At 42.7% G+C, this 72089-nt stretch overlaps 1 protein-coding gene across 1 annotated transcript; it reads left to right on the top strand.

The window, feature by feature from the left end:
* Nucleotides 1-36420: 36420 nt before the first annotated feature.
* On the top strand, nucleotides 36421-68373 carry LOC146856918 (uncharacterized). Its single transcript, XM_085646780.1, has 5 exons — nucleotides 36421-36582; nucleotides 65794-65874; nucleotides 66201-66316; nucleotides 66581-66690; nucleotides 68108-68373. The coding sequence occupies exons 1-5, from the start codon at nucleotides 36429-36431 to the stop codon at nucleotides 68265-68267; spliced, it is 621 nt and encodes a 206-aa protein (XP_085502906.1). The 5' UTR covers nucleotides 36421-36428; the 3' UTR covers nucleotides 68268-68373.
* Nucleotides 68374-72089: the final 3716 nt, after the last annotated feature.

The following is a 72089-nucleotide window of genomic DNA, read 5'->3' as shown; positions in this document are numbered from 1 at the left end:
AGAGAATAGATTTTTGAATATTTTAGGATTAATGAGGGGATGGCTGAACCATTCTCAGTTTGGGGGGGTTCAAGGCAGCTGTGCGTGGACAAAGGATCACCTTCTCAGCCGCTCAGTCAAAAATACGTTGGTTTAAAATAGCAGAACTCCAGCAGGCAGTTGAAAGTGCTCAGAACCTGAGAAATGCATCCCAACAGAATCAGCTTGAAAATGCTAAACAGGCGCTGAGGGAATTCTTTTTATTTGAAGAATTTAGCAGCTCCTGAACTTTCCAACAACAGGTATATGAAGAAAGCCAAATGGTGGGCAAATTGTTGGCTAGGTCCACTAAAACCAGACAGGAAGTGGCCTTAATCTCAGAGGTGGTAGATCCTAAGACCAGATCTGTGGTGACTAGCAGGGACAAGATTGCTCTGGCTTTCATGGAGCATTGACAACAGCTATATACAACAAAATATACAGTTGGGCAAGATGTCATACAGAATTATTTTGATGGCGTAAATCTCTCGAGACTGTCTAATTCCCTTGAGGAACAGATACAACTAGACATATCAAGTGCTGAAATTCTTACAGCCCTGAGTTCAATTGCCGGAGAGAAAGCCTGTGGAGAAGATTGGCTGCCCATAGAATTTTATAAGGTATTCGCGAAGGAGCTGACCCCGTTTTGGACAAAGCTATTTAAATATATTAAAAATGGTGGTGCGGTGCCTTCGCCTTTCAAAGAGGCGATTGTTGTCAGCTTTGTGAAAAAGGGCAAGAACCCTAAGGACTTCAATTCCTAGAGACCTATCAGCCTCCTTAATGCTGATTATAAGATCTTAATGAAGACTTGGGCGCAGCATTTTATACCAGCAGCACAGGAAGTAATCCATAAAGATCAGTCTAGATTTATTGCTGGGAGGTCGATGTCCTCAAATACTGAATTTTTAATACAAGCCCTTGATTATTGTAATACCAACTCCACTCCGGCTTGTTTTATGATGGTCGATGCCGAAAAGGCAATCAACCTGGTAAACTGGAATACTCTTTTTTATGGTCTTGGCAGGTTCAGAATTCCTCCTCAGGTTATTAACCTCTTCACTGCTAGGCCTTTTCCCCCCTGTGCTAAGCCTTTTTTTGGCTATTTGGGGTAGTTCGCGCTTAGGCCCCTGTAACTTTTTGACCACATAAGGCATCCACACCAAATTTGAGTCCTTTTCTTCCAACATCATGGGGATTCTAAAGGTACCCAGGGTTTGTGAATTCCCTGGGAGGGGTCCTAGAAATTAGCCAAAATACAGCTACATTTTTTTTTTTTTTTTTTTAAATGGGAAAAAAGTGCTGCAAATGAAAGCGTCTGGGTTTTTCCCTGCAAATGGTATCAAAAAAGGGGTTGTGGGGCTGAAATCACAATTTTCCCAGGTTTTAGGGAATGACAGACTTTTGTCAGAAAACCAAAATATTTTACACAGTTTTGGCATTTTTCTGGGACATAGCCTATTTTTGCTATTTTTTGTGCTTTCAACCTCCTTCCAGTTAATGGTAGAAATGGGTATAAAAGCAATCATGGATCCTGGAAAGCTATACGTTTTTGAAATGTGGACACAATTCTGAATTCAGCAAGGGGTCATTTGTGTAGATCCTTCAGTTAAATATGGAAAAAATAGAAAATTAGTTGAAAAACAACGTTTTCACCTGTATCTTCTTCTCATTATGACAGCTCTTTGAAAGCAATATACCGTTACATCCACAGGATCTTACTGGTTGTGGGGATATATAGGACTTGTAGGTTCACCAAGAACCCGACGAACCCAGAGCCAAAAACTGAGCGGCGACTTGCAATGTTTTTTTATTATGTAGCGGCAGTGCTTTAAATGGGCCGGTACTCACCGGTACTGAGTACCGGCACTTATTTTTTCCCCCTCCAAGAGTACCGGCACTTCTCTGTTATTAAATAGAGTACCGGTACTCACTGTCACACAAAGTCATGTGAGCATGCATCGCATTTCTACACTGCAGCACATGCTCACATAGTGGTGATTTCACAAGGAGAGCAGTGACGCCATGGCGCCAAAGCAGAGCAAGGCTTGACCCAGGCGCGCAATGCCCATTGGACTCAAAGGCCTTCGCACCCCCCCTCGTGTGTTGCAGCCCGGGATGAGCCACCCCGCACCCGAGTACTTCACAGGTCTTTAAAAGACCTTTTGCTCGTTAACGAGGCTTTGATGTTTTTCACCCCTTAGAGCCCCTGCACCTCCACTCTACCTTTTGCTTGAAGAATCAGACCCCCCCACCCCACACGAAATTTGACTCTAGTTGTGCCTCAGGCATGACCTCCCCCCCCCCCCATCCCTGCCAGGAAGCTATGCGGCGGGAAGAAAGGGAAGCTCTTTAAAAATCCCAATTTGCTCTGGCTTTCCCTTTCTTCTGTGCGAAAAAGACGGAGAGGATAGCAGCTGGCGGGTGAAAAATGGGACAACTGCGGAGAGCTTTCAGAAGTGAAGGGGTATAAGCACAGTCAGCTAAATAAATTGAGGGGTTATCTGAAAAAGAAGAAAGGGGCAAGCAAAGATATTTGAGAATACACTGGGCGTGGGTCAGTGGCAGGGCCGGCTTTAGGGCGGTAGGACCGGTGCCACCGCACCAGGTGCTGGCTTCCTGGGGGCGCCGTGTTTGAAAGTTTATTAAGCTTTTGAAGCACCTGCTGCAGCGTTTCTTTCCCCCTGCAATTACCAGGCTTCACATAAATGTCAAGAAAACTCGTGTGATTAATTATCTTCCTGGAGAGAGATCAGTGTTTTGTATAGTTGAGGTTTTGACTTGGGTGAAGTTAGTGCAGAGGGTTAATATGCCTGCTGCAAAGAACTTGTATCAAGTAGATTACATATGATGTAAACAGGACAGCAGATTACTGCTTTCAAAAGAGACATCCTTTTGTTACTTGCAATTTATAACTTAAAGTCCTAATATACAACAGTGAGCTATTAACTTTCATCCCAGAACTGCATACACACTGCATAGTATACATTATTAGAACATTGATTAATGTTGCAAAAAGGGTTAATTTGGCTAGAAATCGATTCTTATTATTAAAGAAAACTCCCAACTATGCTGTTTCTTTTTCGACTCTGCGTTTGTGCTTCTCCACACCAAGCACTCTTAAACTATACTGCCTAACAGTATGGGTGACATGTGACTCCTACACTTTCAGTCCTTTGGCTTAAGTAACATTTCCTATACACTGATTTACACTCGTATGATTGATTGTCTCTGTGTAATGTGTGTGTGATGCAAAGTGCTTGGACACCCTACACTGGTATTAGTGGTGCTATATAACTAATTCAATGCATCTGAGAGAGTGTGGTTATGGTGACTTGGTCACTGTTAAAGGGTGCTAGTGAGAGAATCCGTGGTGGAGGTGGTCATGGGGGAGCGCCAACAAACATTGTCGCACAGGGCGCCACCAGCACTAAAGCCGGCCCTGGGCAGTGGGTTTAAAATAAAGCACCTGATGGATGAGATGGGGATCATCTGATGAGAGTCGGGGGTGGGTAGGTGTCCCAAGAAAGCCAAGGCTTTCGAGAATGACACAGGTCGGTGGAAGGGGCCTGTTGTGTGAGGACAGAGCGACAGCTACAGTGGCAGAGACTGTTATTTTAAATGGGGGAGGGGTATCCCAGAAAAGCAAGAGAAGGAATTTGATGAGATGAACAAGGGGACATTTAAGATGAAAGGTGGCGTGACCACCTGAAAAAAGAGAAAATGTAAAGAGACAAATGGGGCATCGGAGGGGACATGGGGCTAAGTAAGTAAGGGCTAGGGACATCAGAGGGTAGAGGTAGGAGAGTATCTTGTCATCCAAAAGAGTGTTATCTAAAGCGGGGGTGGCAGCTGAATAGAAAAATAATTTTGAGGGGACAGTGGTATTTTTAAGTCGGGTTTTTTTTTTTTTTAGTTTACCATAATGTGACTCATTTTTTTGTAACAAAGTTAAACAATGAAAGACTCAACAAACAATCATAAGAATTCAGATCGCATACTTGGAGGAAGAATGGATTTATCAAAATACTTAAACACAGTATAGAGCTTACTAGGGCACACTGGAAGGGGAAGAATAATGTGCATGGAGTTAAAAATGCGCATTTACCAGAAAACACTGAATGTAGCTAACAATATAAGCATTCAAACACGAATAAGTCATGACATCCCATGGCTTGGTGAATGTTTCTCATTCATTTCTATGATGTAAGATCACACTTTGAATTGCTTCCAGAATGCTTGTGTCTGATATCAAGCATTTCTCAGAAACGAGGCCTATTCCAGATTGTCAAGTACGCTTTTTTGCTGTCATACACATGCTCAGTCACACTTTTTGGTATTTCTTTGTTGTTTAAACCCGATAAGTGCTACTCTCCAAACAAAAGCGCTTCAACACCCCCATCAGGGGTAACAAGCGCTATATAAATGCAAACCTTTTTCCCTCTTCTATCTCTCTGATATCCTTCTGAATCCAAATAAGTGACTAAACTATCCACCACTCAAATTACTTTCAGATTTTCACTATACTAATTCAACACTAATCCTTCTTGGGTTCCGGAGTAGTGCGCTACTCGCCGAAAAAGCTCTTCGACGCCTCGTCAGGGGTAGTAAGCGCTATATAAATGCAATTACAATACAATACCTTCAGTGTGGGTGGATTTGGCCAACTTCTACAAGCCCTTGATGGAAAGTGTTACAGTGGTTAAGGTGTTTTCATGAGTTTCTGAATATTGTTAAGGAGGCTAATGGGCAGAGAGTTGCCTCCATTCAGGTGGGTGAGGACCAGGGCTTCGACTGACACCGACATCTGGAAGGAAGGATGTCTGGAGGCAGAGCTCTTACCATACTGGGACAGGCCCATATCCAGTTACCTGCCCCAGATGCAGAAATTACTGGATTCCCCAAACAGTGAATGTTACTGACATCCTACAATAATCACAAACGGGGAAATTCTGTTTTATTTCTGCATGTCAAAGACTCTCTGCCTTCGGGGAGGGACACTTACAGCCAGCCCTTCACCTCCTTTTATAGCGAACTGATGCAAATTCACATAACTTTCTGGGGAAAATAACTGCAGTTTTCAGCTAAATAAAGTAAAACCATCTATTTTAGGTGTGGTTTATCTTTCATTTGCTGCCTTCTTCTGGATGCACACCCAGCACTCTACCCACAGAGTGCCACTAGTGTGTTGTGACAAAAGTATAATATGAAAATGGAATTCCATCCATGTAAAATTAGTGAATTGGCAAAGTCGTACATAGACTACTGTAAATATTGTCCCAAGAATGTAGTTGTCATTTCAGATGTGGCCAGAGGGCTAGACCCCTCAGGCCAGGCATGGAGCTTAAGAACCACCCACACTACTACATGCCAGGACACATATCCCCACACTGGACTGAGGGATCAGGCAGAGAAGTCAAAAGAAGGAAGGATAATGGTTAGCCGGGGAATCGCAGGCATGTGTTTCCTGCTGCATCCATAAGTGTGCGGCTGTGAGCAGTACAGAGATATGAACGAGAAGTGCCAAATGTCTGCCCCTCCCAATGTCCCTCCCAATTTCCACTACAGCAGCTTAGAAATCTGTAGGGTTCTACTGCGCTATGAGGTGCACCAGACTGGTCATCACCAGTTGACACAACAGCTGGCTGTATCTGGTATTCATGAAAAAAATTGAGCCACGTAGTAGGAGTGGGAGCACCAGGGAACCCAAAGCACCCAAGTGAGGAAGCCAAGCCTTGGACTTGAGGTGAAGGAGCAGGCCTAAGGGAAGCTTTGAGCACCAAACACATGTGGGTACAGGGTGCCTCCCATATCAGAAACCGTGGCTACAGCAGGCCTGCTGACCACCATCATCAGTGACACTGTGGTCATATGTACATGGTTATATGTGCCTCCATCCCTTTACTAGCCCCTCAGAATTTTGGACTAGATTTTGTTGGGTGGCACAGTATCTGAAAGTGAATGAAAGGGTGAAATATTATTGCTCTGTAACCCAGATAACTTTCTTCTCCCAGGATCACTAGCATGACAACTGATGGCTTCCTTTCACCCGATGCGAGTCAGAGTTGCATTTTAGGATGTAGTCTTTTTTCCTTTAATTAATTTTCAGTAAAACAAGTCTCTGCACCTTTTAATGTTTTGTTTAATATACAGGTGCCTCTGACAAAAAGGAAAACGTGATAGTTACCTTTCAATAGTCTGTCAACTAGTGCAACTTAATACATGCAAGGGCATCAACAATAAATTGCAGAGGGAAGCAATTTGTCATCATTCAAAAATTCTTGAGCCCTTCAAATGTTTTTCATTAGACCCACCCTTAGTCCCGCCTCTAACCCCGCCTCCTTGCCACACCCCCAGCTCGATCTGATGAGTACCTGCACTTTTTTTTCCCCATTTAAAGCACTGTGTAGCGGGTATATAGCAATTACTCTGGGAAAATGTATAAATTGAAAAATTGGTATGAAAGACACCTATGTATTTCTGAAATGGGAACAAAATATAGAGTTTAGAAACAGTAGATATTTGCACATATCCGAAATTGGGAACACTCATACTAGCATCAGAATTATCGCTCATTTTTCAAAATGACTTCCTTTTTACACATTGTCTTTCATTTGGAAGGCAGAAATGCATTGAAAGTCAATAGGTAATAACAGTTGCTTTACAAATCTGAATTACCCCAAGTCTCCCGATAAAAATTGTACCTCACTTGTGTGGGTAGGCATAGTGCTCACGACAGGAAACTGCTCAAAACGCAACGTGAGCACACCACACTTTCACAATTAAAAATTACCCTTTTTTTGAAAAGTACCTAGCTGTAGTTTTTTAACCCTAGCTCTGCCGGCACCTAGGGAAACCTAGCAAACCTATACATTTTTTTAAAATAGACACCCAGGGGAACACAGATGGGGTGACTTGACTGGCTCCCACCAGGTTCTGTTACCCAGAATCCCTTGCAAACCAAAAAATTGTCCAAAAAAACACATTTTCCTCACATTTCTGTGGTGGAAAGTTCTGGAATCTGTGTGGATCCACAAATTTCCACCCACCCCGCATTCCCCAAAGTCTTCCGATACAAATGGTACCTCACTTGTGTGGGTAGGCCTAGTGCCCATGACAGGAAACGGCGCAAAACACAACGTGGACACACCACAATTTCACAGTGAAAAATTACCTTTTTTTGGCAAACTGCCTAGCTGTAGTTTTTTAACCCTAGCTCTACCGGCACCTAGGGAAACCTAGCAAACCTATACATTTCTGAAAATGAGACACGCGGGGGATTCCAGGGAGGTATGGCTTGCGTGGATCCCCCAACGTTTCCTTACCCAGAATCCCGTGCAAACCTCAAATTTAGCTGAAAAAATCACTTTTTTCGCACATTTTTGTTTGGGAAAGTTGTGACATCACCGGGCAGACACAAATTTCCTACCACCCAGCGTTCCCCCGGGTCTCCCGTTAAAAATGGTTCCTCACTCGTGTGGAAGGCCAAAGTACCCGCGAAACGTAGTGAGGCGTCATCAAAATCGCCTATCACCAACAACCTGGGTTTGCAAGGGTGGTCTCCTAGGTTTTTGGCCCCGTGCCGGCACCTAGGGAAATCTACCAAACCCACACATTTCTGAAAGCTAGACACCCGGGGAATTCCAGGGAGGTAGGGCAGAAAGGCTGTAATTGTTGCAGGTGGGGGCACTGGCATGCCCGTTTTGGGCAGCCCCCACGATAATTAAAATTCTCGGATCAACATCAACATTTCTATAAACTGAACTATGTAGCTATGCAGGGTAAAATTAGGAAACTGCTGGACAATTGGTTGCCATTACCGTTAACTTTGATAGGCCGAGTATCCCTTATCAAGATGTCCATACTCCCTTTACTTGTTTTCCTTTTTATAAATATACCTATTAAAATAAATACCAGCTACTTTAAGGAGCTGGAAACAATGTTTAGACAATTTATTTGGGGGAAGAAGACACCGAGGGTTAAACTCCCATCGGTACAACTAGTCATCGATCAGGGTGGACTGGCATTACCTCACGTCCGTACATACTATGATGCAGCTTTTTAAGATTTAACAGCCCGTCTACTGATTTCTGATGGTTTAAAAGATCATTTTTGGTGGGATAAAATTGTGTAGGAAGCCAGCTCTCAGATCCCGAGATTTTTTTAAACTTCTAAACTCCCAAAGAGGACAAGATATAAGACTTTGAACGAAGACTCTATCAGACTCCAATCCTTTTTAAACATGCTGGTTTTACCGGGTTTCATTATCTAAAACTAGGTGAATGTAAATACCTAGACCTTCAAATTCAATCTACCCACCTTAGAAATTTGAAGGGCTTTGGGCTAGAAGAGTTAGGACATTTTTCAATTCAAAACAGAGTAATTACCTGGCAAGAGGTACACATAAGGAGTAGGGACCAGAATATCTACAGAACCTACATTTTCTAAACAGACATAATTTCTCATTTAGTGACGCCTCGTCTGGGCTGATGGCTGCCCTTTTTGGAGCAAAGTTAAGAGGGGTGGGGAATTGGTATCGTTTACTGTCCAATCATGGTCAATCTTTATTGGTTGAGCAACATTCAGAAAGGGTAACTCAAGAAACTCAATGCACCTTCTCTAGTCATGAGTGTCAAGCCATATGCCAGCTAGGGAGTAAGGCCTTGAGAGCAGCTCATTTCAAAAGAATGGCCTTTCTATCCTGGGGGCTGGCATACTTTACACCAAAAGCCCTTAATAAAAAATACCCAGAAGTTGAAAATAGATGCTTCCACTGTCAGGCGGATTCATCTACTCTCTTGTAGCCCGCTCTCTAATTCTGCAGAATTGGAAGTCGGTGGAAGCTCCCTCTTATGAGAAATGGTTAAATAAAATGAAACGGACAATCACTTTTGAGGAAGCCTATGCGAGGCAGGTGGGTGCTTCCAAAAAGTTTAATGAAATCTGGAAGTATTTAAGGAACCTGGAAACTCTGACAGACTAACAGTCTTATCTCAATAAAAATTGTAAGATCTTCTAAAATGTTAAAGCTGGGGGGAATAGGGGGAACAATTTTCTGGGGTCTGGGGAGTTTGATCTCTAGTAGTTGCAGCATATCAGCATATTTGCACTTTACCACTTTGCACTTTAATAATTTAGCACTTTAGCCCTTTCGAGAGAATACATGGTATGTCTTCAAAGCTGCTTTATTATTGGTAATACTGCGAAAAACTGGGTATGCTGTTAAATCACTGATGCAATATGCTTCCTGCACTTATTTCACTCTTTTAGCATATTGTTTTCACCCATATTTGGATTGTGTTGATCTGATGATGTTTCCCTGGCATTTTTTATCATTATTATTATTATGTTACTGATGCTCTGCTCAATAAAAAAAGCACCCCAAAAAAAATTGCTTTTGGATGACATTGCGTAATTATTCTTACCTCTCCTTAAATAGGGGGGTCTAGTATCAACTCACATGTGTAAACATGATCTTGTCCCTAAATGCTACAAGTTGAACATGCTTGTAGTAAAAGCACTTAATACTGGCACCAATCCGAGCGTCTGTCCACACCATTATTATAACAAGCATTTAATCGTAGGAAGAAATGTAATAAATACATATAACCATTACAGAGGGCACCTAATACTGCCAATCTTTAATCACGATGTACTACAAAACAATGTTCACAAGGAACTCATTTGAAAATAATTATCTATCACATACAACATCAATAGTTGTCTTTGAGTTAATCTTTCACCAAACTAACATAAAGTTAGCAATTCACACAGTAAGCCTATACACAACAATTATTTTACAAAGCCTCAGCCGAGGTCTTTTATTTAGCAAAAAAACTTTTTTCAAAACACATATAAAAACATATCATATATACAATACTCCTCTCTTTTTCTTACATTCACAGTGCAAAGTGACCCCAGTGAAACCATAACCATACAAACACAAATAAACAAAAACACTTGATAAAGGTGCAAAAGGTTATTGGAAAAAATTAAACAAGGACAGTTTTATAAATAATATAATAATTCAGTCAGAGCTGTCTCTTATTTTGTTTGTCGACGGCGTTTCGACCCACTTCTAAATACCGGGTCTCATCAGGACTGTAAATATGGGGACTAGTGGAGGAAAGAAGAAGAGGGCGTGTGTAACTATATTTGAATCAGAATAAAAAAAAATTTCAATTAAAAACTATAAATGTATTATGTATAGTTGTTCGTAGGCTTACCTAGTTTATGGCATACACATGTCCATTTCGGATCCGGTATGCAAATTAAATAATAGTATCCACACCTATAGATAATGAACATACAAATATTATAGTTCAGTGTTCAAAAAGGAATTATGACGATTTTTTATCAATTCACCACGGAGTGGGATATTTAAATATACTCACTTTGACTTTGTTAGCCAATAAAGCATATAATTATATCTTCCACTGATATGGGTCAATTGGTCGGTTGAGTAATTTGCGGAACAGAATTCCTAATTAGTGAAGAATAGGGGTAGTTAATTGCGTTTCCATGATATTTTAAATTAGCACCACGGTGTCACTCATTTATTCTAAACCACTTACTTGGGATTTTGTGTTAATAATAATCCCTATTTTCGGGATGCCCCATCATTTTAGGGTGATGCGACCTGTTCTTATAATGTATTCGCTGTAATGTATTGGAAACAATATCAATACAATGCTCCATACATCACAAACTTAGGCTATAGATACTGTCTTCATAATTGCAAATACTCACATTTCTACTGATTTGTAATGTAGGAAAAAGGGGGTCCGTAATACAATCGGGCAATAGCCGATTGATTCCACCTTCAACACGCTCTTAATCCGTGTCTTGCCAGTAACGGACTAAATCACGCTGGCTCCTAGACTCGGAAACCGATCATACGATCTCTATTTGTATCGGCCTCAGGAAAGGAATTAATGGCGGCCATCTTGTAGTGGCTAAGGTAGTTCACGATACCTTCGTGATACTAATCCTCATACCCAAGACTGGAAATATATTAGAAAATCAATATGCTGTCTAAAATACAGCATATCCAGTGAATATTTTCTTCCTCACAGCATTTTTTAATCTCTATCTCGTCGTACCGATTGGAATGACGACGGAGTAGCCATCTTGAATCGGGAATAGTAGAAATCAATTATCTACTAGCCAACTTATAGTGGCTAAAGTTGTTATATGCTTCAAACCAGACACAGATTCACGTTGTCAGTCATGTAAATATGCTGGGAGCAACCTAAAGTGTTACCTAAATACAAACATATCTGATAAATAGTTATCTATATCTCAGACAACCGATTTAAATGGAAAAGAAGTGGCCATCTTGGATTGGGGAAAGTCGACTGACTACCGGTTAACGCTACCCAAGTGTGTAAATCTATTGCATATGGTATATATATGTATAGATCTTCAAATATTGTAATTCCTGATGTAGAATCATTACCACCAGCATGGTCTAAACAGGTGCTACTAAATTTTTTTTATATTGTCATTCTATCACCATTATATAACATTTTGGATCATGTTAAACCATGTGAAGTAATTGTGAATTATTAAAATAAAGCAATGGATCGAAAATACAAGCTGAGGAGAAAGGCCAACACGTTTTTCGTTATCTAGTGAACAATACACCGCGATAAAATACATTCATTCAGAATATTGTTACAAAATCAAAAGCAATTAGTGCATAGTTACATATTGTATGGTCAAATTCGATTGTAATGCATTTCTCATTATAGTCATTACATAATCAATCCACATCAACATTCCATTATACCAGTTGTGTTCATATACGGCAATAACACTGTTGCAAAAATCATTATTTATGTTCATTCACATCTCATTGTTGTAACAGTTACTGAGATGCACGAAAAAACAGTACTGTATAGCGATTTTCTCACTGGCTGAAACCTTTCTGTATGTTCAATGTAGGCTAATAAATTTACGCCACTCTTCGAGATTATTCAGACCTTTCTTAATAGACCCACACTTGTCTATCCATTTGCACTCTAAAGTCTGGAGAATCAGGGACATGTCACCACCTCTACGTGGAAGTGTAGCTTTCTCCACCACCTGCCAGGTTAAATCATTGGCTGTGTGGTCTTTCTCAATGAAGTGATCGACCAGGGGGGCATTCAGCACCTTGCAACGGATTCTACTCCTGGGTTGGCCTATCCGTGCTTTTACTGGTTGCATGGTTTGCCCAATATAAATTAGGTCACACGGACACCAAATGCAGTAGATGACATTGGGGGTTGAGCAATTCGTTAGGTCCTGCAATTTAGTCCTAATGTCTCCATGTTCAAAGAATTTGGTTTCTCTTGTAAAGCTACAAGCCACGCAGTTCCCACATTTATAGTGCCCTGTAACTGCTGGTAATGACCACAGTTCTTGTATGCTTTTTTCTTTTTTATTATACATACTCGTGTCTGAGTGAACCAGGTGGTCTCTGATGTTCTTTCCTTTTTTGAAAGAGAAAAGGGGCATTTCTTTGCAACAATCTAAGGTGTTAAGAGTGGACCAATGTTTTTTGATTGTCCGTTGTATCTGTGTACTCCACGGGCAGAAGGTGGTGACACAGACAACTTTCTTTATAGGTTCTCTCGCTGATTTTTCCAGTAAAACCTCCCTAGGACTAAACCAGGCCCTCTTCATTGAGGTTTTTACCAATCTCTTGGGGTATCCTCTCTCTCGTAACCTCAAACTCAAAAGATTGGCTTCTGTGAAAAAGTCTTGTTTCTCTGTACAGTTTCGTCTCAACCTCAGAAACTGGCCATAGGGTAGGCCATCTCTGAGGGACCTTGGGTGGAAACTGTTGTATTGTAATAGGGTATTCCTATCCGTCGGTTTCCGATACAGAGTGACATCAATTGCGTCACGTTGTAAATAGCCAGCAGCATGGCGCTGGCTTTGCGCCGCCCCTGCATCACAAAAGTGATGCAACGGCGGTGCAAATCGGGCGTAAGGGGCTTGTAAATTCGCCCCAAAGTACCTTGGATGCGTCACGCAATACAAACAAAAGGGTCTCAGGGAAGGTGATGCGTCGGTTCCTTGCTTCGGGGGAGGTGATGCGTCAGTTCCTTACTGCAGCACAGGACAGGTGATGCGTTGGTTCGTTACAGGAGAGGAGGTGATGCATCTGCTTCTTACTGTGATCCAGTGCCATGCGACAAGATGGCACCTCGATGCAATGTGACGATCCGGTGCGATGCAAGAAAATAGTGTCTTGATGCGATGCAACAACGTTGGATGGGATGCGTACACGCCCGACGACCGTGCGGCAAACTCAATAACTTCTGAGCCGCGACAGGCCCTGCGACACGCTTCTCCTGTGATGCGACGGAGACCTCTGCTGCGGCGATACGCTACTCTGGTGATGTGACGCGCTTCGTCGATGATGCAACGGCGAACAGCTGCAGTGGCGGCACGCTTCTACGGCAATGCGGCGGCAACTGCTGCAGTGGCAACATGCTTCTCCTCGTTGCGTCGCACATCTATCTCTCAGCGACTCGCAGTCTCTTCAGAGGGCCCAAACAACAGTAGGCACCTCTCCGCAGGCAGAATTGCACAGCAAGGGAATTCAGGGGAGCTGGTGGTGAAGACTTGTATCCCTGAGACTTCAGGCAGGAGGCAAGCTCAGTTCAAGCCCTTGGAGATTCTTCTTCAAGATTGCAAAAGTCTCCTTTCCTTGGCAAATGCAGTAACCACTGCAGGCTAACTGCAACAGCATAGCACAGGGGCAGTCTCCTCCTTCAGCTTCCTTGGTTCTACTACTTGGCAAAGGGTCGTCTTGATTCCCAGAAGTGATCTAAAGTTCTGGGGTCTGGATCCAAAATCCTTTGTCTCTGAAGGCAGAGAGTGTCTGTACCTAGTCCAAACCAGTTCTGTGCAGTCCTGCAGCACTTTGTTTACAGGACTCCTTCTTTCCTTTGACAGTGTGGGCCAGGGTCATCAGACACACCACAGGAGGTGGAGCCAGCATTGTGGAAGGCAGGCACAGCCCTATTTAGGCCCAGGGGTTGGTAAGGAGTGGTGAACTTATAAGTTACCCCACACTCCTGCCACAGGGGCTTCATGTACTTAGAAATGAAGTTTGACCACGGTCTGACACCACCTCTCTGGGGAACCCTACATGGGAGAAAATCCCCATCAGTGCCCGTCCTACTACGGGGGACGTCACTGTCCTGAGAAGGATGGCTTCCGGGTACCGGGTGGCATGGTCCACCAAGACCAGGATGAACCTGTTGCTTATGGCTGTCTTGGGATCCAGAGGCCCCACAATGTCAATGCCCACCCTTTCAAAGGGGGTGCTGACCACAGGTAATGGCTGGAGAGGAGCTTTTTGCTTTCTCCCACTCTTTCCACTTGCCTGGCAAGTCTGACAGGTCCTGCAATGAGTATCTGAACTCATGCGCATTTAGGACGATTAAAAGTGGGTGACAAGCCTTTCAAAAGTCTTGTCCTGGCCCAAATGTCCTGCTAAAGGCACATCATGAGCCAGCCCCAGTAGGAAGGCTCTGAAGCGCTGGGGTACCACCAGCACACGGGCTGACCCAGCCTCAGCAACCTTAGGCTCGCTATACAGGAGACCATTCTCCCAGTAGATCCAATGTGATCCAGACTGATCACCTGCTGCCTGGTTTGCAGCCTGTTGCAGAAAACCCACAAAGGAAGGGCACTTTTTCTGCTCCTTGCAGAACTCTTCCCTGGATGGTCTTCCTTCCTGCTGCCAATGGGTCAGCTCAGGCAGGTCCCCCCGTTCAGCTACCTGCTCCCCTGTAGGTTCCAGGGTATCCCCCTCAAGGTCTGCCTCCTCCTGGACTGTGGGAACTTTGGGGGCGGGTTTCCCGTACCCCGGCCTCTTTTCTTTAAGGCAGGCGCCTGGGCCATTCTTTTAGGCTCCAGGTCCTCTTGAACACCCTTACGGGCTGCCATGGACTGTGTAGTCACACACGCCCACTCAGGCAGACCCAACATTTCCAAATGAGCACTTCGCTCCACCTTAGCCCAATGAGAGCTCTCCAAATCGTTACCTAACAGACAGTCAACAGTACCAGAGACCCCCCCACACTCAAATGGAACCTGTGCCACTTTGCAGTGGGTCACTGTGTTCTAAGCGGCAACAACTGGGTAAAATGCATTGGGGACCACCTGCTCAGATACCAGGTGACACCTGACAGATGTCTCTAATAGCCTCCACTCTATGGACATTGATGGTCACCCACTGCCTGTACCTTTTAGTGTTATCTGGCAGCTGGGTCTTGGGGACCACCTCACAGTTTCCTAAAGAGACAATGGACATCTCTGTGGGAAACCACCCACCTTGGGCACCCATCTCCTCCCCGAGGGCTACACTCGCCATCTACTGGGGTGGTGCACCAGGGGGTGCTGTCCTGTCTCTCTCTGGGCAGTGATGATCATAAAACCTATGGCCCACTTCACCACATTTGAAGCACTTCAGGGGTCCCCTATGAACAGGTTTACCTGTCGGGCCCCGGGCTTCTTCTCAGGGGGAGGCAGGGAACCTTTCCCTTGGTTCCCTTGGGGATTACTTTGGGGCCCTTTCTGAAACTCCCTCTGTTTGCCCTTGACCCCCCACTCTTCCGCTGGGGACCCTGCCCACCTTTGGCAGAGTCTCCCACATGACCCTTCTGGACCCGGGTGATCACCGAGGAGTCCGCCTCCTCAGCAAGCTTCCTAGGGCAAGTCAGCTTGCTATCAATAAGGTGCTGGCGTAGCTCTGGAAAACAATTATTTGACAAGTTCTTCCATGAAATCAAATTATAGAACGCTTCATTATCATTCACCTTGCTACCCTTCACCCAACCATCCAATGCTCTGCCAAAGAAAGAAACATATTCTACCCAAGTGCTAGACTCCAGTTTCTTACAATTCCTAAACCTTTGTCTATAAAGCTCAGGGGTCAACCCATGTCTGGAAATTAAGGCCTCTTTCTTGTGTACATAAGAATTCTGATCTTCAGAAGGTAAATGTAATAAAGTGTCCCGCCCATCACTGAGGAACTGCCCCCACAACCCCGCTCCCCAATCCTTCTCAGGGACCCGGTGGGAGGACATTGCTACCTCATAGGCCTTGAACCATTGCCTAATATTTTCATTCTTATGAAAATCCTTAATAATATCCTTGGGAATGAACACCCTTGTTTCTACAGGCACAGATGGTGTGCTGCCACCAGAAGGAGTAATCTCTAAACTTCTGGCTTTCAATTCCAGCTCTCTCAACATTCTTTCCTGCTCTAAATGCATCTTCTTTTCCTCCAAGGCTAACTTCTAATTCTCTAACTCCATCTGCCCAACCATCCTCAGCTTGGCTAGCTCCATCTTATGCATTCTATCTCTCTCACTGTCCTCCAGCTCCTCTGGGGACAGGCCCTTTGAAGAAACACTGCTGCCTGTCCTTGAAGGTACTTTCTTCCTAGTGAGGCACAATGGCCCATACAGCTGCCCATCTGCATTCTCTGCCTCATCCCTAGGCTCTACAGGATGCTCAGTAGCATTTCTAGATTCCAACCAGGCCCTCTGTGCCTTTTGGAACTCTTCCTTTTTGGCTATGCGTTTCACAGGGATTATAAATCTTATGCAGAAGGCTTTAAGCTGTGGCACAGTGTATGTATCCACCCTATCATCTTCAAACTGTAGATCCATCGATGCGTTGGATGCTGCTTTGCTCACGGTGAAAAACAGTTGGTAGTTCTCAAAAAGCAAAAAGAAGTTCCAAGGAAAATCCTACCAAAAAGTATGCGGTCGCGTTACGGTCTTCACTCACTAGTAGTGTACACCAATCACTGTATAGGAACCACAAATGCAAGTCCAAATCCCACCGCTGCCACCAATGTTGGAACTGGCGTCTCTAGTTGGTAGAGGTAGGTACCTTTGACCAAATAGGGACCCTTGCTTCTAGTCAGGGTAGGGGGATACACTTCCAAAATAACCCCTGCTCACCCCCTTGGTAGCTTGGAACAGTGTGTAAAGCATTTGTCAACACATACAGTAATACAATTAAAACACTACAAGTGGACACCACACCAGTTTAGAAAAATAAGTAATCTTTAAAGGACTTAACACAAGACCAAACGACAAAAATCCACAATACTGTTTTCAAAAATAGACTTTAAAATGGTAGAAATAGCTTAGTTCAATGTAGATGGTAAATGCAACACTTTACTCTCGATGTGACAACGTTGGATGGGATGCGTGCACGCACAACGGCCGTGCAGCAAACTCTGTAACTTTTGAGCCGCGACAGGCCCTGCAACACGCTTCTCCATTGATGCGACGGCGACCTCTGCGGCGGCGACACGCTTCTCTGGTGATGTGACGCACTTCATCGATGATGCGAAGGCAAACAGCAGCGGCGGCACGCTTCTTTGGCGATGCGACAGCAACTGCTTCAGCGGCGACACGCTTCTCCTCATTGCATCGCGCTCCCAGCGACTCGCAGTCTCTTCAGAGGGCCAAAACAACAGTAGGCACCTCTCTGCAGACAGAATTCCACAGCAAGAGAATTCAGGGGAGCTGGTGGTGAAATCTTGTATCCCTGAGACTTCAGGCAGGAGGAAAGCTCAGTTCAAGCCATCGGAGATTCTTCTCCAAGATTGCAAAAGTACACACAAAGTTCCTTTTCTCCTTTCCTTGGCAAATGAAGTAACCACTGCAGGCTAACCCCAACAGCACAGGGGCAGTCTCCTCTTTCAGCTTCCATGGTTCTTCTCCTTGGCAAAGGGGCGTCTTAATTCCCAGAAGTGATCTAAAGTTCTGGGGTCTGGGTCCCCCCTTTTATACACCAAAATCCTTTTTCTCTGAAGGCAGAGAGTGTCTGTACCTCGTCCAAACCAGTTCTGTGCAGTCCTGGAGCACTTTGTGTACAGGACTCCTTCTTTCCTTTGACAGTGTGGGCCAGGGTCATCAGACACACCACAGGAGGTGGAACCAGCATTGTGGAAAGCAGGCACATCCCTATTCAGGCCCAGGTGCTACTCCTCCCACCACTCTACATGCAGATAGGTGTATTCAGCCTTTTGCTGATTCAACCTGTCTCCTGTAGCCCACCAGCCCCTGTCACTCACAAACCAGACCTGGAATACACAACCTAGCAGAGGCAGACTAGGATGTTTAGGCAAGAAAATACCTACTGTCTAAACGTGTTATTTTCAAACACAGAATATTAAAACCAACTTTACTGAAAGATGTATTTTATCATTCTGAGGTCAGGCATACTAAACTCGAATTTCTACCTAGTTCCTTGGGTCAGTTAGGATTATAAGATGTTATAATCAAACTGACCATTCTGGCCTATGGGAACAGGTAGCCTTGCAATAGTGAAAAACAAAATTGGCTGTAATTCACTATCAGGACATGCTACACACACCAGAGCATTCCTACCTTTTACATACAATGCACCCTGCCCTTGGGCCTACATTAGGGGTGACTAATATGTAGAAAAGGGAAGTATTAGGGACTGGCAAGTGGGTGCACTTGCCAAGTTGACATGGCAGCCCCAGGCTGCAAACAGGCTCTGCAATGGCAGGCCTGAGTCACATTTTACAAGCTGCTTCTGTCGGTGGCACAAACAGTGCGGCAAGCCCACCAGCAGCATTTGATTTACAGGCCCTGGGCACAATGGTGCACTGTACTAGGGCCTGACAAGTAATTCAAATGAACCAATCATGGAGTCACTAATCCAATACAATACTTTACAATAGGGAACACTTGCACTTTGGCACTGAATAGCAGTGGCAAAGTGCCCAAAGCATCCAGACCAGCAAAAAATATAGCAAAAATACAGGAGGCAACAGCAAAAAAGAATAGAAGGGAGACCCACGCCAATGGTGCCAGGTCTAACAAGTGTTAATATCCTTAGGCAACAACAATATGAGATCTCACTGTTATAAATACATTAAAAATTGTTTCAGCGCAGAACTTTGACAATGTCACACATATCATATGCAAGAATCAAGATGGTGCGTAAACTGTTTCTTCACTGTAGGAAGTACCAACAAGCACTATGATCATTGCACAATTAGTTGTTGCATAGACACACATATAGATACACAGTTATCTTTGGAGATATGCTCCTAAGTTATGGGCAATGACAAACAGTCAACTGAGGAGACGTGCTCCTAAGTTGTGAGCTATAACACAGATTGATATGCAAGTAACAATGACTGTTAATGAACCAGAGGACGAATGTAGGCAAACACTTGGTAATTAGTAACCATTCAAATAATGCAGGCAAACATAGGTGTTCTATAAGCAAGGAAATGTGGTGTAATGAGAGAACGTTCTCAGCACAATTGTTGTGAGAGAAGTGGTAAGTATTACAGTTTTGTCTAAGCAAGCAACGCAACGTATTACCGCTAAAGGGATCGCTGACTTTATTTGTTTTCCCTTCAGGCGCGGCACTGCTGGAAGCCAGGAGAAGATGAAGGCACAGATTGGCTTGCAGTCCCAGTTTGCCAAGACCAGGCATGTGAAGGCCGGCAAATACACTATTGTGTGAGCAAAAGAATGCTCTGCTGCATTCAAGGGTCTCCAGACAGCAATCAGTGACCTCGAGAACGAGCTTGGTTTATAAATGCATTGCTTCTGGTAGCGCCTGCTAAGACCTCACGAGACTTGCAGGTGTAGTCCTGTAAATATTCACAAGTACAGTCAAAACCCTGCACTAGTAACAAGCATTGGCAAAAACAAAGCATTGCACCACACAACAAACAATGCAAATATTAACAGCCTATGGGCGCCATTAGTTTCACAACAAGCATTCTGATTCCCAGTCAGTGGAGGCCTCAGATACTCACACTCACACTCACACTGCAGACTCGACAGCAGTTGACAAAAGTGGCAGTCCCACCGGGCCGCACAGCAGTCCTTCTACCTAGTAGAATACCCTCAGTTCCAGAAGTGTTCTGATTGGTGTTGTCAAAGGTCCAGTACGAACAGCCATTTGGGCCTTTGAAGTAGGGAGACTTCAACGAGATGCATTTGAAGTGCAGAAGACCCTGCCTTTCCTGCCCTGGCTCCAGACTCACTACAGGTGGGTATACAGCCCTTTGTGTGGGTACACAGCTCTTTAAAGTGTAAGTGTCAATTATTCCTTCCCATTGTCCTCGGAATGACTTATGAGCATGTGGATGGTCACTCAGCCACCCCTACCATCCCTTTGTGTGTGGCTGTCTACAGGGAAAGCAGGAAGCCAGCTGTCTCCCACTCCAGGTGTATATTTCAGAGACAGGCAGAAGGCATCAAATGATTACAGCAAGAAAACAACAGCTTTCTAAAAGGGCCATTATCAAAATTGCAATTTAAATATCAAATTCACCATAAGTTGTGTTTCTAAATTGTAATTCCAGAGACACCAAAGTTGGGGGTCCCTTATTTTCCTAATTGGGAATTACACTTATAAAATGTAGTATGGCAACACCAATGATATCCTACAGGAAAGATAGTCCTGGCAGAAGTGAGAAATTAATTTAAGAGTATTTCATTATCAAGACAAGTAAAACTTAAAATGACATGTCCTACTTCTTAAATACACCTCACCCTGCCCATGGGCCATCCAGGGACTACTCTAGGGGTGACCTATACGTAATGCCTGGAAAGTAGGTTATCTTGCCAGGTCGAAGTTTAAACTGCACATACAGGCTCTGCAGTGGCAGGCCTGAGACATGTTTAAAGGGCTACTTAAGTAGGTAGCACAATTAATGCTGCAGGCCCACTAGTAGCATTCACTGTACAGGCCTTGGGCACATCTAGTGGATTTTACTAGGGACTTGTAAATACATCAAATATGCCAATTGTTGATAAACCAATGTAAAGAACACATGCACTTTAGCATTGGTTAGCCTTAGTAAAGTCCCCAGATTCCTAAAGCCAGCAGAACCAATTCAGCAAAAAGTGGAGGAGGAAGGCAAAAAGTATGGAGGTAACCCTAAGGAAAGGGCCATTTCCAACACTGACATCTATGGGTACTCCAATTAAAAACAACATGTACAGATTGGATTTGTTGGACACAATTTTGGAACCAAAAGAAGTAGTAGTTGTGAAGAGTCAAGCCCATAAGGGTAGCAAAGATTTGGTCCCATTACGAAATAAGTATTCTGAATAAATTGAAAGGTACTGTGCCTCACAGGAAAGACAATGATTCAGGAAAGTGAAGATGAGAATTTAGCAAATGATAATGCTACACAGAGTTCAAACAATGTAAAGTGTTTCTTTATAAATTCATTGCTGGCGTTTTTGATTGAGCTGAGAGATCTATAAGAAGTTCCTCTTGATGGTGAAAAACTAAAATGGATGAAATTGGATTACAAAAATAATTACCAGGATTTGTATGCCAATCAAAATCAAAGGTAGATGGTACCTGCTTTGATGTTATAGCCCCTGTGAAACTATTAGCATAATCAAGCTCATACAGAGAGAGGTAGCCTAATCAGACTAGTCAAAAGTATTAGGAAAATGCAGGTTTTTGATATGTTGCTGTGTTATATTCCATATGGATACCCCACTATAGGCTCAGGTAACATCGTAACCTTTTACCTATACTCTCCCCTACATTACACACAAAACGGTTCTTGGGGACTGACCTTTTACCTAGATACGACACTGCACACAGAATGCATGATTTTCCCTGTTAAAACCCTCATACATTATGCATGAGGATTGCTGAAACCTCAGCAGGACTACCATCTCCTGTATAATAACTATGTATAAAGTTCATTCCCGACATCATCCTAAGTCCGACAAGTGGCACAGCAAGGTAGAACCCTGAGGGAGACCTTTGGGTATATAAACATCACATCTTGCTGAGACAAACCGAGGAGAGCAGGATTTCCCTGCCGACACACTGACACGAGACGCTGAGGTTCCTGCATGCAAATACTTCAGTTTGTTGTGGTCTAACATCCCTTGTGGGTTGTTCAACTCGAGATCAAGACGGGGTCCCACAGTCTCTCACTTCAGGTAATGGGGTTGACTTTATCCTAGAGGGATGCTTGGCTTGACACCTACACACATGCTAGGTACACTTAGGTACATCTAGTTAGTGTAACATCATAGGAGTACGCATTTTAGTGTCATGTATTTTATATACTTGCCTGTATTCACGGTTATAGCAAAATGGTAGAAATCTACCAACCTTTGACTTTCTTAGTGCTTCTAATCGTTTATATCTGTTACTGTCTAATGGTTGTTTCAGCACACCGATTTTACACTAGAATAACGACTGTTCAATAAATACTTATTGAAAAATGTCCACACCGTTTATTCTATGTATCTCTTTGAGACTGAGTGAGCACGAGTGACTGAGCAAAAAGTAGTACACTGTTTCCACAGTCCTGAGAGATCTGGGTTGTCATGTTCGATAGTTGCCAAGAACTACTCTCTCCCTGGTAAGAGGAATTTCTAGTGGCACTGTGAGCTAGCTGGTACACAGGCCAGCATACCCGGTGGGGGTGTCCAGAATCACTCTGACACAAATCCTACAGTGTAGGTTGCCTAAACTTGCAGATCCTATGTAGGTTTTATAGGAACTACACGACAGTTGAAGACATATGTAATTGCTCTTTAGTTTGTCATGTAAACAATCATGGCAAAAAGACTGTTACTATCATGAATCACATTGGCAAATCAGAGCTTCAATTCATGATACTGCAAATGGATTTTATTGAAATTCCACTTTGTAATGACCTTATGTATATCTTGATATTTGTCTGCTTGTTCTCTAAATGGGTTGAGACATTTCCAGCTAGGAGAGAAAATAGCCTTACAGTAGCCAACTTGTTGTTGAGGGAGTTAATACCACAATTCTGCCTCCCAACTCATGTTGAGACTGATCATGGCATCCACTCCAATAATGAAGCGCTACTGGTGATCTGTACAGCTTTTGGGATAAAGCAAAGATTCCATTACCAACCACAATCCTCTGGTGTGGTGAAAAGGATGAATGGCACTCTCAAGAACAAACTGGCAAAAGTCTGTACCTCAACAGGTCTGAAATGAACTGATGCACTTCCCCATATGCTGATGAATTTTAGAAGTGTTCCAAACTGGAAGATAGATTGATTCTCCCATGAAATCATTGTGGGTAGAGCAACAAGACTTGTACATGTACCATCAACTGCGCTAGTTTCAATATCTGATTATATTTTTCTGGATTATTCCAAAGGTCTGCCAGATGTGGTCAAATCTGTCTATCGACAGGTGATTGCAGTCACGGAAGACTACAGACATATGCCCTGTCACAATTTAAATGCAGGGTACTGGACTTTTTAGCCAAAGACAAGTCCTCTATGGGTTCAAAGATGAAAGCTGGAATGACCCATTCCAGTTATCCTGACAACAAATAGTGCAGTCAGATGTGCTGGACTGCCTCAATGGAGCCACATTGCTCATATAATGAGAGGTACAGCAGTGGAAACGGCAGAAGAAGATGATCAAGGTGCACAGACTGCTAAACAAATTCACAATTCAAATGACAGTCCAGGCCAAGTTCGTAGTATGTATCCGGAAGGGGTGAAGAAACGTCTATGTCTTCCATAACTGCTGAACATCAAGTTGAAGATCCAGAGCAAAATCTAAGACGACAGTTTCAAGTGAGTGAAAGTTTTGATAAAGAGCTTGAAACACCAGAAGCCCTGCTACGAAGTGATCAGAGTGAAGGGCTGTTGCCATGCAAAAGAGCAAAGCATGGGTGGAAGCAAGAAGAAATAGACTCTGGTTAAATTGATAAACCTGACAAGTTGCAACCAAAAATCAGCGTTAAAACAGCCCCCTTAGGAAGTAGAACATTAACTGTAGATTGACAAATGAGAGCCTGAACAAAGTATCATATTAAGTGAAAGTTGAAGGTGTAAGAGAAACTTAGAACAGGAGACTGTCACTGAAGAAATTCCCAGAAAAGAACTTGCAAATGCACTGTCAGCCCGAGTCAAAGACAAGAAATCAGTCAGTCTGGGAGACTGATGAGAATGAAACATTGACTGATAAAAAATCAGCCACAAGGAGAGTTCCTATTCGAAATTATGCATCACCAGAGTGGGTTTATTTAGCTACAATAGGGGAGAAATATACAGATGAAGATGATTACTTTCCACTGAACAGGTGCCATGCATACAATGATAATGACCAATATCTAGGGTCTGATATCAATGTAAAAAACACCTTGAGGGTGAAATAGAGACTATGAAATAATGTGTTTTGATGAGAACCCAGATAAGACAGGGAAATCCTGCTTAAAGTCAAAAAACAACTTAAAAGAAATACCCAGAGACAATTTTACCAGCAGATTTCATGGAGATAATTTTGACTTTTTCACATTAACGAGAACTTGGATTTAAAGCTGAAGAAAATTTGAGAAATTAACTTTTTTTTTTTGCTTTCATTTTTCCTGTCTCTGCAATAAAAGAAGAAGATCAAGAAGAATTTCATTTTTGCTACCTAGTATTTTTGTTTTAGCTTTTTGTTTTTTGCTTTTTGTTTAGAATTTTGTTTGTTTGTTTTTGCTGTAGAACGTTACGGATGACGTTATTAACTTTAATATTAATAATATTATTTGGGCTGCTAGTGTGCTTACTGACTCCTGCGGAAAGTGTTTCAAAACACATGACTGGTGTTGCTGCATTTAAAATGAATCATAAGGAATTAGAGAAAGAGATATCTGTACATGAAACACATTTATAGAGTGGCAAGAAGGATTAAAGAGCATGTTGAAATTATGAAGGTTAACAAATGTTTTGTATGTATTTTTCATCCTCAATTGGCTGGGGAAGTGGCAACTTACAAACAACTGGAGCTTTCGAAGTCAGTCTCCTGCATTGTGTTTATAGCTATTTTTAAATATGAGGGGGCAGATTTATGACGTCTGGCGCATCTCTGCTAATCAGCAGAGATGCGCCAGAAGAGTTGCGACCCATCTGCCCACCCGTGCGCCACCATTGATGCGCCATATTTACAATGCGGCACACCGTGGCACTCGGATGAGCAGATGCGTGACGCATCTCCTGTCGGAAAGGCGGCGCATTGCTGGAGTTGCGTCGCAAGCATGATGCAGCTCCAGCAAGGCTCGGGGGTGCCCTATCATTACAATGCTGCGTCAATCCTTACGCCTGCTTCAAGCAGGCGCAGGGTTTTGACGCAGCATGGACTCAAAAGTGACTGAGTGAAATCTTGTAGATTTCACTCAGCCACTTTTAGGAGGCGTTCCTGCGACGGAACGCCCCCCCCTGCACAGGTACGCCTACTGCTGGCGCAGGGCTTTACAACGTGACGCATATCCCAGATGCGTCACGTTGTAAATACCCTGCAGCATGGCGCAGGATTTGCGCCGCCGCTGCCTCACAAAATTGATGCAACGGCGGCGTAAAAGAGCCGCAAGGAGCTCATAAATCTGCCCCGAGGAGTTTCTGTCTCAGTACCTATCTGATTTTAATTCAACATTGGAAAATCTATTCATTAGTGAAAATAATAAGGAGATTTGGGCCCATATTTATCATATTGTTGCATCACCCTTGTGCCACGCAAGGGGGCACATGTGTGATGCAACACTAATGTTAGATGTACACAAGGCCCCTTTGTGTGGCCCTGCATGGCTTGATAAATCTGGAGTAATGCAAGGCAGCGCTTATCACTGCCTTGCATTGCTCTGCCCAGGGAGGAGCGTTGGTGTTCCCATTCATCCACACATGGATTTTGACACATTTCCAGATTTACCATTAGTGGTAGACCTTGGAATGTTTCAAAATGCTACGTCTCTCCAGGAGAGGCCTAACAAGGAGAAAATCTTTATTTCTCCTTGTTGGTTTCTCTTTCTATGTGTGCTGCATTTTGCATCACGCATAGAAAGAGGCAAATACCTCTCAGGATTTTTTTTGTGCAAGAAGAAGTCTTTTCCTGCACAAAAACAACCCTGCTGAATACACAGGCACCCTTGCACTATTGTGCAAGGGTGTCTGCATTGTTGATAGCCCGCCAAAAGTGCAAAAGCACTAGGTAAAGACAGGGATGCACCTCATGATGTTAAATACAGGGCATTCCCGCCCTTTCCCTTTCATGCAGTGCAGCAAGGTGGCTTCCTGTGTTGTGGTGCATGAAAGTATGATGAATATGCCCTTAAATATGGAAAATATTTGAGAGAAGTTGACCAAATCAGAGCTAAAACTTATATGGATGCTGCTTATTCATGTTTATTAAGTAAGGAAGAACATGGTTTTATTATGGAATAGAAAGAGAGAGACAAAGAAGTAGAAACAACTATGGAATAATAAGAGAAGGAAGAAGATGCCTTTAGGTTTTCGATGTCAGGCCCAGTACCTCAGCAGTAATGCTCTCAAAATGCCCTCCTTCTGGAAGCACTTACACGGAGTTTTACATTACACCAAAGTATCGATGTGGCCAAACGGGAGGGAAGTTAGGGTGGGTACTACAGAAAAGGAGACCTGGAAGTAAAAAGGTCAGTTAACATTTCTTAGCTCTACTTTCTTGAAGAATTGTTTTTACATTTCACGTAAGAAAATGCTGGTTTCTTCCACTATGAGAATAATGTCCAAAATTACAGTTCGTTATGTTAAATAACACAACGTTTTTGATAGCCCTGAATCAAAAACTGTAACAGTTCTTTTCAAGGTTCATTGTTTGTTCCCAGAACGAGCCTATATATCCAAAGGCAAATCTCTATTAAAGGGGAATTAGGAGTTGGTTCCCAAGGTGTCTCTCGTGTTATGGATGGTTGATTCTTTTCACAGGACACTAGTGCAGACATAAACATGCCCCCCAACTCACAACCTTACTGCTGTAAAAGCCTAATCACTTTAAATAGAGATGCCATCTCAGAAGGAGGTGCCTTCAAGCATGTTTCAGAACTTCAAATTGCTGCCAAAGGGAAACAACATTAAAGTCATGAGAGTCAGCACAAACATATTGTAGGAAAGCAGGATCTGCTTTCATGGTCAACCCCATTGTTTGCTGGTGTCAGTATGCATACTGACTAGTCTGACAAGGATCCCACTAATCAGGACCCCAGTCTCTGTGCTTCTTCCCTAAATTGGACATGGTAAGTACTTAGGTACACTCCAGATTGGCTACTTGTGTACCCTTGTAAGTCCCTAGTAAATGGTACTAAGGTACCCAGGGCATGGGTACACCAGTGGTCTCCCATGGGCTGAAGCATGTACTATACCACCGATGCGAGACCACTCAAATTGTGACTACAGGCATGCGATTGCAACCTGTTTAACCTGGTGCTAGCCCCACTTACAACAGATATAATTTCCTTATATCTGAGGTCACTGCTCTTCAAACCTATAAGTCACCCCTAAGGCAGGCCTTTCAATACTGAAGGCAGGGTGCTCAGTTGTAAGTGTGAGGGTGCCCCTGCAAAGAGCAGGACACCCCTACAACCTTCAGAGTCCATTATCCCGGGTTGTAAGTGTAACTGCCATTACGATGCATAGAATGGTCATGAGTCACTACTCAATGGCTATCTCTAAACTGGCTGCAACAAATCCTGTTGTGTTTGGTATCAAACATGTTGGAATCATACCCCCACATGTGGGAGGTATGTTTCCATGCACTGTAAAGCTCCTCTGGGAGGCCCCCAGTGCTCCCGGTACCAGTCTTCTAGAACCGGACAGCAAACTATGGCTGCTGCCGTCCAGAGAAACGATTCTGCCCTCCTGCTGCTGGGCCAAGCTCGAACAGGGGAAGGCAGGACAATAGGTTTCCTGTCACAGGGAGGTGTGACAACCTCCCAGACAGGACTTAGTGTATTGGGATAGGGTGGGGGATTCTTGACAGTGCCACTAGACTGCTTTGAAGGTCACATTTAGTGCCCTCCTTGCATACTCCAATTGAACCCTGTTCTAGGAGCCGTTGGCTCCCACTCTGGCATGAAACTGGACAAACAACATGGGAATATCCTCCCCACTGTCCTGCCCCTTCTCTGGGAGGGATCCCTGAATTTTCCCAACCCTACCCTGAGGGTACTTAAGGGCTTACCTTTGGTGGGTCCCTAGATTTATTGTGGGACAAGATTCAGATCCAAAACCACTTCTACTTCAACCATCTGGGCACTCTGGACTTCGCTTTGGGAACCAGGACTGCAACTGGGAAGACTCCTGCTGCTCCTGGTCTCGTTGTCCTGCAAGTCTGCTGCAACATCTGTGCCTGTGCTCCATACAGGTTCTTCACAAGGTTTGTGAACATTTAAGACACCCAAAGGAATCTCACTTAGAGTGAAGAGTCACTCCACTGCATCTGCAGGCACTGCAATGAAACTGGACGGTCTGCTATTCCTGAGCTACTACGGACACTGAAAGGTTCAGCAACACAGGTGGTAGTTCTACAACTCCCTCAAGGACTGCACTGTCTTCCTAGCAAGTTGCAAGCCAGTATCCCTCGTCGGAACCGCTGGAGCAGTAGCCCTGATCACTGCTTCAACTTGCCATTGCCAAGGCTTGTTGACCGCCTCCTCCAGAGATATTCGGGCTCTAAGCAGATCCAGCCTCAAGAATCTCTTGAAGCCAACATCTTTGCTTGCACCATATCCTTTGCAACGTGGTCATTCATCCTCTGGTGAGCTGCTCGAGGTCCTCATGAAACTCCTGTGTCTCTGTCCTGTGGGTCCTCTTGAGGGTCTTCTTTGGCTCCAGTGGGCTCCCCTGCTTGCACTGACCTGCTCTGATTTACCTGATCATGGTGAGTCACTTGGACTTTGCCGGTCCCGACGCTGCACCTTTTTTTACGACTATGATGTTTGCCAATGCCAAGGCTGTTGGTGCCCATGCCAACCCCCAACCCCTTGGCTCTTGACATCCAATGTGGAACCATTCATGAACAGCCTCTGGTCTTCTTCAGCACTGCCTGGTCCATACAGCTATAACTTCAAGTGCACCGTCAATTCTTCTGCATCCCTGACATTGGTGGGCATTTGTCTTCCGTGCCTCCTGCTCACTCCTGAGTGGCATAGACTGTCCCCTCTGCTTGCAGGTACCTCTCATCTTGAATCCACCTTTGGATTCCACTGGACACTTTCACCTTCTTCACCAGCGGCATCTTTTCTGAAGTCCTCCATTGTGGAATATGGCGGTTTCTGATGTCACTTCTCACCTAGGCACCCGGCTTCCCTGGTGTAGTTATCCTGTTTCCTATGGAAGAGATGACGCTCCAACCTTCCATCTTCCACAGGGTTTCTTCAGGGTCCACTATGAAGAGTCCTTCTTCTTTAAAATTGCAACCGCAACTTACCTATTGACTTACATTGAGTACGCGGTGGTGTTTCCACTCAGCACACGGCCTCCGTGGGGTTCCTAGATACTCACTTTGGCTGGTTCCTTGGGGCCCGACTCTTCTACATTTTCTGGGTTCATTCTTGGCTTAAGTCGTGGTTTGCATTCCACTATTTTTGTAAATGGTAGGGCTTCCCCTGGAGACCACTATGTATTTGTGCTGCTTACGTATTCTATTGAAAAAGTATTGTGTGTTTTGTGATTAGATCTCCAGAATGGAGATATTGCATTGTGTTAGTGAATGTAAAAAATAAATGCATATGTTTTTATAACTACACTGTATGTGTATTTTTCACTCAACCTATACCATAAGATTAAGTACTGGTAAAACAACCTGCTTTACACTCCCACTGGACTAAGCCTGAACGCTGTTCTCCACAGCTACCACTTAGAAAGCTTTCTTAGGTTGTCTAAGACCACTAACATCACCATAAGGGTTGTCTGGATTAGTGAGGGTGCTACACCTACATAAGTAAGCACCATATACTAAGCCAGACTCCTACACATATGAGCCATTAGGGTCTGCAGGTCATTTGAGCATGTTCCAGAAAAACACCTGCTACTGAAGGGGAACAGCAATTACGTCACCAGAGTCAGCACAAACAAACCAGTCAGCAGGCTCAGCAGGTCATTTGAGCATGTTCCAGAACTGACACCTGCTGCCAAAGGGAAACAACACTTGAGTCATCAGAGTCAGCACAAACAAATGAGTCACATAGTGAAGCCCCTTACTGGCATGAGTGTTAAAGCACAAAAAACAATAACAATAAAGATATTTCAGTAATACAACATATCTTGTTGTTTAATCATTTGAACATTTGTGGCACAAATATGCTGATGAGATGAGACTCTTAATACTTGTTTTAATACTTGCTGCAAAGAGTTCGGGACATAGGGTTTATACCCAAGTTTATTGATGGAGCAATAAAGAAAAGGTGAAGCATGTATGGTAAGGTGTAGTCCTATGGAAGGAGGCAAGGCAGAATTTGTTGGTGGAAGCACATGTGAAAAACCCTTAGTGGGAACTTTCCAAAAGGGAGATAACCTATCATGAAGGGAATCTCTTCTGTCGGTGGGAAGTCTGCTTATTTTTTAAATTTGCCAAAATTTGGTTGGGTTTGTGCTATTTAGCTTTAGTTTTTCCTAGAATCTACCATTTGAAGAAGTTGAAAGATGAACACAATTTGAGGAGAATGAAGAAAAGATTTGGGAAAGTTGTCTTGCACATAATGGGGGCTATTATTGCTCCTATGGGAATAGCTGTGAATTTCTTAAAGACTATAGGTTGCTCTAGAGTTGTGGATAGACTTGCCATGAATACAGAGGGGTCTTTATCTGGTGAATGCAGAGACATTAGTAAGTACAGCAATGGTAATGCAGAACTATCTTGCCGCAGACATTATTTTGGCAAAAGAGGGCAGTGTTTGTAAGGTAATTGTGGCAAATAAGTGTTGTATTTATTTCCCTGAATATAAAGGGTGATTGACTCATGCTTTACTAACATAACTAATCTGACATGAAATTAGGTCATTAGAGGAGCTGGGGGACTGGGAAACTGTAGGGTCCTGAATAAAGAAGATAGGGAGTGGTTTGGGAAAATAGGTGAATGGCTAAGTAGTGCTGGTAGGGGGGTTTTGCAAGATGTTTTAGCAACTATGATAATATGTTGAATTGTGCAATGTCTTTGTTGTTCTTATTAAAAGTAATAAAGTTTACAATGAAAGGATACAGCAACAAGAAAGGAGAGAAACAAGGTGATACAAACTCCCGGAAAAGGAGGGGATCAGGGTACTATTTTGAGTTGGATGAATATCAGGATTGAGCATTTCAACATATGAAAAAAATGGTGGAGTATGTTCGCAGAGCTACAATGTTGAAGACTTCAAAGAGATACTTAACTGTAAGGTGATGGGTTATGCCCATCAAATCAGCCTGGACGTTTTGCATTTTTATCACTTGGTTGTTGACCTTTTTACTGTGGGTGAGCCTCACAATGGGTGACTAACCCATGGTAATCACATGACCAATAGACTGTACAGGTTTGCAGTCAGCGACCACCTTTAAGTACAAGGCCACTGTGACACAGCATGGGTAAGGGGCACTTGGCTGATTCCAAGTGAACACATGTACACACGCTTGTGCACAGATGTGCGGGCTGTGCGTATGAGACTCCTGTTGAGTGTAGCACAGTAACTGCACACAGGTACTCTAGCACAGAAGGGACTCAGCAAGATTGGCTATTGATCTGGGTACCCCTCATAATGTTAGTATAGGTTCCTAGGGAAAGTCAGTGTGGTTTACTGTCTTGTCTGCAGCGACAGTCCATTATACTCCTATGGGGAAGACTGCATTAGAGTGCAGTTTCACTTCCCTTTGGCCTACAGATACTAATGACATATCAAAATGGAGTGGAACCTCTATGCCAAACCGAAGTCAGAGATTTCCAGAAGACATCTGTATAGCTTATGGGTCATCCAAGATCGTCATATTCCTCAGGATTAATTCAGAATTAGAGCCCAGGCCCTTTGTCACCCTGTGGTGCCAAATGAATTGCATTTCTCTCCAGCAGGAGGAACAATGGCTACCCCACACAAAGGGAGCAACTAACAGTTCTTCACTCAGCTCTTGAAGAGGAAAGGGGGGATGAAGAATCTACATCCATCAATTTGCTGTCACACTATGCCAGGGATGGGCCAGCCCAAGCCTAAGCCCACTAAACAAACGAAGAAGCCCATACCTCTGGAGCCAACACTAGAAGGGCTTCTCTTAGAAGTTTCAGTGAGAAAGGTCGTGACAGTGATGTCAGTGAGGGGCGGAGATGGGGTCCTCAGAAGAGATGTGACCAGTGGCTTCTGGGTGACGCCATTTTGAATTGTTTCAGTATTCTTTGCAGGAGGGTTGGGACAGGGGCAGAGAGGAGATGTGGTACCTCAGGATGACTCCAGGATGGACAAGGTTTCTAGAACTTTCACCCTCACTTCAACTCTTGAACTAGACAGCAAGCTCTCTCTTGGATGTGTTTTTCTGTTGGATTCTGGGGCTGGAGGTGCAGCCATGGACAACTGGAAGGAGGAACCCCTGAAATCCATATAGACTAAGGATTCCAGGACAAATGGGACTCTCCCCAGGACCTGGTCATCTCAAATCCCCTAAGGACTAGTTGGGGGAAGGACAGAACTTCTGTGCCAAGGAGAGAAGCATCAGTGGAAAAAGAGGAGAAAGTGGGTGCAGAGCCAGTGAAGTCACCACCCTGCATAATGCTCCAGGTGGCTAGGGATTGCCTCCAGGAGCAAAATGAGCCCATGATGGAGCAAAATGGCCGAATTTGGCCAAAAGGTATGAACAGGAGAATGATTTGATCTTTGCACGATCACGGAACACCTGGAGCTCTACTTCCCAGCAGCTCAAAACTCCCAGGGATGGGTCAGAGCCCGAGGGTTGGTACAAGTATTAAGTGCACCTTTCTACCATAGGAGGGGATATGCATGGGGCTCCCTCACCAGAGCTAAGAGGGACAAAGGATTCCAACACCTGAGACGAATTTCATTTCGGGGGGCATGGGGCCCCCAACTCCGGGGCCGACATGCATAGTAGCAGAGGGAACACCATTGCGCTCTTCTGAATGGTGGAGGAGGGATTCAGGATCCCCAACTCCAGGTCCCGGCTGCTAGGAAGAAGAAGGGGAAGTGCTGCCGCACTCTCCACAATGGTGGTGTGCCTGCCCCGTCCTTGTGCCCATGTTTCAGAGAGGGGGGGCCACCACCAAAAGCAAGCTTCCTGACCACAGGAATGGGCAAGGAAAGAAAAGTGCCAGCTCCTACGGTGGCATGGGAAGTACAGCAAGTGTGGAGAGCCAGCTTTCTGGGCTGCCACAATAATTGGAAGGACGCAGGGGTGCCTGAGTGGGACCAGGAACTCCATGACCAAAAATGAGAAAAGCAAAAAAAGAACACTTTTGGTGGTATCCTCAGGATGGTATGGGCCCCACCAAGGATAGAAGAAGAGCACTGGGGAGCTGCAGGAGTGCAGCATATCCCTCTTCCAAAGGAAATCAATATCCTTTGAAAGGGTCAAAGGAAGGAAGACAGCCCCAGGCTTCATTGTTGCTTCCAAGCACTCCCCAGGCTGGAGCATGTGCTCTATAGCTGGGTGTGTAGTGCCCTCTAGGGGCTGTGTTTATGGTTGCAGTTTCTGTCGCCTAAACGTTGTTAAAAAAGACAAACACATGCTGCATGTGAAAAATGCATTGTTTCTAAGTGTTATTCATAATACTTACAAATGCTTTATTTAACGAAAGTTAATCATGAAGGTTCGACAATGCTTTATTTAAAGGTTTGTTAATGCTGGTAGTAACTGATATCCCTGAGAGGCTGCAAAGTTTTAATATTGATGTTGTGAGCTCCTTATTGCAATGCTTGATTATTCATAATAAGAGTACAGGGATTATGGTTACTGAAGTCAGTGATGGAATGAAGTATTAATGAACTAACACATCACTCTAGTCCTGAAATGTGACAACACTGACCTCATGTAAACTGGCACCACTGTATATAGTTGTGTGTTATATTGTACATGAATGGGCTTGTACTGTGAATGTTGGTGTCATGACCCTTCGGGGTCCAATGTAATGTTGTCAAAGGTATTTCCACCAGTCTTGTGTATATTTGTAAATTAATGCATAGTTATGAGTAGCGTTTGTGTCATAAAGGTACTTTTACTTTTATTTTTTTTAAAGCGCAGATGGGACACTTATTTATTGATTGTTATTATTGCATGCCAGTGAATGGTGATTCCTAGCCAACACCAAATCACTTGAATAGGCCTTGGACTGCTCTGCTTGGCTACCATGAGAAAGTCAAGTGCTACAAAGTGTTGTTTGGTTCCCAGTGGAGGGTGAATGTGGACCTATTACTTAGGCAGGCCACACAACTGATAGCCCATTTCCTCACTTTAACTAATAAAGTTAATGGTGTTTTTAGTGATTGTTATAGTACTCAGAGGAGGAACTGGTTTTCAAAGTATGCAAAATGTGCAAATGTTGTGTAATAATTATCCTTGATAATTAGTGTTTTTAATGATGCATAGAGTTGTAACCAATAAACTAATGATGTTGCACGTAGAACGGGGTTTCTACGTCACTTAGAAGTGCAAATAATGCCATGAATAGTTATGTCACATTTTCGTGTTAAATGCCATTGTTTTTGAGAATGGATGTAGTTTCTGGTGTTCTTTTCAACTAACTGCCTGCTCATTTCCCCCCTCTCAATCAGTGTCCCGCTACAAACCAGCTCTCTGTGGTGAACCAACTGAATTACGTCAATATATTTGCGGGTACAACATTGCTAAAAAACTCTGGGGCATATTATCAACAAAAGGCGTTAAAATTATCGACGCTTTAGCGGCAGAAAGATGCCGCTAAAGCGGCGATAATGGGCTTGATAATATGCCCTTGAGAAATCCCATAGAAGCCCATGTTCCGGTGTCAATATGGGCTTCTATTGGAATTCTCTGCGGCATATTGTCAAGCCCATTATTGCCGCTTTAGCGGCAGTTTTCTGCCGCTAAAGCGGCGATAATTTTAATAACGCCGTGCTTGATAATATGCCCCTATATTGTTACTGAAGTTTCCATCATGTAATCAAAGTATAATTTTTAAGGAAATCTGCTGTTAGTGTAGATGTGTTAAATCTATGAATCTTTTAAAAAAAAATGTTTTATTTGTGTTGTACATTTCCGGAGTGTAGTTGCTGAGGGAGCAGGAGGAAGATTTCTCTTACCTTACCAAATAGGTTAGCACTAAAGATTTAGAATATTATGTTGTTGTTTCTGGTTTTCCAATGCGACCCTAGCCATGATCATACCATGCTGAATTTGGAAAATATGTTAATAGCTTGTGTGAATTACCTATAAAACATCTGGGTTTCTGTCTTTGGTGGAATTTCTTTCACTATTTTTCTCATGGGTTAACTTTCCCTTTTCCTCCAAGACTCTGTATTTCTTTAGACTTGCAATTGGAATACCATCAGTATTCTTTATGAGTTTGACACATAGCATATTTACTTAGATTCTGCCTAATTAGGGATTATTACTTTTTCTGAGTCTGCATTTATCTATACTTCTTTATTTGAGCCTTCATGGCATTTCAAGCATTTTTTCTCGGTACTGCGCTTTTATTTTTTACTAATAAATTCTCTTTTTGCCTTAGCTCAGTCCTTTATGCATCCAAAATGTTATTTTAACTTTGCTAAATTGTGTTTTCCTGATGAGGAGTGCAGCCTGTAACCGCTGGATTAATTGGACACAATGGAGCTGAATTATTTTGGTGAAAATGAGGGTGATCAAATATTGGGATTCAGGAGATTATTGGGGTTTGGTTCCCACAGTATCTAGAAAGGAAAGTTACCATCTCTGATGTATTATTTAGGCTGACTTGGCAACCAATGTTTTGTGGAGTCTGAAGTTTCCTCCTACAGTAAGGACTGAGGGGTGAAAGCTGAGGAAGTAGTGGAGCACAAGGTGTAGCCCCGCTGCTTTGTTTTGCAGGATGGTGGACCAAAGACTACCAGAGCAGAATCGGTATTGGCTTCCTGTCGTTCCCACTTGTACATTTTTGGCAGTTTTTGTATGAAGTGAAATTGGCCCAAAGGTATCAACATGGTTTACATGAGCACCAGATTACTTTACACAAGGTCACGTCTTTTGTTTTTAATAAACCCAGTGAGATTACACAATTTGACACGAATTACAGGATGAGCCGATGCTGGGATTCGAACCTAGCTCTTCAGAAAGTGTTGGTAATTAGATACACGGTCATATTTCTGTGATTTACCCTTCTTCCCCCGGATGCAGTAAGGAGCAAGCCATGCACTCTCTTTAATGCGCCTCAGGCGTTTTTTGGCAGCTACAAGACCTTCCCAGACTCGTGATTAAGGCGTAGCTGGATTTGTTGGCAGCCCCGGGAGGTCACATAAGGTCCGTTTGGCTCTCACCACGACTATCACAAGCTTGGCAGAGTATCAAGGATCCATTTTGAAACAGTAGAAAAGGCGCGTGTGAGATAAAACTGCCACATTTTGTTCCAGATATTCAAGCTAACACGATGGAATCTGAATCCGATTTAAACGATTTGTATCAAAAGGAGTTTGATACAGAGAGCTATTTTCAAATGTACTGCAATCCAAACTCCAAGGAATATGTCCCTGGCTACATTTTGCAGTTTATACTGGAAAATCTGCATGAAACCTTCTCATCAGGCAAGTAGCAACATGACTGCAGGGATAAACTTTTAATTTAGCATGTTTAGGTATACTAGTAAATCTGAAGTTTTATTTTATTGCTTCTGTGCTTTTTATTTCAGACAAAAAGGATTCTTATTTCATCAGGTTTCATCAGTTCGATGAAGTAATTTAAAATCCTCTCAGGAGCCTTAATCTCTCCTCGATTTATACACCCAGAAAGATGTGACCCATTTGGCCAGATTAAATATACTACTGTATTATCTGTGTACCACCAAATGGTACATAGCCTTGCCAGTTGGAATTGGCCATGTGACTGTGTATTCAAATTGATTACCTCATCTGTCCTCATGTTTATAGGTTGCATCACACCTGTCCCCCCCCCATGTTTGCAATAATCTTTTGATTTTTCCCTTGTTGGGATGGGTCATCAAGTTTTAGATGAACACAAATCTAACCTGAAACAAAGAATCTTATAGCATATCAGTGCACAACAAAATCAGATAATGTATTTGACATTTAAGAAAAATAGGATTTATTCAAAGCACTGCCACTATAAAAGGTATAAAAGATAGGAGAAATATGCAAATGATATAAACCGAGTTCTGCAAATGCACTTAATAATTTTCAACAAAAATATTAATATCCGTAAAAAATGAGCCAACTGAAGAATGCAATTGTGGTTACTAATCAGATGAAAACCTCTCAATGTCCTCATACATTTTTATTATGTATGGAGCAGCAGGACAGAATACTACTGGTATGGGTTATGATTCACAACACCTGTTACGCACGTCCGGTTTTATGATGAGCGCGAAAAGGGCCATAAACAGCTTATGTGAGCATGTTCTGCTTCTAATTAAAATTGCAGCTTTGGAAAATCCACTTATGTGGCCAATCATTTTCATTTTCAACTTTACTGTGTTGGTGTTTACGTATATTCCACGTCAGTCTCTAACACCTGAAATGTTGCAGGATGCAGCAGGGGCTATGCAAGCACCCTGAAGCATGGGCAAACAGGGCCCTGGCCCTTTGGTGCTGGGATGATTAAATTCAACTAGGCCCTTATTTGCGGGAATTTGGCGTAGGGCAGCGCCGCGCTGCCCTATGCTAAAGTGAAAGGGCAGGATTGAATCGTATTTATGCAAAGGGACATCTTTATGAAGGGGCATCTTCCTGCACAGAACCATTCCTAAGAGGTGTTTCCCTCTTTCTATGTTTGCTGCAGAATGCTGCACACATAGAAAGAGGAAATAACAAGGAGAAATAAAGAAACTTCTCCTCGTTATGCCTCACCTCGGGAGGCATAAGGATTTGGCGCTCCCCCAGGTTTACATGCTCTTGTAAATTTGGGGCAGCATCAAAGTCCATGGGTGTTGCATGGGAAAGCTCACCTCAATGCAATGTAATGCCTAGCGAGCGCAGAGTACGGCAACGCGGTGATTTGCGCTGCCTTGCCTTACTCCATATCTATGAGGCCATTGAAAGCCACATTCAGTGTCTTTGCATGACCTTATAGATATGATTTTGTAACCTGCACTGCCGGAGTGTCACAAAAAGTGACGCTCCGGCAGTGCAGTGGGCTCATAAACATGCTCCTTAGACTCTTCCATTGGTAAGCTTAACTGTCGGTGTACTGTAACATCTCAATATTCTCAGATATGGGTTGTGACAGGCTCCATGTGCACACACACACTCGTTGCTGTCACTGCCATGCTGCACATATGCAGCCGATCTGATTAATGGTCACATGCCTGCAGCCTTCTTTATTTGCACAAGCACCGCTGACAGAGTGCAGCCTGCTTAAATAACAGTCTTAAAGATGGCTGTTTATTTATTTTATAGTTTTATATAGCGCTGAATCACCCCTAAGGGTATCTCCGCGCTTGCGACAGCAGACTATCTTGAGCTAGAAGAGGTATGTTTTCATCAGCTTTCTGAAACAGAGAAGGGACATTTCCATGCGAAAATATTGGGGAAGGCTGTTCCAAAACAAAGGGGCAAGGTACGAAAAGGCCCTGCCGCCAGAACGGGCTTTATATATTCTAGGAACAGCAAGCAGAGTTTTTGATCCTGATCTAAGTGAAGATATAGGATTGTAGGCCTTTAGTTTCGTAGTTAGATAGCAGGGACTCAGCTCGTTTAGAGCCTTAAAAATCATGCAACCTGTTTTAAATTGCACTCTTTTTCTAATTGGCAACCAATGTAATTCATGCAATAGAGGCAAAGAAGGGGTTCTGGCCGGAGAATCCGTAACCAGTCGAGCAGCTGTATTTTGAATGACCTGCAATTTGTCCAAAGAGGCAGCATGAGCAGAGAGAAGAAGAGCATTGCAGTAATCAATCTTGCTCATGAGCAAGGCCTGAATTAGAGTCTTCCTGGTGGATAATGGAAGCAACGGAAAAACTCTTCTAAGTAGACTTAGAGTGTGGTAGCAAGACCCGGCCATAGTATTAACATGGGTCTGCAATGTGAGTTTGTTATCAAGCTTAATGCCCAGATTTTTAGCAACCTCTTTAGGTGCAGGGGCTTTACCCAGCTCCTCCGGCCACCAGCTAGGTGACCAACAGATGTCAGCACCTCCGAACAGCAGAATCTCAGATTTCTCAGAGTTTAACTGGAGATAGTTGGCTTTCATCCAGGAGGCAATAGCCATCATACCCTGAGAAAAGATGGTTTGTATGTCTGATCTCCTTTTGTCGAAGGTGAGGAGGAGTTGAGTGTCATCTGCGTAAGAGATGGGATTAAATCCCAAGTTCCTCATCAGTATTGCCAGGGGCGTCACATAGATATTAAATAAAGTAGGGCTCAAACAAGAGCCCTGCGGGACGCCTCTGGTAACCTGTGAGCGAGCAGATGTGAAAGGACCCATTGACACTGCCTGAGTGCGGTTGGACAAGAAATCTGACAGCCAGCTTAGTGCAGATCCGCAGATGCCACACTCTAGTAGTCTATGCAAGAGAACCTGGTGAGAGATGGTATCGAATGCCGCTGAAAGGTCAAGCAGTACCAGGAGTGCCGCTTGACCTTGATCCAGGGCCATTCTGATATTATCCGTCACCTCCACCAAGGCAGTCTCCGTGCTATGCTTTGCTCGAAAGCCGGACTGCGAAATGTCCAAAGCACCAGAAGACTCAAGGAAAGCAGATAAGTGCTTGTTGATGTGCTTCTCCGCGATCTTGCTCTGTAGAGGAAGCAATGAGATCGGGCGATAGTTTGACACTTCCCCGGGAGAGATGTTAGCATTTTTGCGGATGGGCAAAATTTGTGCGTGTTTCCACGTTTGTCTGTTGCAGTTCATGATTTGTACGCCTGTTGACTCAAGCACCTACAACTTGAGAACCCTGGTGTCTGTAGGCCATTGTAGGATACGGTCCTAGGAATGATGGTGAGGCTGGATTATATGGAGCAGGAAGAGACAGGTAACCATATAACTCCATCAACTGGCCAAGAATAATAAGCTGATATTTCTCACCTTTAAAAGGCAGAGCTGTTGTCTTTGCCAATGTTTTTTTTCCTTGGCATTACTTCTAATAGGCAGTGCCAGCATTTGCCCACAAAGAGATGGAGCAAGTTTGATGAGAAGTCACTGTAGAGACCCTCACTTCGAGTTCTTCATTTAAAGCACTGCAATGAGGAATGCAGTAAAGCAAGGACTTGACCCTTTGAGATGATCAGGACATATTTACATAGACTGCGAGAGAGGGGGTGGTTTGCAGCTCCACACACATATTTACAAAGGTGGTGGGAGTGAGGAAGATGAAAAAGTAGGGGTAGAGTAAGGCACTACATGTACTCCCATAGAGTGATGAAAGCTAAAGAAAGAAGAAAGCCATTTAATCATGAGTAAGGGGCTGAACCACAGCCCACTCAATGTATTGTACAATCCACAATAGGTGTTCAAACAGAGAAAAGTAAAGCTGTCTGTAGGACAGGTCTAAAATCTGCACTAGAATGAACTGGTAAAAATAGTATACTGAGTGTGCTACGGGCTACTGTCCTGCCATGGGATCACTTGAGATTGCTGCAAACCAGGCTCCAGATAAAACTTTAAATGGAGCCATCCATCTGCATCTAAGAGTGCAGTAGATAACCTCCAGGTTTAACACAAGGAAAGAAAGAAAGTTAAATCCCAAAGTGTAAAACCATCAACTGAAAGTGTTGAGAATTTACAGAAAGACAGTGTTTATCTACATTTTCTGCCAGTGTCATAATATTGGACTGTGGGTGTGAATTACACTAAATATATATATATATATATATATATGTATATATATATACATATATTCACTGAATAAAACATAGGTTTTGGGGACGTTATAGTTAGTAGGACTTTTCACTCATACGAAATCATAGAAATTACCCGTTATAGTTAGATCAGCTAACTATAACTTACGCCCCCGCAATGCACTGCTAATGACGTCAAATATTCCATCATTCATGACATGGTCAGTGACATCACTGATGATATGTATCACTGATGACATCTCAAATGACATCACTGATGACATCATCCAGTGACTGTGTGTTTCTGTAAAGTTTAAATATGTTTTATATATATGTCAAGGTGTATTTAAGAATGAGTGGGTATATAAGTGTCTGGATGAAGGATTTAGTAGGTGCGTGACTGACTGTATAAGTGAGTGATTAAATGTGTCTTACTGAATGCATGGGTTAGTGAATATACTTTCTGAATGTGTGTATCAGTATGTCTGTTGTTGTGTAAGCTGCTGCATGTGTTGGTCAGTAGCTACATGACTATCTATATGGGTTATTGATTGGTTACCTGAGTATTTGTACGGGAGATTGAGTGTGTGTGGGTGGGAGGTGTGTGACTCTGTGCATAGATGTGTGAGTTGTTGATTCACTGGGTGTATGGGTTCAAGAGTGCATGTGAAAACAGCTGTATGGTTGGGTAAGTGTGTGTATGGGTGTGTTGGTGAGAGATTGAATGTCTCAGTTGTACATGGCCAAGTAACTACATATGTAAAAGGCAGTGTACGTGAGAGTTGGAGCATATAAATGACTATACGTGAGAGTCAGTGATTGTGAGAGTGGCTGTATGGATGAGTGTGTACTGGTATCAGTGATTGTATAAGAGAGTAAGTATGTGTTAGTATATGTTTGAATAAGTGAGGTGGTGTGTGTATAACTGTATAGGTGAGGAAATGAGAGTGTGATTGATTCTTTGCATGACTGACTAGGTGTGTAAGTAACTCCATGGTTGAGTGGCAGTGGGTGAGTGTCTGCATAGGTGCACGACTTCATATGATAGTGTTGTATTGATGACTGACTGTATGTATGAGTGATTGTATGGGTGAATTAGTGGATGTGTGTGTGGACCTAGGAATCAGTGAGTGTGTATGTAGTAACTGGTATTGGTGTGTCAATCAATAGTTTTGAAAATGGTTGTCTGTATTTTACAGTCGGTGTATCAATGGTTAAATTAGAGTGGGAGGAGGTGCATCAGATTTTGACGTGGATGATGTCATCAGTGATGTCATCAGCGATGTCACTGACCTTGCCATGAATGATGTAATGTTGGATGTCATCAGCAGTGCATTGCGGGGGCGCGAGCTATAGTTAGCTGAACTAACTATAGCAGGGGGATTTCTATGGGTTTGTATCAGTGAAATGTCCAACTAACTATAACGTCCCTGAAACCTATGGTTTTTTCAATGAATTTCTAAGCTTTTTTAAATGCTAATTTCTAACTATAACTTGCCTGAAACCTATGGTTTTCTCAGTGAATTTCAATGGTTTTTTAAATGCTAATTTCTAACTATGCCTACAAAGGTAGGACATGTGAAGAAAGAGGAAGAAAAGCGCAGAAAGAAGCAAGACAAATGGTGAAAGAGTCAACAGAAGTCCAGAAAGACATGTGAAGAAAGAGGAAGAAAAGTGCAGGAAGAAGCAAGAGATGTGCAGAAAGAACAAGAGATGAGCAGAAAGTCCTCCTGTGCCCCCAACTTTTTACTGACGGGTACTGGTGGTAACTGACTCTGACTAACCAGGACCGGAGCCAGTGCTATGCTAAAAGATACTTAGAATACAGTGAAAACACCTACATACACTAGGGAACACTGTGCATTGGGGTACCCCTGTGATTAGCATGACCTCCTCTGTATTTGCCATGAGTTAGTGCCTGGGTCATTGCATGAATACATGGGTACTGATTGGATGATTAGAGTACTGCAAGGACAGTGCATGGTGAATTTATAAGTGCCTTGGTTTTGGCGGAGTGATTGGATAAGTAAATGGGGCTCGCTGGGTGATTGGAGGAGTGCATGGGTAGTGACAGGGCGGTGGCTGGACTGCATGGGTACTGTTCAGGGTATTGTAGCAGTGTATGAGATAGTGCATGGGTCATTGCATGAGTGCATGGGTAGTGACTGAATGATTAGAGTGCAGCAAGGAGAGTGCATGGTGAATTTATAAGTGTTTGGGTTTTGGCGGAGTGATTGCATAAGCACACACTTGTCACATCAGGACCCTCCCTTCACCACTGTGCAAACGTGCACCCTGGCAGGTTTTAATTAAGTTGGGGGATTAATTCCCCTTGAATCCTGAGGGTCCCTGGGGGGCAATTAGCCCACCAGGTACCTCCAGTAAGCGCCACAGTGCTGTGTTGCAGAGAGGTGGTCCGAGGCCACGCCCCTTTTTACACCTCTCTGCAACGCAACTCTGTGGCGCTTATTGGACGTACCTGGTGGGTAGTTGGCCCCCAGGGACCCTCAGGATTCAAGGGGACTTAATTCCCCAACTTAAAACGCACCACACGGCACGTTTGCACACTTCTCACATCAGGCCACGCCACCTCCCTGCACCACTGTGCAAACGCACCCCTGGTGCGTTGTAAATTGGGGGATTAAGTCCCCCTGAGTCTTGAGGGTCCCTGGGGGTCAACAAGCCCACTAGCTACCTCCAGCAAGCGCCACAGAGCTGCGTTGCAGAGTGCTGTAAAAGGGTTGTGTGGCCTTGGACCACCTCTCTGCAACGCAGCTCCCTGGCGCTTGCTGGAGGTCCCTGGTGGGCTAGTAGGCCCCAGGGACCCTCAACATTCAAGGGGACTTAATCCCCCAACTTAAAACGTGCTGCAGGGCGTGTTTGCACACTTGTCACATCAGGCCACACCCCCACCGTGCACCACTGTGCAAATACACCCCCTGGTGTGTTGCAAATTGGGGGATAAAGTCCCCTTGAGACCTGAGGGTCCCTGGGGACCAACTAGCCCACCAGCGGCCTCCAGTAAGCGACACAGAGCTGCGTTGCAGAGTGGTATAAAAAGGGGGCGTGGCCTTGGACTACCTCTCTACAAGCAGCTCCCTGGCGCTGACTGGAGGAACCTGGTGGGCTAGTTGGCCCCCATTGACCCTCATGAATCAAGGGGACTTGATCCCCCAACTTAAAACGTGTCACATATCGCGTAGGCACACTTGTCAAACCAGGCCATGCCCCCTCCCTGCACCACTGTGCAAACGCGCCCCCTGGTGCGTTGTAAATTGGCCTATTAAGTCCCCTTGAGTCTTGAGGGTCCCTGGGGGTTAACTAGCCCACTAGCTACCTCCAGTAAGCGCCAAAGAGCTGCGTTGCAGAGTGGTATAAAAAGGGGGTGTGGCCTTGGACCACCTCTCTGCAAGGTAGCTCCCTGGCGCTTACTGGAGGTCCCAGGTGGGCTAGTAGGTCTCAGGGACCCTCAAGATTCAAGGGGAATTAATCCCCCAACTTAAAACGCGCTGCAGGGCTTGTTTGCACACTTGTCACATCAGGCCACGCCCCCTCCATGCACCACTGTGCAAATGCACCCCCAGGTGTGTTGTAAATTAGGGGATTAAGTTCCCTTGAGTCCTGAGGGTCCCTGGGGGCCAACTAGCCCACCAGCGACCTCTAGTAAGCGCCACAGAGCTGCGTTGCGGAGTGGTGTAAAAAGGGGGCCTGGCCTTGGACCACCTCTCTACAAGCAGCTCCCAGGCGCTTACTGGAGGCACCTGGTGGGCTACTTGGCCCCCATGAACCCTCATGAATCAAGGGGACTTAATCCCACAACTTAAAATGCGCCACATAGCGCGTATGCACACTTGTCACATCAGGCCATGCCCCCTCCTTGCACCACTGTGCAAACGCGCCCCCTGGAGCATTGTACATTGGGGGATTAAATCTCCTTGAGTCCTGAGGGTCCCTGGGGGCCAACTAGCCCACCAGCTACCTCCAGTAAGCGCCACAGAGCTGTGTTGCAGAGGGGTGTAAAAAGGGGAGTGGCCTCTCAACACCTCTCTGCAACACAGCTCCCTGGTACATACTGGACGTACCTGGTGGGCTTGTTTGCCCCCAGGGACCCTCAGGATTGAAGGGGACTTAATCCTTGAATGAGTGCCGCAGGGAGAGGGTGGGGCCTAGCCACGATGCCGGCTTTATTAATTTATTTTTTATTTTACAAGGGGGGCTGTGTGGCCCCCCTTCTTTTACATTATTTGGGCCCCTGGGAACCCCATCTCCCAGGGCCTTTCTTTTGTTTTACTAAAAAAAAAAAAAGGGAAGGGGCCACGCGGCCCCCCTCCTGAGGCCAATTTCAGCCCTGGGGACCCATCCCCCGGGGCATGGCCATATATATATATATTTTAATATATTTTTTAAGGAGGGGGACTGCGTGGCCCATCTCCTGAGGCCTCAATTGGCCCCAGGGACCCCATTCCCAGGGGCAGTGCCTCTTTTATATTTTTATTTTTTATTGAGGGAGGGGGCCACGTGGGCCTCCCTCCCATGGCCAATTCCAACCCCGGGGACCCCATCCCCTGGGGCATTGCCACATATATTTTTTTTTTTAAAGGAGGGGGATGCGTGGCCGCCCTAGTGAGGCCTCTATTGGCCCCAGTACCCCATCCCCAGGGCTGGCCTTTTTTTGTTTATTTTTTATTTTGGGGAGGGGGGCCGTGGGCCCCCTCCTAGGCCACTTCTGGCCCCGGGGACCCCATCCCCCGGGGCCGGCCCTATCCATTTGGGACCATGGGGGGAGCTCCAATGCCCCCACGGTCCCGCCGGCTCGCTGCGTCCTGCGGGAGCCAACATTGCTTTTCTGGATGGGGAGCTGCTGACATGCAGCTCCCCGTGTGGAAAAGCAATCTGCTTTGGATTTTGGAAGCGATTTTGTTTCCTTGCCCTCGCTTCCTAAATCCAAAGCAAGTTTGCTATGACAGGGCGGGCGCTGCACGGCTCCCGCACTGTCATAGCAAACAGCAGTGTCCCCGGGGTAGGCACCCGGGACACTGCAGGAGCCGGCGCTGGGGGGTGGTGGTCCCCAGGGCCATGGAGGGCTCCAGGAGGGGGGCCCCTCCCAATGTGATTAAAGCCCCGGGGAAGTGGTGGTCCCCCGGGCTCGGGGGTCTATAACGGACCCCTGCATTTGCATGTTAGTGCTCTGGGGAGGTGGTGGCCCCTGGGGCATGTGAGGGGGCTCAAGCCCCCCACACAGTTTTTTTTTTTTTGGAAAGCCTGAGGGGGTGGCGGTCCCCAGAGCAGTAGCGAGACCATGTGCCCCCATGAACAATTAATAAAAGCCCCTGGGGTTGGCAGTCCCTGGGGCTTGGGGGGCCTTAGTTGCCCCCCACACATTAAAAAAGAACCCCTGGGGGTGGCGGTGCCTGGAACTGCGGGAGGGCCGATTGCCCTCCTGCACATAATGTTAAGCAAGCCCCAGGGTGTGTTGCGGTCCCCGGGGCTGCGGGTGCACACAGGCCCCCACATATATTTGTTGGAAATGCCCCGGGAACCTGGCCCACCCGGGGGCATCAATTAAATGAAGTGCAGGAGCAAGCACTTCTTCTTTAAAAAAAAATTTGGTGGGATTCGCGACCCTAAAAAAACTCGAGAACATGGGCTTCTATTGGAATTCTCGACATCATATTATCAAGCCCATTATCGCCGTTTTAGCAGCAGTTTCCTGACGCTAAAGCGGCAATAATTTTGACGCCATTACTTGATAATATGGCCCTCAGTATGTAATGATAAAATGTAGGGCTGTCATGAGGGGAACCTTGCGGAGTTTGTACACGGTGCTGGATTAGACGGTTGCTTTTCTGTCTGCTCCTGTTGATGTTTGTTTCAGGTGTCTTGTTTTCTTGTAATAAATCTACTTAATGGATTCACTGCTGTCTGCCTATTCACTACATAAATTTGGCGACGAGTGGGAGAAGGCAAAAAGAAGGCACTATTTCAAAATTGCTTACGTTGTGCTGAAGACCCGTTTTGTTTGTGTAGCTGTTTCTACTCATGTCAGGGTCGTCGGCTCAGTGAACTATGTCATCCGACTTCTGGTAGGATTTATATTTTTTGATTTTGTGCTTCCTCTGCTTCTTCACTACATTCTGGTCGCTGTACTACACATATGTAAGTAGGGTTAGTATGCGTTTATACTACCAAATGCATCATGGTAGTAGGGAGGGTGACCTCTCAGGCGCAGCTCATTCAATGTCCCGGGGTGTTCATTCGCTGGAGATTTGTGTTTGCTATTCGAGGGTGGTGCATGGCTTCCACTCTGTTATAGCGAATACTTTTTTGACTACTTGAAGCGAGAGGAGTAAAACCTTGTATCGCTGTAATAGAGGGGATGCGGATGGCAAAAATGGAGAGAAAAGAACAAAAATAAAAAGAGCGGGGTCTCACCCATTCTTTTAAATGAGGCTCCTGGTGGGTGGGTAATATTCCGTGGCCAATCCAATTATTATATTGCGGGGTCTCTGTAGGACTGGGGATCTTAATGTCACATGTAAATTAGGCACGGAAGGGCACAGAGACGTTTTGGAGCCTAGGGGAGCGCCATCTTCCCGGGTATTGTTTACTAATTGTTCGGGGATTTCGAGGCCAATTGAAGTCTTGGGATCGCCACACTCTGGGTCTTTATTTAAATATGCACGGTGGGCCTCGGCAGTCCCTGAAGCCTCGGTGGTCCTAGGCTGTGCCTTATTTGTTCTGTAATCACGTACTTATGGTGTTATAAAGTGATACACTCATAGAACTCTTGCAGTTGTACAATTACCCAGGCTTCATTTGTCTAATAGTCAGTTAGATTATGTTTGGTAGGTGCACTCTAATATTGAATAATGCTGTCCTAACAATCTCCTATAAATAAATGATTTTCACAATAAATAATAGACAAGTGTCGTCAGAAAAAGAAGACCTATACACTCAGTTATTTATTTGAAAAAATAAGTAACCCTTGTTAAAACAGAAATAAATAGAAATGTAACTTTAATAGAACAGTATAATAAACAAAAACATGGGTTGGACTCCAGTGGAAGCAGCGTAGGAAACCTGCAAGACAAAAATGAAACATATGTATGTGTGCTATGTGGAAGAGGTAAAGAAAGGTAGTCCAAATGAAAGGACCATAGTGAGAATGGAAGGGAGGGGGAGTGGGTGGAAGGGAGAAGGGGAGCGAGAGTCAAAAGAAGAGAGGGAGGAGGAGACAGAGCGTCGGCCTATTGCACCCAGCCCTTAGTGTTTACCCTCTGTCACCCATTTGTCTAGGACGCTGGGGTCTGCGAGAAAGAGTGTGGTTCAGCAAGTCCTTAAAATTAAATACATGAGGCCAGAGATTATGGGCCATATTATGAAGGAAGGGCGATAACATCATCGCCGCTTTAGCGGCAGGAAACTGCTGCTAAAGCGGCGATAAGGGGTTGATAATATGCTATTGTGAATTCCCTTAGAAGCCCAGGATCTGGTGTGAACCTGGACTTCTATGGGAATTTACAAGGGCATATTATCAACCGCTTATCGTCGCTTTAGTGGCAGTTTCCTGTCACTAAAGTGGTAATAATGTAATCACGGTTGTTTGATTATATAGTCCTACATTATTAGCTACGGGAAAATCGCTTGCATGCACCTGTGCACCCAGGGTGCTGCACCCCAACCCTTTCCCCCGACCTGTGCTCAATTGTAGGTCTTGCACACTGAGTCTTCACTGCTCACCTGCCACCACTGGTGTGTCCCACGACGTGTTGGTTCAAGCTCCTAGTCTGGGGTATGTTTGTACAATAGACCAGGTCTCCGGTCGGGGACGGTGTCTTCATACCATGAAGGAAGGTGTCAGAATGCCAGGGCATCATTGCGGGGTCAGCTCCTGTTCCGCCCTTTTTGTGGCAATCAATGGAATGTCTGAAAAGGGAGAAATAATTTAATGGTGGAAACGTCTGGAGGTAAATGAAGGTTTATTCCAAGCTTGATAGAAAATAGGAGTTGAGTGCATCTTTCGTTTTTGAAGTACGATCTACCAACTGTTAGTGGTAATCGTGGTTCAAAGAGGAGTTGGAGTGCACGAGAATACACAAGGTTAAATAATAATATGTTACGCCAACGTTCACATACAAAGGAACAGAGCGCATGCTAGAAGCACAATGTGCATGTGTAATGCTGTGGCGGGATCCTGTGTGCATGTACACTTAGTAATGAGCTCACTACAGTGTTCTAAAAGCCAACGCCACGTGTCTGTAGGGCAGCGCTGCCCGCTGGCTAAGGCCTACAGTACGGTCCAGCAGGTCCTTAAAATTAAACCGATGTGACTGAATGAGGTCAGAGATCACATCATTACACACGGCAACATCGCTTTTTCGCACATGCGCACTCAGGGTGATGCACCCCACCCCTCCCGCAAAACCGACCTCAACAGGTGTCTGTAGGGCAGCGCTGCCCGTAGGTTCAGGCCTACCTTATGGTATAGCAGGTCTTTAAAATCAGACAGAGTTGTGACTGAATGAGGTCAAAGATCACATGATAACACATGGCAATATCGCTTATTCGCATGTGTGCAGTCTGGCTGAAACATCCCATCCCTCCCACAGCACCGAGCTGAAAAGGTGCCTGTAGGGCAGCGCTGCCCGCTGGCTCAGGCCTACAGTACAGTCCAGCAGTTCTTTAAAATGAGACAGAGATGTGACTGAATGAAGTCAAAGATCACAACATAACAGATGGCAATAGCGTTTGTTCAGACCTGCACAGCTAGGCTGAAGCACCCCACCCCTCTCGCCACAGCAAGCTCAATTGGAGGCCCTGTGCACCCAGGCCGCTCTGCTTACCTGCTGTCATTGTTGTATGAGCAAACACTATGGGCAGCAGTGCTCACAATTCAGATGGAGTGTTGATTTCAGGAGAGTGTACATATCATGGATCCCTTTCGTAGACGACAGGCAGTAGGGCTCACAATTTAGAGCCCGTGTTGATTGCCAGGATGGAGAACACCGCATGGATCGATTTCTTTTTTTTATTGTGCATTGTGATATGCGAGGTGGATGCGGAAAATCATTTAAGGTAGTGTGGAAGAAGAGGGACGTGTGGCGTCGTGGTTATCCTATTTATACATACGCAAAGTGGGATGGGCTTGCATACGCCAGGCCAGCGAAGGGGTGTGAATAATTATTCCGGGGACTTGGGCGTTGTTCATTTCCTACCTGACCAGGAAGTGTACTTATGTGTGTTTCTTTTGTAGTTTTGACCTCGCAGAGTGTGCAATTTAGATTAGTGTAGCAGGTGTCGGGAGGGCGGAAACTATTGTTAATGAGATGGCATGTGATCAAGGATGAGCAGTCTGCCCGTGGCTGATGATGCTCCTTAGAGCTAGCAATACCCAGGCCGAAAGGCTGCAGAATAAAGTGCAGACACACACACCAGGGGTATCGTGTAATACATATTTGTTTTTTGATGGAACGTTTGAGATGCATGGCAATCACACGTGGAAGGCTAATGTACAGAGGATGAATATTGATCAAGATGATCGTTGCATGTTGTGTGTAGTATAAGATATGTGTATACAGGAAAACACTTTTCAAAAAAGCTTTCTAAGCAGAAGAGGTGTCTCTCATCAAACGCTGTAGAGAGAATGAGTAAAATGGGTGGGGTCGTACAACTGTTACAATGGGAAATGTTATGAACCAATCAAATGCTTTTTTTTAAGATCACATGGCAATCGCGCACCGAGAGCGCAAGAAGGCCGCACCGATGCGATTTTGACAAAATTCGCATGCTCTCATATACTGTTTAAAGTTATTTAGATATTCTTTTGAGACAAAAAAATAAAAAGGGAATGGCGTACCCTGCGCGATACTATACACCTAGACGTAACACAGGGCCTGGCAGCGTATACTCGTCGAATACACAACGCGCAGCAGGTGCGACCCCATACGTGCATGGCGTAACGTGTGGCTTGGTACTGCGTACCCGTCGGATACAAAAGTAGTACCTGGGGTGACTTCATGTGTATATGATGTTACGTGGGATGTGGTGCCCTGAACTCGTCGGATACGATATGCGCATCATTTACGAGTTTAGCAATATGGCGGATAGGATTCGTATGGTGATGGAACTTGGTACGCTACTGGTATGGGAGTGCAGTTTTCTCCCCCCAAAAAAATATATACATATTTTTGGGGGAAGATATAAAACTTTACTTGATTTTTAAAGTTAAAAACAAGAAGTATTATATAGTTCCAAAATATTTAAAAATATAATAGAAAAAATATAGGTTTTATAAACATTAAAATATTGAATTAACATTTAAAAAACCTTCGAAATTCACTGAAAAAACCATAGGTTTCAGGGACATTATAGTTAGTTGAACATTTGACTCATATAAAACCAGAGAAATTCGCCTGTTATAGTTAGTTGAGCTAACTATAACTCGCGCGCCCGCAATGCACTGCTGATGATGTCACATATTACATCACTCATGACATGGTCAGTGACATCACTGATGACATCACTGATGACATCTCAAATGACAACACTGATGACATCACTGATGACATCATCCTCGTGATAATCTGATGCACATACTGATGCCCTAATATAAACTAAGATACACTCACTCTAAAATACAGACTACTATTTTTGAAATCATACACACAAGAATGCCAGATACTACATAGCACCGACTATTTCCTAGGTCTATACACACATCCAGTGTCTTACACATACAGTTACTCATTAATACAGAACTATAATATGTACTGATACACCTATACATAGTCACACTCTACCACTCATCCATAGAGTTAGTCACACACCTACTTAGTCATGCAAAGAACGAATTACATACTCATTTACTCATGTATACAGTTATATACACCAACTGAGTTATTTATACACACACCACATCACTTATTTATGCAGATACTAAGGCATACTTATTGTCTTATACAATCAGTGATACAAGCAGACACTAATTTATACACCCACTCTTCAAATTCCTAACCATAACGTCTGTAAAACCTATTGTTTATTCAGTGAATTTAAAAGGTTTTTTAAATGTTAATTTCATTTTTTAATATTAATAAAACCTCTATTTTTTCTAATTGTTTTTAAATATTTTGCAACTCTATTATCCTTTTTTAACTTTAAAAATTATGTAATGTTTTATATCGTCCCCAAAAAATATGCACACCAAACTTTTTTTTTTGTTGAGAAAACTACAGTCCCGTACCGGTACTCTACCAACCTCGATCAGCACGTGAATCCTATCCATCACATTTAAATGATGCGCAATTCGTATCCGACAGGTTTGTGACACCACGTCCCGTGTAACAACATGTACTTATGAGGTTGCGCCAGCTGCTACTTCAGTATGCGACAGGTACACACTACCAAGCCGTGCATTACGTCATGTACGTATGGGGTTGTGCCCGCTGCGTGCCGTGAATGCTACTACTTTTGGTATTCACAGAAGTTAGGATTTTGTCTTAAGTTTGTCTTAAGACAAACTTAAGACAGACTTAAGACAGACTTAAGACAGACTTAAGACAAACTTAAGACAGACTTAAGACAGACTTAAGACAGACTTAAGATAGACTTTAGACAGGCTTAAGACAAACTTAAGACAAAATCCTAACTTAAGTCTGTCTTAAGTCAGTCTTAAGTCTGTCTTAAGTTTGTCTTAAGTCTGTCTTAAGTCTGTCTTAAGTTTGTCTTAAGTCTGTCTTAAGTCTGTCTTAAGTCTGTCTTAAGTTTGTCTTAAGACAAACTTAAGACAAAATCCTAACCTCTGTGAATACCAAAAGTAGTAAGTTTAGGATTTTGTCTTAAGTTAGTTCTGTGAATCGGGCCCTAGGTGCGCGATTGCCATGTGCCCATAAAAAAAAGCACTTCATTAGTTCATAACATTTCCCATTGTAACAGTTGGAAAACGTCTCCAATTTTAGACAATCTCTGTACTGCATTTGATGAGACACACGTCTTCTGCTTAGAGAGCTTTTTTCGAAACCTTTTGCAATGTACACATATCTTACACTACACACAACATGCAGCCATCATCTTCATCAATATTCATGGTCTGTAAATCAGCCTTCCACCTGTGATAGCCATACACCTACAAGTTACATAACCAAAGTTTTCCCCACTACCAGAGGTAACATAGTTACATACACTGCCCACAGCACAATGTAATATCATACGGCCCAGGGGCACTATCATGCATAGAATATGAACACACGGACTCAGATAGATAGTGGAAGAGGGTATGAGCACATGCGCTCGACACCTTTTTATTGCCAGGCTCACATATCCAGTAACGTTTGTGGGTGATGCGTGTAGAGGCAGTGTAAACCATTCCTCAAGGAAAAGTTGCTGCTATCATCTACTACAACAGTAATCATTGGATCACACACAGACATTCAATAATAAAAAAATCAATAGTTTGTACTGCAGTAAGGTAGGGACAGTAGATGTGAAGTAATACAGAAAAATATTCTATCGTAAAAGAAACACAACTTATGGTATACTGAGACACCATTAATAGATCAGAAATAATACACAAAAAGATTTTATCATAAAGGGTCCATCAGTTTTAGTGCACTCAGAAAGCCACATCAAAATCATTCAGCATGTCAACAACCAGCAATGTTGTGTGCTGTAGACGGGCAGGCCATACTTGGAGTAATATCTGTTGCCATCAACAGAACATCATCAGCAATATCAACTCAATCTAAATTGTGAACACTGCTGTCTACAGTGTAGGCCAGAGAGAGCGGTCAGCAAGGGCCCACAGCTACGTAAGGTGGAATTCAGCTACACAGTTTATCGTACGTGAAGCCACAAAAAGTGTGTCTGGAGTCTGTAATAATACACATTCATGGTGTAGACAGAGCACACTGTAACAAGGTCTTTTCCTACAGAACTGCGTCATCTACAAGACCAACTTGATCCGAATTGTGAACACTGCTATCTGCAGTGTTAATTGTAAACAGTACTCACACAGACATTTGTGAATACTTTCTCTCACTTCCTCTTAACAAAAGACAACACCATTGCAGAAAAATCTGCAATAAATAAAACAAAACAATTCAAATACCATTTCTTCTGTCTACAGTGAAGACTATTCAGTGTTCCTTTGCACTTGCAAATTAAATGTTGTCATTGTATTAAACCTATAAGTCATTTAAAAAAATGTCTTCAAAGAAGTATACTAAAAACATAATATGTATTTTCCAATAGACATTTTAGTTACTTGACTACTGGATTCTATAATTAAACAATCAGCACTTGATCTGAATTGTGAACACTTCTGTCTGCCTTGTAGGCCAGACTCACTATTCATTAACACCTGACAGCCATGTACCGTTCAATTTGAAAGCATGGACTTGCTTGCAGCAGATCAGAAGGGGCACACAGAAATAATATCAAACTTCAACTTCTGACACCCTCAATCATACAATCAAGACCCTATTTCACTGTTCGGACATGCTGTACCACAGTGTACTCCACCGACTAGTGTCAACCAAGCACAATAATAATGTGCAACAGTTAGCTATGGAAGCACCGAGTCTGATGCACCTCAACAGAGGGAGTTCTATGAAAACCAAGCAACAAGTAATATCGGACATCTTCCATTGTGGAATCAAGACACCGTTCCACTGTTGGGACCTACAGTGGCTTGCACCTGGTCGAAGGGAGTACCGTCATCTCCACTCTCAGATGAAGTTCTAACATCCTCCTTTGTCAGATCAAGACAACGTTCCACTGTTGAGACATAGAGTTTGATGCACCTCATCAGAGGAGGTACCACAAATCATCACAAACTGTAACTTCTGACATCCTCAATCATAGAATCAAGACCCCGTTCCACTTTTCGAACCTGCTATACCATGGTCTATTCCAGCGACAGCAGTCAACCAAGCCCAATAATCATGTGCAGCAGTTAACTACAGAATCACAAAGTGTGATGCACCTCAAGAGAGACAGTTCTGTGATAACCCAGCAAAAGGGTTTATCGGACATCGTCCATTCTAGGATCAAGACACCATTCCACTGTTGGGACCTAGAGTTGGTTGCACCTCGTCGATCAGAGTACCTTCATCTCCACTCTGAGATGCAGTTCTAACATCCTCCATTGTGGGATCAAAAGAACGTTAGAACCAACAGTTCGTTGCACCTAATCTGAGGGGGTACACAAAAATTATCACACACTTTAACTTCTCACATCCTTAATCACAGAATCAAGACCCCATTTCACTGTTCGGGACTGCTGTACCACAGTGTACTCCACTGACTGGTGTCAATGAAGCACAATAATCATGTGCAACAGTTAACTACAGAAGCACACTGTCTCATGCACCTCAACGGAGGAAGTTCTATGAAAACAAAGCAACAAGTAATATTGGACATCTTCCATTCTGGGATTAAGACACCGTTCCAATATCAGGACCTAGAGCTGGTTGCACCTGGCCGAAGGTGGTACACAGAAATAAACACAGACTTTAACTTCTGGCAACTTCAATAATAGAATCAAGACCCCGTTTCAGTATTCGGACCTGCTGTACCGCGGTGTACTCCAGTGACTACACTCAACCAACCCCAATTATCCTGTACAGCAGTTAGCCACGGAAGCACAGAGTCTGATGCACCTCAACAGAGGGAGTTCTGCGAAAACAAGCAGCAGGTAATATCGGACATCATCCATGGTGGAATCAAGACACCGTTCCATTGTTGGGACCTAGAGTTAGCTGCACCTGGTCGAATGGAGTACCTTCATCTCCACTCTCAGATGCAGTTGTAACATCATCCATTGTGGGGTCAAGACACCATTCCACTGTTGGGACCTAGAGTTGATTGCACCTGGTCAGAGGGGGTACACAGAAACTATCACAGACTTTAACTTCTGACACCCTCAATCATAGAATCAAGACCCCATTTCACTGTTCGGACCTGCTGTACCGCATTGCAATTTCAACTTCATGCATAGCAATGGCTGCTTCATTTTCCAGTATTGCTCATCCAAGAAGATCGTGACTACATGGACAACTAGTTTCACTATCTTGAGAACTTTCATTACTAATTTCAGCTGTAATAGTCTTTTTCTGTTCAACTTCATCATCTAGCATTTTTAAATATATAGCAAAAATTGCGCATGCAACGCTACTTTTACATGTATTACAAGAATCTTCGTAACAGTCAAAGTCTCCAAATAATTCACTTTCACTACACCATGGCTTAAACAGTTGCCGTAGTGCTAAATAGTAAAATTCTCCCTTATCTAAACTTTCACAACTAACTTTCTTGTGGTTTATGAGATTACTCTTTGCATGTTTTACTAAACAACCATGACATCCAGCTACTGCATATTTTCCTTCTTTTACATTTTCTTTAACATTTCAAGCTGTAATGTTGAAGTACTTCATACAGACATAGCTGTTCCAGATGCTGACTCCTTATTGGTTAGTACGTGTCCAACATATTAGTTTTAAGATTGTCTGTACTGTCTGCTTCATTTACTGCTAATTCTTCAATTTCTTCAAATCATTTCAAGACTCCATTTAGTTTGCAGGGAAGACCTAAACTTACCCAAATGATTCCTCGTCACTTTGAATTTAAACTTGAAGAGCACAATCAGTCTGAACATCCATACAATCCAATTTCTCGATGGGAAAGCATTTTCAAAGTAAAACTGTACAATTCTTTACTAAGGCTTTTCTCTTGTGTAATTTCTTCCCACAGTTCTTTCATCTCTAATTTTTCTGATTTTGTTATGTACAATGTAAAGTAACATGCAACAGCAATTGAGTTATCTGCAACATACTGAATGTCCATGTTCGCATTCCACATTTTTAAAATGAATGGATTGTAATCATTGATATACTTTGACACTTCTCTTCTTTTTAACTTGTAGTTATTCTTTTGAGATTTCCAAGTTATTGTGTACCTTACAGATGAAAAAAAAATTTACTCTTCCTTTACAAATGACTGGGCAGGAGAAACCAAACCAACATCTGGTGTAAAAGTTTCCTTCAAAGTTGTAGTCTCTTCTGCAATACTTTCAACAACTGTGACTTTGAAAACGTAAAACTTGCTATCTCAAGCTTTTATCTAATTCTTCTCTTGGTATCTCACGTGTCACATACTGTTCAATGAAAGACAATACTGTTTCATCAGAATCATTTCCAAATTTAGGTTCATCCTTGATCCATAGTAGCATATGTATATGAGGTGAACCTCTTGCTTGATACTCCTTTCTCCAAAAGAAATTGGTAACCTCTCCAAGAGCTGTATTTTTTTATTGCAGATAAAAGACATTATAGGTTGACACATATCATTACAATATCTGCACACATATACAGGGTCAAATGAACACGGTTCATCACAAGTCTTTATTTCAACATTTTTTATATTGGAATTTGCTTCTCTTAAAAAGTCAAGCAAATCTTCCCATGCATACTCTGCACAGCTAAGTTAGACCAACCATGTTCTTGTACCTATATTCCGTAACATACACTTGAGTTCTTCATGACGACAATAGCAATACTCATTTGTTCCACGTTGACATGCCATTAAATTGATTACGTGTCCTTCTAAATTTTCATCTCTTCCTTGAAGTTTCTCCACAAAATATTTCGCAGAAAGAACTTATTGATGAACTTTAGTTTTAAGTATGTGGTTCACTGCATACGACAAAGAAGACAGATCACTTTCAAACAAAAAGATGAAATATGTATAAAAATGCACTGCCGAAATCTAGGATCTTCAGAATATAATCTGAAATTTTAAGTGGTCAAATAGAGAAAGTGGACAAGTCAAGGACTGAAGATATTTATGAACATTACATAATATGTCCTTTGCATTCAAAAGAAGTAATAGGAAGCAGCATTGATTTATTTGAAATGAAAAAAAGCACAGGGAACTCCAATAAGTGTATCGGAGAAAACCTTGGAAGTTCATTATTTTCCACAGCTGTTTTCTACAGGAGAAGGTGGACGGTATAATGATCCACCTGTACCGATTGCAGCTTCAGAATATCAATTAACAAGATTCATCTTCTAAATTTATTACCTGTTCACCCACATTTACAGTTTTGTAATAAATATTTTTCTCCATAAGATATAATGTAGCCTTTTCAACTTTATTAACACCCACAAAATCTTTCCATATTTTCTGACTTTTTGTTACTACAACATTTGCTAGAATGACTACTGCCTAATTTTCCTCTTTCACTCCAGCAATAGTTTCAATATTTTTCTTAAAATCCAAAGGTAAGTACACCACTCTTCCTTCAAACCTCTTTGCAAGTCTGTTGGTGACAGTTTACATGTTTTATGCTCCATCTGAATTATAGTTTGAAAAGAATTAACACATTGAATTAGAACAGACTCATATGTATTCAATTCTGCCAGTTCCTCCGGAATAGCTACTAATTCTAAGTTATTATGTACTGCTCTAAAAGGCATTTTGTTCTCTTCTAATTTGTTATAACAATATTTACATATACGTTGATCACTACCTAACTCAAATTGACCTTTCACCAACAAGTAAATTGTAAATTCTACCCACTTACCATTGTTCTCCTTTTCACTTTTCAAATACAAATCAACATTCCTACTTTAACTTTTATAATTAGTAAGTCAACAACAAACACAAACATAGTCTCGTATTTCACACCACACTACATTAAACTTTCCAATTTCTTCTTCAAACTGATCAGTGCTAATCACTTTCCCATCTCCTCCAACATCTGTAATTGTCAAACTTTCACGTTCTATGAACTGATCCTCTGAACTAAAATATCGCATTTCAAAATCATCACACTTTTTTTGAACAACTAATCAAGAAGCATATAAAGGACTTGTACTCAGTTCACTTAAAAATAATGCAGAACTTTTTACATAGTACACTTTCCTCACAAACCTCCGCATTTCTGAATAACATACTGCTAACATCCTCAACTGATAAAAAACACTTTTACAAACTTCTCTTCAAAGACAAGCCAGAAAATGCCCATACTTCTCAGTATATTTTCTTACGTGACATAGATCTAGTCCTTGTAACAACTTAACAATCTGTTTAATACTTTCTCTTCAAAATCACAATGAATAACTTCTGTTTTAAATTGAAAGCACTATCCACTACACTTTCAATACGCTGTTTCTCTTTCAATTCAAAAACATTCCTTTTATATTTGAAGCATTCTTTCATTGAATTCTGAATCTCTCTAGATCGACAAAGTCTCTGACGATTTTCATGAAACTCCTTTTGTCTCCGAGTAACAGATACTATTTCTTTATCATCTTTCCTTTTCCTGGTATTAGAAATTGAACTCTGCTTCACCTTGCTTGAAAAATTCCTATTTTTCCTCTTGTGTGATCCTTTTTTCATCTTGTACTTATAGCAGAACAAAGGGGCAGATTTATGAGCCCCTTGCGCCACTTTTGCGTCACTTTTCTCATGTTAAAAGTGACGCAAAAGTGGCGCAAGGGGCTCATAAATCTGCCCCAAAGTTTTTCTGTACTACTCCCATTTTTTCCAAATACAAACTTTTGCCTTTTGCACAAATACATATTTATTACTCTTTTCTTTTATTTTTTACTTCTTCTTGGCATTTTCAAATTTGAATCCAAACGAAATAATTTTCTGAAAAAAAAGAAATAGATTCAATTATTTTCCACATTTATTCACAATGTTAAAATTACATACAATTACAAAACTTCCACTAACGACTTCCACACTCAGGGCTGGAACGTGATTGAACACGACAGAGCAGCACTAACATGACAAGTAGTGCCATAGAACATACAGCAAGTATTTATTTAATTATTTACAAACACCTTTACAATTTATATGTAACTGCACTACCTCGTACTTTTCACCTCTCCGCCGCACCCCACCACCCCCCACCACTCTCTCTGCAACCCACCACAGACAAATTTCTAGATAGTAGTTTTGAAAAATTTCAATCTATGTACTTAAGATGATATTATCAACCAAAAACTAAAGCACACACAAAATTTACCATTATTAGCCTACAATTTTATCTACAACTTTTCAAACATAACACTGCCCCCTAGGTTTTAAGTGCAGGGGGGTGTCTGTGGGTGTCTGAGCAACAGCACTTTATTTTAGGTGGCCTCGAAACAGGTCTTTATGGGGGTCTACTTTCGGGCCTTGCAAACCTCATCCCTTTCTTTTTTCTTTATTGCACTGCAGTGAGACTGTGAGAGCAAGCACATTACTCACTACTTAGAAGTGCAGACATCATGCCAGGTGACTCGCATTGTAGGAAAAGGGAAATCCTTTAAAAAGACACTTTTTCTCTTAGAACACCTGCACTTCCGGATCCACACTGACCTCAACACCACCCTCAGAGGAACCCTTGTCTGCAGACCCCCCGGACCCCGGCCACAGTTCAGCGACTCCATCGCCGACCTCGTCAGCACCCACTTCCACGGACTACATCCTCCGCGGAGACCTGAACTTCCACCTTGAGAACAACAACGACACCAACTCCTCCACCCTGATCAACAACCTCGCCAACCTCAGCCTCAGACAACTGGTCACCGCACCCATCCACGCCACCGGCCACACCCTCGACCCCATCTTCTCCACGAGCACCCACGTTTCCTTCGACCACACCACTGAACTCCACTGGACCGATCACCGCTGCATCAGTTTCACCTACAAGAAGCCCACCACGCACCATCGCACCCAACAGCTGCCCCGCCGCTGCTGGAGCAAAGTCACCGAAGACCAGCTGGCCAACACCCTCGTCCGGAACCCACCCACTGACCCCACCAACCCAGACACCGCTGTCCGCAACTTCAGACAATGGATCGACGAGTGCGCCAACACCCTCACCCCGCTCAAGAAACCATCCAACAGCCGCACCAGCAAGAAAGCCGCCTGGTTCACCGAAAAGCTCCAGACCTCCAAACGAACATGCCGGAAACTGGAGAAGAAATGGCTCCACGAACGAACATCGGACAGCTACGCAGCCCACAAGGACGCCACCCGCAGACATCACCACCTCATCAGATCAGCCAAGAGATCAACATTAAAAGCCCGCCTGGACAACAACGCACACGACAGCAAAGAACTCTTCAGCATCGTCAAGGAACTCTCCAAACCCAACGCCAATGCCAATGACATCCTGCCCTCACAAGAACTGTGCGACTTCCACCGCAAGATCGCTGACATCCATGACAGCTTCAATACCATGACTGCCCCGACAATACCAGACCCCAACCCCCGGCGAACACCACCCGCATCAACCGCCTGACCTCCTGGACCAACGTCAACGACGGCGAAACATGCAAGACCATGAACTCCATCCACTCAGGATCACCGTCAGACCCCTGCCCACACCACTTATTCAACAAAGCAGACGCAGCCATCGCACCCCAACTTCGGAAAGTAATCAACATCTCCCTCGAGACAGCCACATTTCTGGAAAGCTGGAAGCCCGCCGATATCAACGCCCTTCTCAAGAAGCCCAAGGCGGACCCCAAGGACCTCAAGAACTTCCGGCCCATCTCCCTGCTCCCGTTCCCGGCAAAGGTCATCGAGAAAGTCGTCAACATGCAACTGACCCGCTACCTCAAGGACAACAACATTGTGGACCCATCACAGCCCGGGTTCCGAAGAAACCACAGCACCGAGACAGCCCTCATCACCGCCACAGGATTCAACTAGACAATGGCGAGACGTAAGCCCTGATCCTCCTGGACCTGTCAGCCGCTTTCGACATGGTCTGCCACCACACACTAAAGACACGCCTCCAAGATGCCGGAATCCAAGAGAAGGCCCTGGACTGGACCACATCCTTCCTCTCTGGGAGAAACCAGAGCGTCCGCCTCCCCCCCTTCCACTCGGAAGCCACCGACATCATCTACGGCGTACCCCAGGGCTCTTCCCTCAGCCCGACGCTGTTCAACGTCTCCATGGCCCCCCTCTCCCACGTCACCTGCCAACATGATCTCAACATCATCTCCTACGCCGACGACACCCAGCTGATCCTCTCCCTCACCAAGGACCCACACACTGCCACAACCAACCTCCACGAGGGAATGAAGGCCGTCGCCGAATGGATGAGGAGCAGCCAACTGAAGCTGAACTCGGACAAGATGGAGGTCCTCATCCTTGGATCCACCTCCTCAGCCTGGGATGACTCCTGGTGGCCAACCATGGAAGGAACAGCACCAACACCCACCGACCACGCACACAACCTGGGAATCATCCTTGACTCCTCCCTCTTCATGTCAAAGCAGGTCAACTCCGTCTCCTCCTCCTGCTACAACACCCTACGCATGCTCCGCAGGATCTACAAGTGGATCCCCACCGAAACAAGAAGAACTGTGACCCAGGCCCTCGTCAGCAGCAGGATGGACTACGGCAACGCACTCTACACAGGTATCCCGGCCAAACACCTGTGACGACTGCAACGCATCCAAAATGCCTCCGCTCGACTGATCCTCAACATTCCTTGCCACAGCCACATCACCCCCCCACCTGAGAGACCTACACTGGCTCCCTGTCGAACAGAGGATCACCTTCAAGCTACTCACCCATGCACACAAAGCCCTTCACAGCACCGGACCAGCCCACCTCAACGGTTGACTCAGCTTCTACACCCCCACCTGCCAGCTCCGGTCCGCCAGCCCCGCCCTCGCTGCTGTCCCCCACATCCAACCAATGACCGCTGGTGGCAGATCCTTCTCCTTCCTCGCCGCCAAGACCTGGAACACCCTCTCCACCCACCTACGGCAGATCCAAGACCTGCTCACCTTCAGAAGACTCCTCAAGAGCAGTAGCAGCACCCCCTCCCCTCAGAGCCTTGAGACCCTCACTGGTAACTAGTGCGCTTTATAAATACAATGGTTGATTGATTGATTGAGTTGCAAACGTGCGACATTTTCTTTATCACCCCAAATACATTACAAACTCAAATTAACGCTGTACCTCATTTTCAAAACAATACAGACCTATAAAGATGACAAACTACACTTCTTCTCTGTGAAAAAATTCCTAAACATATTTAAATTCTTATATAACAACAGCTCAAATTATATGCATATTTCATAACCAATATCAAACACCACACTTTACTAAAACTATATTACTTTGAAATAAAAAATACTGTCAAAATTAAAAACATCACCTCAAATACTTAATCAATACTATAAAACACATAACACACCTTGTTCATTTCTAACTCACCTTTGTAGTTGTTATCCAGATTTCAAATGACACACGCATACAATTCTCTCTTTCTCACATAGTACATGTAAAGCTCCGACTTCATCAAGAATGAAACCAGGAGTGGCACAATTTCTCTGTCGCCCCACACATAAATACATGTAAAGAACAAATCAGAATACTTCATTCCTTCAACGACATTCCAAAACTTACCTCTATTGGTTAATTTTGAATTTTCCTTCCAAAAAGCTACTTATTATTCCGGGCCACATACAGGTCACAAGTTCAACCCATTTTATGACCACACTTTCTGGAACCTTCTACGACACCTGCAGGTTAAATGTACATAATTTATTTTTACCCTAACAATATACTTTTGCAACATTTTATCGAACATTTAACGACACATGCACATTAAAAGTTCACAATAGGGGTCTGTAGTTCATCAGCTTTATTCCCAACTCCAGAAGCACCTCACCTTATGCCCCCAGCGTCATCCGACCCGTAGGAGTTAGTGTTTTCCACTTTCCAAATACCAAATTCATTTCATACAAAAAAATTTACCTTAGCACTCCCTATATAACACCCCCTAAGCACCATACACAAGTTACATTGTTCGAAACAAAAGTTACTCCAAATAGCTATAACTACATGCTGACACTACTTGTGCAGATGTGGCATAGCGGCCAGAGCACATGACTCCACAGCATATGACACACAGTTTGGGCTCACGCTTTCATCCCCAAGTCCAGCAGCAGCTCAGCTTAGCAGCATGAGACGCTACAAATTACCTCACATAATTTCCATACCTCAGAACTTTCAGACCAGCACGGGTCAGTAGTTAATCCTAGTAGTTGTAAACACATGCTGACACTGCTTCCACAGCTGTACTGCAGCGGCCACGGCACATGACTTCATAGCATAAGACACACAATTTAGACTCACACTCTAATCCCCGAGTCCCGCACCACCTCACCTTAGCAGCATCACACTCTAGGTGTCAGGACTCCAAAATTACAGATAGGTTTAATAGCGCATCGAAAGGTCAAAGCTTACACTCCCCGTGCTATGGAAGATACATGGGTGGAGCTGACTCGGAAATGGCACCTAAAAAGGCCACCAGAATTGAGTAGCTGTTAGCGTTCTAGTGCCCAGCAGAGAACGCGCTGGAATTCCAGGTGAGGCTCGCGCTGCTTGTGAACTGCGCACTGGATGTATGACGTTACAACGCATGCTATTACAACGCATACCTTTACAACGCATTTTTTACACCGCAAGTACTACTACAACGCATTACTTTACAACGAATACTCTTACAACGCAAAACCTATTAAAATACTGAAAAGTGCTGTTACAACGAAATCTATTACAACGCATACCATTACAGCGCGTTTTTTTTTTTTTTATTAAATTAAAAGTACAATAAAATCTGGCACGGGATGCAGGGAAATTAGGGGTTTTAGGGTGGGGAAGTGTATTAAAATGTGGAGAACAACTGAGCGTAAATCTACTTAAATGCTTAACAAAATTAGTACTCGAGTATTAAAATTAATACTCGAGTATTAAAATTAATACTCACAATCCCCAAATAAATTCCGTTTTCACACATTTCAAAGATTAACAAAAAGAACGATAGTTAAAACAACAGTACTAACACAATTTGTATCATGAATAAATCGGAAAGTAAGTAAACAGAGTAAAACACACATAAAGATAGGCGCCATTTTAACCATCTCACTTGTAAAACTTGTCCTACCACAGTTTCTATGTAAACAATACCAAAAGACATGTTCCAAAATGGATGCCAAAACGGAGCAAATGAATGAAAACAATATTTTTTAAAAAGCATTTTTAAATTATCATTTTCCACAGTAAAACAAAGCATTTAAAAAAACACAACGAACGCAGTTTTTAAAAAAATTAATAGTGACACAGAGCAAAACTTATAAATACAAGGAAGACACCATTTTGCACTCAGTTGATTATCAACTAGCAGAGAGCCCAGACGTGAAAAGCTGACCCTCTGTCACCTCCACTGCGACCTCCTCAGAGAGAGCACGGATTTCATTCGTAAAAGCATTACAATAGAGCAACTACTAGTAAGTCATTATAATAATTTTAAACGTTGGTTTTGAGGAAAATATATTTTCTTAAGCCAAAAAATTTTTAAATTAAATTCTTAATAATAACTTTTAAAATGTACTGTTTCTAATTTATTATCACTAAAAATACACACCAACTTAAAACAAGTATTTTATTTTCCAAAAACAGAAACTCGGATTATATTGAGATTCAACAACAGGTGTACCTAATTGAGCATCACCACCACGTAAACGACTGACATATAAAATTGTGAAGGTAAATGTAATTTATTTGTAATGGTTTTAATTGTAAAACATATTTTTAAAAATTACCTAAAGTGATGTATGGCAATGGTGTTTTGTTTTTAAACCTCAATCTCACTACATCATAAACGAAAAAATAGCATGATGCAGGAGTAACAATTACTAATAAGACTTCAGTTGGGTACTACATCTGAAAAAGCGATTCATATTACTAGGGCAACTATTTCTATTCAAAGTCCTCGAATATTCTGCATTATAGTAATTTAGTGATAGTATCGGATTAACCTTTTTTTTTTTGCGAAAAATGCATTAAATGTGTAATATGTTTTCTTTCACCAATTGTTACTCATACTCCTTTGTCATATATCAAATTGTTGTTAAAATTTATTTTTTAAACAACCAACGTTGGCTAAGGAACATTAATTTATTCAAGTTTTTTTTTCCACAGAGTACATCTGTACCCAAAAAAAAGTTTATCCTGCTGCAAGCATTAGCTTAAAGGCACGAAAAAAAGCAATAACAGAAAAAGGTATGTTACCTTTTGAGTATTATTTTTACTATACATTTTTAAACCTTCTTTTTGCAATTATTACTCCTCTTACGTACCAAATTAGTAAAATAATGGATAGTTTATAGTAACAATATACTATTTCTTCTCCAGGAAGGTGCAACATTAGGGAGATTTTTTTATAGTGTAGGGGTACATATCTCTATTTCAACTACAGGAAGGTGCATTGGATAGTACAGTGTCATGTAGTATTAGTTATATTGTATGTCATTATTAATTTAAATATACTCAGATTTTAAATTTCAAACCAACGTTAATTTTTTTTTTATCGTCTTTTTTTTCAAAAGACAACAATTTGATTCCTTACAGAAAGATTCTTTCCACCACACACGTTAAATCTAGAATCAACAGACCAAATCATCCTCCGAAGCCTCATCCAGAAAAGCAAGTTCTACAAAACAAGGTATTGATTTTCATGATGGTTTCTTAACCTTCAATATATTAGACTAGCTATCTCATTGCTAATGTTGAAAAGAAACCCAATTTAATTATGGTTACATTTGCAGAATTCAGAATTTTATTTCATGACTAAAGGATGGTGTAGCATTAGGGAAAGTGTTCTCTACTGCAACTTATAACAAATATACAAGTTTTCAAAAATTATTGTAAAATCGCATTTCTCAACATCGTTCAGTTTTCTCATTCTTTTCTATTTTCACTTTTTCAGACATTTATTTTTCCATTCCAAATCCAATCACCTCATAACTGTCTACTGCTGCCTACACGCCATTCCCAATTTAGAAAAGTCAGCAAGAAAAGCAAATTCGAAATAAAAAGGTAATTTTATCCAACATTCTAAGGTGCACCAGTTCTAAATATGTACCATGCTGTAGGGGTAACAATTACTATTCTAACTCCAGGAAGGTGCATCAGTAGGGAAAGTGTTGGATGGTGTAGGGGTGCAATTTACTATTCTAACTCCAGGAAGGTGCATCAGTAGGGAAAGTGTTGGATGGTGTAGGGGTGCAATTTACTATTCTAACTCCAGGAAGGTGCAGCAGTAGGGAAAGTGTTGGATGGTGTAGGGGTGCAATTTACTATTCTAACTCCAGGAAGGTGCATCAGTAGGGAATGTGTTGGCTGGTGTTGGGGTGCAATTTACTATTCTAACTCCAGGAAGGTGCATCAGTAGGGAAAGTGTTGGATGGTGTAGGGGTGCAATTTACTATTCTAACTCCAGGAAGGTGCATCAGTAGGGAAAGTGTTGGATGATGTAGGGGTGCAATTTACTATTCTAACTCCAGGAAGGTGCATCAGTAGAGAAAGTGTTGGATGGTGTAGGGGTGCAATTTACTATTCTAACTCCAGGAAGGTGCATCAGTAGGGAAAGTGTTGGATGATGTAGGGGTGCAATTTACTATTCTAACTCCAGGAAGGTGCATCAGTAGGGAAAGTGTTGGATAGTGTAGGGGTGCAATTTACTATTCTAAATCCAGGAAGGTGCATCAGTATGGAATGTGTTGGATGGTGTTGGGGTGCAATTTACTAATCTAACTCCAGGAAGGTGCAGCAGTAGGGAAAGTGTTGGATGGTGTAGGGGTGCAATTTACTATTCTAACTCCAGGAAGGTGCATCAGTAGGGAAAGTGTTGGATGATGTAGGGGTGCAATTTACTATTCTAACTCCAGGAAGGTGCATCAGTAGGGAAAGTGTTGGAGGGTGTAGGGGTGCAATTTACTATTCTAACTCCAGGAAGGTGCAGCAGTAGGGAAAGTGTTGGATGATGTAGGGGTGCAATTTACTATTCTAACTCCAGGAAGGTGCATCAGTAGGGAAAGTGTTGGATGGTGTAGGGGTGCAATTTACTATTCTAACTCAAGGAAGGTGCATCAGTAGGGAAAGTGTTGGATAGTGTAAACCATATTCCGAAATGCACTTTGCAGCTTAATCATCATTTTTATAACAATCGTTATTTTTCAAAATTTGAAAGTACGCAACTTTTTTGCAGTTCGAAATGAAGAACGACATTACTTTTGTTACTTCCTAAATAAACAAATCAACTTTCTGAACAGTAACTTATAATTTTTTAACAGTTACATACTTTTTTTTACAAAATCAATAAATTTTAGCGACCCGACATAGGCATACATTAATGACATTAATGTGGACATGTTTAAAAACAATTAAGTAATCAATTAGTTTTCCCGCAACCTCCCCTTATTCTTTCCTCACTATATATGTATCCCTTTTAAAGGTTTATTCTACAATTACAAATGAAAATATTTCCTACCTGGCCGCAGATCAGCTTCCTGCTGCTTCCTCCTCCGATGCTCTGCAAAATGGCGTATTACGTCGACGCTCACGTCATTACGTCATCGCGTGCATCTAAATTTGAAGCGGACTACTTTATTTAACTAACCTGTAAATAAATGTTTATAAATGTTAATAAAATATTTATATTTTGTTTCAAAAATGTTACTTACATTGCAAAATTCATTAAAAATATGGTTTATTTTTTCATGATTTTTCAATAAATAAAAAATGTGAAAACAAAAATTGTTTCCTGTCATTATTTTTTAAATAGTTAATTAACTTTCAAATTTATAACTAATTAAATGTAAATTCACTAAATATGTTCCTTACCTCGACTCTATTGTCTTTTCATTTCAAAACTTTCTCTTTCTTCACTTTCTGATCCTTCTTTTCTTGTTCCGCGGGTTGTATATTCTGATGCTGCCAAAATAAATAAAGGACAAAGACACTCATAGACTTCAATGGAAAAGCGTGGGAATTATTTTAAAAAAGTAAGTAATTATTTTTTTTTTTTTTGTTTTAAACTATTACTGTTTTTAAAATGCATTTTTTATTACTCTTTTAATATTTCAAATATTATTATATTTTTAATTATTTTTAATAAATTTATCTAATTTTTATAATAAATAATCCAAAAGTACTCTTCCTTTTTTTAAAAACAATGTTCTCTATTTTTTGTACTTATAAATACTTTAGTATTTACATATCTTATTTCTTAAATTTTTGATAGATACTGTAGTATTAATATTTTTAAAACGTACTCACAAACTTTAAATAAATTAAATTTAAAATATGCTGTTTCTTAATTTGAAAAAACCAATGAACTAAATTAATTTAAGAAATACACTTTAATATTTATAAAATACTCAACTATTAAAATGTATTTACTCACTCTCATTTTTTAGAAAAAATATATTAAATACTCTTTCAATTTAGAATAATTCTCAATTATTTATTTATCTTTAAAAATACTCACTATTCACTGTAATATGTATCAAATTAAATATAAAAACAATCATTCCATTTTCAGAAATACTCAAGTATTAATTTAACTGTCCAACAAAACATTCCTAGTAAAGAAAATACTCAAGTATTAAGTATCAAGAATTAATATTAAAATACTCAAGTATTAATTTAACTATCCAACAAAACATTCCTACTAGACAAAATACTCAAGTATTAATATTAAAATACTCAAGTATTAATTAAACTATCCAACAAAACATTTCTACTAGACAAAATACTAAAGTATAAATATTTTGATAAACAACTCACTTTATTTCAAATACAATATTTTTTATAACAAATAATTATACGATATATATTTATTTTAATTAAAATACCAATATTAAAAAATGCGTTGTAATAGTATATGCGTTGTAAAAGTACTTACCATATAACATCTTGCGTTGTAAATGCATGCGTTGTAAATGCATGCGTTGTAAAGGCATTTTCAAATAATGCGTTGTAAAGGTATATGCGTTGTAAAAGTACTTACCATATAATAGCATGCGTTGTAAAAGCATGCGTTGTAAAAGTTTTTGCGTTGTAAAAAATGCGTTGTAATAGCATAGCGTTGTAAAAGTTGCGTTGTAAAGGTGGTTCCCCCTGCGCACTTCACCAAGAATTTCAGGGAGTCAGGAGCGTTTTAGAGTGTGATAGCGAAATAGTTATTGTGTTAGTTTTTGAGGGTTTATCGTAATCAGGGTAGAGAAAGGCATTCGGGAGTCTGCTGATAACAAATCCGTGAACCGTGTTCAAAGAAGTTAAGCGGCTAGTGAGGAGAGCGGCAGGTCTCCGTGTTGCTGAGGCATTTGTACCGCGTTGAGAGAGACGAAGCAGCGTCGCACTGGAGCATCTGAAAAAAGAAGAAGAAAATGAAGCTAAGTTATCAAAAGCGTATTTTACATGACTGTGAATAGAAGTACATTTGCTGATAGCTATATAAGTAAACGAACTTACTGTGAAGAAAACGACATTTCTGTAACCCAGCACTGGAGTCGAGCGCTGAGTCGGCAAGACCTGTAACAACGAAGAGGTTGTTAGAATTACATGTTAGAACTCATGAGTAAGGTGTAAATAGTAAAAATAAGAGAAACAATACTCGCTATAGAGATAAAAGACGTCTCAGTCTGTAGCTTAGGAATTGAGAGCAATAAGGCAAACCTGAAACAGGAAGAGAAAATACATTAAAAACAAATGATTAATTACCAATAGGAAAAGACCCTAAAAACAGTAAGTTGAATTCTAATTTGAATATAAATAATACAGAGTCAAAGAGGAGAGTGGACGTCCTTAACAAAAAATGTAAATATATTGCAGGTGTGCTAGAAAGAAAGAAAAACTGTGAATAAAGGCAGATAGCAAGGAAGATTAAAATAGAAGAGAATAAACAGAGAATAGAGAAGTAAGTAAAATTACACAGGGGAAAAAGAAAAAGGTTGCATAGAGAAGATAAACATTTGGTTAAGGTTGTTTTTCTAATTGCAGACGAAGAATTCAGTTAAAGAATAAAAGAGCACACACAGAAAAGACTAAATAGAAATAGAAGAGGAGCTGTGTTCTGGAATTAGTAGGGTAAGGAAGCGAGATAACAGGGTTAAAAAGATAAAGACAGGTTTAAGGATTAAATAGTTTTAAGATAACATTAACTCTTGTCTACAGGTTTTTCTCATCAACAATAGAAGTCTGAAGGACGGACTACTGAAGAAACCAGCCAGAACAGTCTCTTCTCTCTTTTGTTATTTTATCCACTTTTCCCCCGTCTCCTATGATAGCCTCTCTAGAGACTTGTTACACTAAGCTCTAGGTTGCTGTTGGGGTGGTTTTGGGAGCTAGCATCTCTGTTCCTGTGTAGTGGCGTACAGAACTTAAAGTCTGACAGAGTGAAGTGCCCAAGTTGCATTTTACACCTGAACAGGGATGGCTGAGGGAATAGACTTACAAGGGTTAGGAACCATATTAGATACCATACAAAAAGAGCTAAGTGCAGTCCGAGAGGAAAACCAGAGCCTTAGATTAGAAGTAGTAAACTCTAGAAAAGAGACCGCAGATTTGGCGCAAAGGCTTAAACAACCTTTTGGTTCTGGGTCGGACGCTCAAGCTTCGTTACCCGAAATAACTAATAGGATGACTACTCAGGTGATTCACTCCCTCTCACCCGTCATTCCATTAGCGGCACCTGAGCGTTTTAGTGGGGATCCACAGAAGGCTCAAATATTCATTACGCAGTGTTCGTTATATTTCATGTGCCGCCCTTCCATTTTTCCAGATGCTCACTCTCGAGTAGCCTTCGTGTCGTCATACCTAAGTGGGGATGCAGTATCCTGGTCTTTGCCTCTGATTTCGAAGGACGATCCCATTTTGCGGAATTATGAGAACTTCAAAGAAGAGTTTCTTCGAATATTAGACAGAAGGCGGATATCCCAAGCCGTAGACAATGAGCTACTTGACCTGAAACAGGGGAATCGCGATGTGGTCTCTTATTTGGCTCAATTCAATAAACTAGTGGTGGAAACCAACTGGCCTGAGAGTAAGAGAGCAGCGTTGTTCTATCGTGGTTTAAAGGATGAGTTAAAAGATGCATTGGCTGGAATACCCAATAGACCCACAGAAATCTCAGCATTGGTAGACTTGGTGTTGGAAATCGATTTCCGTCAAGGGGAAAGAAAAGGTAAAAAAAGAAAAGATTTCAAGTCGGTGGTTCCAAGATTTGATCGAGTCAGGTCGGAAGGAGGACGAAGTTATGAAGGTCAGCAGGGCATCGAACCTATGCAGATCGGTACTATACGGGGTCCTCTTTCCAAAGAAGAGAAGGAAAAAAGAAGAGCCAGCAATCTTTGTATGTACTGTCGATCGGGAGGCCATTTTGTGCGTGCTTGTCCAAAGAAACCCAAGGGAAGTTTCAAGCCGAAGGAAAACTA

The sequence above is a fragment of the Triturus cristatus genome, chromosome 3_2, assembly GCF_964204655.1.
Source record: "Triturus cristatus chromosome 3_2, aTriCri1.1, whole genome shotgun sequence".
Classification (NCBI taxonomy): Eukaryota; Metazoa; Chordata; class Amphibia; order Caudata; family Salamandridae; genus Triturus; species Triturus cristatus.
This window is presented reverse-complemented; position numbering and strand designations above follow the sequence as displayed.

Bases quoted from the DNA above. Each gene is read 5' to 3' on its own strand.
- LOC146856918 (XM_085646780.1), top strand. From the start codon at position 36,429: ATGGAATCTGAATCCGATTTAAACGATTTGTATCAAAAGGAGTTTGAT. The intron at 36,583-65,793 runs GCAAGTAGCAAC...TTTTTTCCACAG, and splicing joins GCATGAAACCTTCTCATCAG to AGTACATCTGTACCCAAAAA. The intron at 66,317-66,580 runs GTATTGATTTTC...TCACTTTTTCAG, and splicing joins AGCAAGTTCTACAAAACAAG to ACATTTATTTTTCCATTCCA.